At 32.9% G+C, this 71,229-nt stretch overlaps 8 protein-coding genes across 15 annotated transcripts in view; 1 reads left to right on the top strand and 7 right to left on the bottom strand.

Moving 5' to 3' along the window:
* Window positions 1–3,880, top strand: part of LOC123898892 (auxin response factor 10-like) — a 4,378-nt gene extending 498 nt beyond the window's left edge. For both annotated transcript variants that reach the window (XM_045949925.1, XM_045949924.1), the window contains 4 exons: window positions 214–1,335; window positions 2,360–3,240; window positions 3,425–3,490; window positions 3,600–3,880. In XM_045949925.1, the coding sequence (XP_045805881.1) occupies window positions 235–1,335; window positions 2,360–3,240; window positions 3,425–3,490; window positions 3,600–3,681 (2,130 nt within the window). In that variant the 5' untranslated portion in view covers window positions 214–234 and the 3' untranslated portion in view covers window positions 3,682–3,880. The remainder of the gene's footprint in view (window positions 1–213; window positions 1,336–2,359; window positions 3,241–3,424; window positions 3,491–3,599) is intronic.
* A 6,061-nt stretch (window positions 3,881–9,941) lies between these two features.
* Window positions 9,942–10,382, bottom strand: LOC123898891 (ubiquitin-like protein 5). The gene has a single exon (XM_045949923.1). The coding sequence runs from the start codon at window positions 10,303–10,305 to the stop codon at window positions 10,084–10,086; it is 222 nt and encodes a 73-aa protein (XP_045805879.1). The 5' UTR covers window positions 10,306–10,382; the 3' UTR covers window positions 9,942–10,083.
* Window positions 10,383–11,396: 1,014 nt separating this feature from the next.
* On the bottom strand, window positions 11,397–20,456 carry LOC123898890 (serine/threonine-protein phosphatase 6 regulatory subunit 3-like). Of its 2 annotated transcripts, none has more exons than XM_045949921.1 (19): window positions 20,072–20,456; window positions 19,203–19,306; window positions 18,231–18,317; window positions 18,064–18,139; window positions 17,890–17,964; window positions 17,725–17,778; window positions 17,500–17,559; window positions 17,294–17,410; window positions 16,833–16,927; window positions 16,545–16,753; window positions 16,281–16,378; window positions 15,877–15,980; window positions 15,576–15,741; window positions 15,227–15,349; window positions 14,566–14,648; window positions 14,078–14,219; window positions 13,928–13,957; window positions 13,693–13,763; window positions 11,397–12,725 (listed from the first exon to the last, which is right to left on the bottom strand). In XM_045949921.1, exons 1-19 carry the CDS (start codon window positions 20,108–20,110, stop codon window positions 11,900–11,902), a joined length of 2,559 nt encoding a protein of 852 aa, XP_045805877.1. In that variant the 5' UTR covers window positions 20,111–20,456; the 3' UTR covers window positions 11,397–11,899. The 2 variants fall into 2 exon arrangements, with proteins under 2 accessions (XP_045805877.1, XP_045805878.1); XM_045949922.1 differs by having other exon boundaries at window positions 11,397–12,722; window positions 20,072–20,419.
* Window positions 20,457–26,090: 5,634 nt separating this feature from the next.
* Window positions 26,091–31,673, bottom strand: LOC123895507 (homeobox-leucine zipper protein REVOLUTA-like). The gene is made up of 18 exons (XM_045945879.1): window positions 30,540–31,673; window positions 30,272–30,431; window positions 30,033–30,121; window positions 29,847–29,937; window positions 29,645–29,740; window positions 29,426–29,539; window positions 29,262–29,345; window positions 28,984–29,139; window positions 28,817–28,891; window positions 28,573–28,679; window positions 28,285–28,468; window positions 27,985–28,173; window positions 27,721–27,801; window positions 27,491–27,625; window positions 27,077–27,393; window positions 26,878–26,983; window positions 26,620–26,769; window positions 26,091–26,500 (listed from the first exon to the last, which is right to left on the bottom strand). Exons 1-18 carry the CDS (start codon window positions 30,758–30,760, stop codon window positions 26,354–26,356), a joined length of 2,502 nt encoding a protein of 833 aa, XP_045801835.1. The 5' UTR covers window positions 30,761–31,673; the 3' UTR covers window positions 26,091–26,353.
* A 10,472-nt stretch (window positions 31,674–42,145) lies between these two features.
* LOC123898779 (double-stranded RNA-binding protein 2-like) lies at window positions 42,146–46,456 on the bottom strand. The gene is made up of 3 exons (XM_045949792.1): window positions 45,964–46,456; window positions 43,685–43,904; window positions 42,146–43,210 (listed from the first exon to the last, which is right to left on the bottom strand). Exons 1-3 carry the CDS (start codon window positions 46,207–46,209, stop codon window positions 42,450–42,452), a joined length of 1,227 nt encoding a protein of 408 aa, XP_045805748.1. The 5' UTR covers window positions 46,210–46,456; the 3' UTR covers window positions 42,146–42,449.
* Window positions 46,457–48,756: 2,300 nt separating this feature from the next.
* Window positions 48,757–56,029, bottom strand: LOC123898172 (vacuolar fusion protein MON1 homolog). Of its 5 annotated transcripts, none has more exons than XM_045949063.1 (15): window positions 55,593–56,003; window positions 53,703–53,782; window positions 53,507–53,578; window positions 53,341–53,380; window positions 52,890–52,991; window positions 52,584–52,705; window positions 52,234–52,366; window positions 52,065–52,156; window positions 51,760–51,841; window positions 51,613–51,677; window positions 51,186–51,476; window positions 50,993–51,084; window positions 50,543–50,607; window positions 50,059–50,179; window positions 48,757–49,115 (listed from the first exon to the last, which is right to left on the bottom strand). In XM_045949063.1, the coding sequence occupies exons 1-14, from the start codon at window positions 55,896–55,898 to the stop codon at window positions 50,084–50,086; spliced, it is 1,638 nt and encodes a 545-aa protein (XP_045805019.1). In that variant the 5' UTR covers window positions 55,899–56,003; the 3' UTR covers window positions 48,757–49,115; window positions 50,059–50,083. The 5 variants fall into 5 exon arrangements, with proteins under 5 accessions (XP_045805019.1, XP_045805020.1, XP_045805021.1 ...); XM_045949064.1 differs by lacking the exon at window positions 48,757–49,115 and adding an exon at window positions 49,842–49,894; XM_045949065.1 differs by lacking the exon at window positions 48,757–49,115 and having other exon boundaries at window positions 49,842–50,179; window positions 55,593–55,726; window positions 55,757–56,003.
* Window positions 56,030–61,609: 5,580 nt separating this feature from the next.
* Window positions 61,610–65,650, bottom strand: LOC123897434 (putative pentatricopeptide repeat-containing protein At3g08820). 2 transcript variants are annotated; one of them, XM_045948076.1, is made up of 5 exons: window positions 63,159–65,650; window positions 62,940–63,053; window positions 62,774–62,859; window positions 62,389–62,515; window positions 61,610–62,306 (listed from the first exon to the last, which is right to left on the bottom strand). In XM_045948076.1, exon 1 carries the CDS (start codon window positions 65,575–65,577, stop codon window positions 63,544–63,546), a length of 2,034 nt encoding a protein of 677 aa, XP_045804032.1. In that variant the 5' UTR covers window positions 65,578–65,650; the 3' UTR covers window positions 61,610–62,306; window positions 62,389–62,515; window positions 62,774–62,859; window positions 62,940–63,053; window positions 63,159–63,543. The 2 variants fall into 2 exon arrangements, with proteins under 2 accessions (XP_045804032.1, XP_045804031.1); XM_045948075.1 differs by lacking the exon at window positions 62,389–62,515 and having other exon boundaries at window positions 63,159–65,626.
* Window positions 65,651–66,710: 1,060 nt separating this feature from the next.
* On the bottom strand, window positions 66,711–67,521 carry LOC123897435. The gene has a single exon (XM_045948077.1). It carries the CDS (start codon window positions 67,376–67,378, stop codon window positions 66,896–66,898), a length of 483 nt encoding a protein of 160 aa, XP_045804033.1. The 5' UTR covers window positions 67,379–67,521; the 3' UTR covers window positions 66,711–66,895.
* Window positions 67,522–71,229: the final 3,708 nt, after the last annotated feature.

The raw sequence follows: 71,229 nt of genomic DNA, 5'->3' as shown, positions 1-71,229 counted from the left end.
AAAAAAGTTAAAAACAGAGTACTCTGTTTTTGTGAGTACAAACTCTGTTTCATTTCAATAGTTTTTTTTTTCATTTTTTGTTTAAATTGCTTATTATTTTCTAAATATTCTTCAAACCCATTTTGGATCTTATTTTATCTTATCATAAATTTCATTCATTGAAAATATTTGCCACTGTTTGATCACTTTCTTTTCTCTCTCTGCTAAAAACAGAGTAAACAGAGTTTCAAACCGATGAAGGAAGGTGAGAAAAGCTTAGATCCACAACTATGGCACGCTTGTGCTGGAGGAATGGTTCAAATGCCATCAGTTAACACCAAAGTGTTCTACTTTCCACAAGGGCATGCAGAACATGCACAATCCAATGTTGATTTTGGAGATTCTTTCAGAATTCCACCACTCATACTCTGTCGTGTTGGTTCTGTGAAATTCTTAGCTGACCCTGAAACAGATGAAGTTTTTTCAAAGATAACTTTGATTCCTTTAAGAAATTCAGAGCTTGAAAATGAAGATTCTGATGGTTTTGATGGTAATATTTCTGAGAATTCAGAAAAGCCTTCATCTTTTGCTAAAACCTTAACTCAATCTGATGCAAACAATGGTGGAGGGTTCTCTGTTCCTAGATACTGTGCAGAAACGATTTTTCCACGGCTTGATTACTCGGCTGAACCACCGGTTCAGACAGTTATCGCGAAGGATGTTCATGGCGAGGTTTGGAAGTTTAGACATATCTATAGAGGTACACCAAGGAGACACTTGTTAACAACAGGTTGGAGTAGTTTTGTGAACCAGAAAAAACTTGTTGCAGGTGATTCTATAGTGTTTCTGAGAGGTGAAAATGCTCAACTTTATGTTGGGATTCGTCGAGCGAAGAGAGGGATTGTTAATGGATTGGAAACACCTTCTGGATGGAGTTCTAGTAATGGAAGTTGTGGTCTTGGTGTTGGAGGTTTTGGTGGTGCTTTTTCTGTGTTTTTGAGAGAGGAGAATAATAAGATGTTGAGAAATGGGATTGGTGATGGGGGTGTTGGTGGTAATTTGGGAGGTGGAAGAGTGAAAGTGAGTGGTGAATCAGTGAAAGAAGCTATGAGACTTGCTGCTAGTAATCAAACATTTGAGGTTGTTTATTATCCAAGAGCAAGTACTCCTGAGTTTTGTGTTAAGGTTTCTGCTGTTAAGGCTGCTATGAGGATTCAATGGTGTTCTGGTATGAGGTTTAAGATGCCATTTGAAACTGAGGATTCTTCAAGGATTAGTTGGTTCATGGGAACTATTTCTTCTGTTCATGTTGTTGATCCTATTTGTTGGCCTAATTCCCCTTGGAGACTTCTTCAGGTATTACTACTCTCTTGATCCTATGTTTGGAATGTTTTTGTTTTGTTTTGGAGAACATGTTTGTAGTAATATTTGATTCCGGAACTTTTTTTTTTTTTGGTATTAATCCTCTGGTTCCGAGGGAATGGCACCCCGGTAATCCAGAGTTTGGCTGCGAGGTAACTAAAGTCTGGCCAAGAATTAGATTCCTGAACTATTTCTTGATAAGGTTCATTTCAATTTTGATGTCTTTTGAAGGTGTTTTGTTTTAATGTTCATTTCTTTCAATTGAAAGTCTCTTTTGAGAGTTCATTTCAATTAGTTATGTATAGTATAAATTAATAACCAGCTCAAGTGAAGTGGTTATGAGTTTCCTGTAAAGGTTGAATTAATTGATAGTACCTGAGTTCGAACCCTAACTGAAATAATACCTCCGAGTCGAACTCTAGAGAACCAGGGCTACTTTTCCTAGAAACGGAATGGTTAGGTTACGACAAAAGATGAGTAAAATAACCAATCGTTAGTTGGTTCAGTGGTGATTGACGTTGAACTTGGTAGGGAGGACCACGGTTCGATCCCCCGCAACTACGATCGGGAGGGGGCTGGAACCACTTGATGATGGAACTGACCCCGAACCAGATTTAACCGGTGGTGAGAGCCAAAAAAAAGTTATGAGTAAAATGCTCTCAGTTCTCGATCCTCAAATATATTTATGGTTATACTTATCATTTTTTTTTGACAAAGGTTATACTTATCATTTGTTTCTATGTAAAATTGCTCTAGAATTTGAAATGCGGAATGTTTGTTGTTTCCTCTGGTCTAAAATATAAGCAAAACTGCACGTGTATTTGGTCCAAATAAATTATTTTTATAAGAAAATATAGACTGAATATATTTACCTTATTGATTATATTTAAGACCAGAGGGATTACATTTGATGATTTGGTTGTATTGAAACCTAAGTTAAGCTGAACTTGATCTAGTAGCAAGGCTTGTGATCGAATGAAAAACCATGATTGAACTTTTGGCAATAACATAACTGCAGGTAACTTGGGATGAACCAGATTTGCTACACAACGTGAAGCGAGTAAGCCCATGGTTGGTCGAGTTAGTATCGAACATGTCAGTGATTCATCTCTCACCATTCTCACCACCGAGAAAGAAACTCCGTTTTCCACAACATCCTGATTTCCCTCTCGATGTTGTTCAGTTTCCAATACCGACATTTTCGGGCAACCCTCTTAACCCTTTGTGTTGTGTATCATCTTCGGATCATTATAACGCTCCTGCCGCAGGCATACAGGGAGCCAGGCATGCTCAAATTGGAATATCTTTATCAGATCTTCACCTTAACAACAGCAATAATAAACTTCAGTTAGGTGTGTTTCCAAAGAATCCTGAGACGACGATTTCTAATGATAAGAGCAAAGAAAGTTTATCATGTTTGTTGACTATAGGAAATTCTCATAAGAGAAGTTTGGAGATAAAATCTGATAATAATGTTAAGAGACACCAATTTTTGCTTTTTGGTCAACCAATTCTCACTGAACAACAAATCTCTCGAAAAGTTTCTAGCGATGATGTTTTGTTGTCTCAGAATAAGGACAAAGAGAAATGGTATTTCAGTGATACTACTACTACTACTCAATCTTCAATTTCTGAACAGTTTTCACCAGCAAAATCTTCTACTACTAGTGCTAGTGCCGAGTTTTGTTGGCAACTTGGATTAGATACTGGTCATTGCAAGGTTTTCTTGGAGTCAGAAGATGTTGGAAGAACCCTAGACTTGTCATGTGTTGGTTCTTATGAAGAACTATATAGAAAACTGGCTAAGATGTTTGGAATTGAAAGATCTGAGATGTTGAGTCGTGTACTCTACCGTGACGCAACCGGTACCGTTAAACAAACCGGTGAAGAACCCTTCAGGTATTAATTTTGATACATTGTCAGTGCAAAAAGTTAGTTACGATCATTCATGCGTAACTTTAGAAATAGTTATGATTAAAGTTAAATCATTTTTACGATTTGTCTATTACTTTTTAGCTCTGCCCGTGCATATAAATTAAATTCATATTTTATTGCGTTTTTTTTTTTTGGAATTACTTTGTAGTGACTTCATGAAGACAGCAAAAAGATTGACAATTCTGATGGATTCAGCTAGTAAAGATACTAGAAGGTGTGACAATAAAATAAATATTAATGTTTGTTATATTCAATAATTATTTATAGTGTCTTAAGTTGAGTATAAAGGAAGTAATTATTTTTTTTTGTGGAATTATTTGTAGGGTATGTATCACAGGAACTAGGAATGCTGAACGTGGATTAGATGCATCAAATAAGACAGGACCTATGAGTATATTTGCTTAATATGGTGTCATATGCATCTGAATTATTATTATTATTGTTATAAGATTTCAGAAGTTGAAGGATATAATCTTGTTAAAGAGACCTTCAAATTTAATCAAATATTGGAGTATTAATTTTTGTTTAAGTTTGTAGTAAACAATTATTAATCATGTATTATTAAGCACTAATACTATTCTAATGTTAAGTGACATTTGGTTTCCATTTGCAACATTTTTAAAATTGAAACCATTAATTGGGTCTTGTGTATGCCATGTGTGTATCATTTGATTGTGGCTTATTGAATTGCCATCACATTAATTACAACAATGTTTTTTTCACAACATTGATCACAATGTTAAATATCGAGGAATCTTTCATCTTGGTCCTTAAATTATCATCATTTTTTTTTTGGTTACAAAATTATCATCATTTTATTTGGTCATGAACTATATAGAAATGTAAAATGCTCTAATATTTTCTTTTCAATGTACAAAGTTTAATCTCATGATGTGAATAAGTGAGAAATTACAGGTTTTAACTATAGAAATGTAAAATGCTCTAATCTTTTTTTCTCTTCAAATAGGTCCATGGTTAGAAGTTCACCCCTTAGATGAATAAATGAGAAATTACGGAATTTGAATCTTGGCTCTTACGTATATGATGTAATGTTTCTACTACTAACTGAGTTATATTTACGAAAACTCTTGAGTAACCATTCTTTTGTCAAAAAATGAATAGTTTAGAAATATATATATATATATATATATATATATATATATATATATATATATATATATATATATATATATATATATATATATATATATGGTATCTTTATTACATGTTTAAATAATATAATTGTACATATTCAATGTAATTTCAACTACTCTTTTAAACAAAAATAGGTCAAAGAAATTTGACATATTTAGTCTAAATTTAGACTAAACATATCAATTTTTTACAATTTACCTTTTTTTTTGCAAGTAGTTTATTAGTTGTCAGAAATTTTACTTTGTCTCCATGAGCTTAGCTCAGTTGGTAGGGACATTCACTATATGTGCAGGAGCCCGGGTTCGAACCCGAGACACTCCACTTATTAACTTTTAAGGTGAACTTTTTAGCCACTAGGCTACTTGACAAAAAAGAATATTTTTAAAGAGAATAAGTGGGGTGTCTATAAGGTTCGAACTTCGACTTCTCCATATATAATGTGATGTCCATGCCAACTGAGTTAAATTCGTGGGGTTTTCTTTTATTCATGTTTGCTCGCTTGTCATAGTCCTATAAGTTTTTAGGTTTCTTGTTGAAAATTCATGTGCTTCTAAAAGAAATGAGGATATTCATTGAATAATATTCCTATAAAGGACAGACTAACAATGTGATTATTTACTAACAATGTTACAATATTTAATCCTTAGTGGGATCCATATTCTTATTGTAAGGTATAAGAATTGTAATTTTATAGAAAATGGCTTCTAGTTTTAGGTTTAGGTTTTGACTTTATTAGCACTTGATTTATCTTGTTTTTGTAGCTTGTTTGGTTTTAAATTTTATAAGTGACTAATATGAGGCATGCTACTTCTCATGGTTTCCTATTTGTAGCTATATATATATTATTATATGACATTTTGTCTATTTTACAGCTTTTACCAATTTAAGATAATGACATATACATCGGATAAATAATAAAGTCACATAGTTAAAGGGTAAAAGGAAGATTTTGTCTCTTATGAAATTTAACTAGTATTACGTAATTATTATTTATTTTTTTGTATTTTTGAATTATGCATGTGTTCTATCAAAATAAACCCGACATTTAAGTACTCGTTGAACTATTGACTCATAAATTTTTCAAATAAGTAGTATTCTTTTTGTTTTTAAAGATGTAATGAAATTAATAAATATATACTTGGAATAGTTAGCATATGTAGGTCCTCTTCACCCGTGACAACAGTATTATATATTTCACCTTCTCAAACAAATACTATACTACTATATTAAAAGTTGTACTATGATACAAATTAAATCATTGCATTGTTCATATTTTTTATGTTATGTATAGTGACATTATAAATATAATGGTAGTCCCGTACCATCAGTGATTCACCGTCAATTTCTTAATCATTAAGCAATTGTTAAACAAAAACTTGATAATGTCATTAACTAAACCTAATCTTTGCTTAGTTGGTTTTGTGGTGGCCATTTTTTGATGAATAATGAGGTGTATTATATATTATACTAGCTAGCAAGGGTTTATACTTTATATAGTTTGTATAAAAAAGTTACATTATCAACAAAACCATAACAAATCAAAAAATAATTAAGGCCGATCTAACCTTAAGTAAAAAATTAAATAAACTGGCTATAGTCCAATTTAATCTTTTCCTAGACTCCTCTTGTGATCTACTAACAAAAACATATGATTTTCGTGTTGCTCGACTGGCCTTGTTCGTTGGCACGCTTATGTAGGATGATTGAACGACTTCAAGGGCAGAGTCAAAGCCCGACAAGTATGGACAGTTGTTCGGACTCTAACCAATTTTTTAATTTTTTTTAAATTTGGTATCCAGTCTTAGGACCGACTAATTCAATGGGACCAATCTCACCGCCCACTTGCGGGGGTCCCATTTAAAGTCAGAGTTTTTTGCTCTGTATGGACTTAGCCCACCAAAATTCGCACCAGAGGGAATCGAACCTGAAACCTTGAAATGAACATATTTCAAGGACTCAGGCCAACACCACTGGACCAACCCCGAGTGGATTTGAGGATTAAAACCAATAAATACTTTTTAACTAATACACAATACAATTGTACTTAATTACTTATACTTTTTAACTATTTTTTTTTTACTATTGTATTTAACTATTGAGTGCCACAATTAACTTCTTTTTTACCTTAGATAACGCAAATGTATGAAGTGCAAAGAGTTTGTTCATTATTTTTGCCAAGAAATATGAATTGCACTTTCTTTAAAGAAATCTAAAATGGAGTCTAATTTATTACGTGAGCATGATGAATTGAAAGGTGTTTGCACGTGAGACATTGAAGAGTGAGTGAAGAGAGACAATACATAGACATAGGTTGTTGATCCCAATCCCAAGAAAACCCATCCATCCACCTTAACATCAGGATTAGGTAATGTGTTAATGTGTTGTGTTGTGTGTGTTTCGTCGAGTCCTATGCCAACTCACACGTGGGATTGAGACCAAAGAAAGAAGATGATGGGGATTTTGAGAGAGCTTAATTAATTTCATTAATTACTCCTACCACAATTTTACTACAAATTTCACGTGATGTGTCACCGTTTTGATGCCCGAGCTTTTTCTTCATTTTCATGCCCTTGCCCGTTTGTTGCATTTTTTTTTCACATTTTTTAATAACTAAAATTAATAATAGATGAGAAATTTTCCATTCCATATTGTGTTAAGTTTTAAAACTCACACATATAAGTGGAGGGATGGGGTTCGAACTTCAATCATAAAGGTGTCTGATCTAACAATTTGACGGTTTTTTCAGTTGAACTAGAATTTATAGACAAACAATCTAATTTTTATAATATTGATTTTACGACTCTACTATTTTATGTCTTTAACAACAATATACTATACTACATATGATCCTTTTATAAGAGACATATGAATCAACATAAATTTGTGTATCTAGTTAATATTTTTGCACTATATACATTAATTTTTTTAATCGTGTATAAAAAATTGGAAATAGTATTATTTTAGCATTTTCTTTATAGAAAAATGTATTTTTTTTTTCATGCTTTGGTTCCTATGGGAAGGAGGCCCTAGTAGTACAGAGTTCGGGACGAGTTCTGACATCAAGTGGTTTCAGTCTCGTCCCAAATGCAGTTGCGGGGGATCGAACTGTGGTCTTCCCTACCAAGTTCAGCGTCAATCACCACTGAACCAACTAATTTGGTAAATGTAATTTTTTTATTGTGAACCAAAACTGAGAACACATTAATTGACTTAATATCTTAGTATTGTGACGTCTTTGCTTGTTTCAACATTAGGCATGGGGATCATTTCTTATTTATACTAATTTATATAGGCATGGGGATCACTCTCTTGATTTGTACGTAAAACTCTAATTAATTTAAAGCTTGACCATAATCAAAGTAGTACTACCATACCATTGAGGAAATTTATGGATGAAGAAGAATTAGGTAAACATTAGTAGTAAGAGTGAATTGGTCAAAGGGGCAAGAAATGAAAGTGTGTGTCCAAATAAGAAGAAAATAATGGTGATAGTGGCATGCATGCATGCTCCAATATAATTCACAAAGTACAAAGACAAAGACAAAGAATACTCGTTCCGATGAGTTGAATTGAATTTCCTTGTTTTCAGTTACAAAGCCATAGTTTATGGAGATTGTTTTCTTTGCATTGGAATAGGGAGGCATCTTCCCATTTTAGCATCCAAAGTTTGCTTCATCGTGTTTTTCCTTTTTTGCGGCCATTTGCATAATTGCTCAACTAGTACTTCTAGCCTAACTTTAACCTCAGGGAACTAGTACATGAAATATGTATTTGACTTTTTTTATAAACAAATGTTTTTAATAATTTGTTAGTATATATATTTTGTTTTTGACTAAATTGCATTTTTGACCTCCTAACATTCACAAACTTGCTATTTTGACCCTCTAACTTTCATAATAGCATTTTTGGCCCCCCTTGCAAAAGCTTGGTCTCCCACTGATTTTGACCAAGTCAATGTACACCGGTACACGTGGACAGTGACTCCCATGTCACTTCAGCAAAATAGAAATAAAATTTAATATCTAAATTACGTGACCGTCGAAGATATGTCGGGCAATATGACTTGTATTACTGCATACAACGAGAGAACGCTCTTGTTTGAAGGTCGTCTTGGAAATACATTATACATGTGACTCGGGGTCAAATATGTAAATTTATTTGCATATATCTTCTTCGGCACCTCCTCCTCCTCCTCACCAACATCCACCATATCATCATCCTCACCTCCTCCTCCACCTCATATTGATCAGCATGCTACTCCTCCTCATCAACATCAAGTTGAGGGGTCAGTTTGGGGCTCAAGCTCACGTTGAGGCTCATGCTAACGCTGATGTGGACCGCACCGATCACATTGAACCCCTCCTGTTGGCGTGCCATTTCTCGTTCTCACCGTGAGAACGCGGTGGCGGATGGACCCCTGTTTCCTCTAACACGTTACCATAAACTAGATTAATTCAAGGTTTAATTACTCTTAGATATCTAAACTAGTATTTTTGAATTTTGAAATAGGTATCTAAACTCGAAAAATTGCAATCAATTGCTTGACCAAATAGTATATTTCTCCCGATCATTATTATAACGAAATTTTACCGTTTTGATACATTGAAAAAATTATGTATTTGGTTCATAATATGGCCACATACATCACTTTTCCGACAAACCAAAAAATACAAATTTACTTATAATAGTAACCGAAGAAAAAATTTATTTTTCGTAATTAGGTCATTTTGTTGCACTTTATTAACCAACCATTAACACAAAGAAAATTTCTAATCTCACACCCCAAGAAATTATATTTACACCCCAAAACAACCTAAATACCCTTAATTAAAACACGATTTATATGTGTAAACTCAATTTGCATAGCCTATGCAAACCGAGTTTATGGTAAGCCATGTGAACTAATTTTATATATCATATGTAAATTGAGTCTACGTAAGTCATGTGAACTTAATTTACAAAAATTACCTAAACTCAGTTTACATTCTTCAATATTTTTGTAAACCACACGTAAATTGAGTTTGCATAGTTAGGTAAATTGAGTTTATGTATATTAGGTAAATTCAGTTTATGTATTGACGTGTTATTTTCAATTCACATAAACCTTATCAAGTTAAACACAACGTGAACTTTGAATAGTTCCAAACACAACCAAAACATCGATATCAAAATTGAAATCACATAAAAATATTGTCATTCAATCTTTTGTTGAGATTGGGTCACACATTTATGGATGTATGGTGTTTGTTGTGAGAAAGGAGGTGAAGATTCAGAATGAGATATGCAAGAATCTTTTACACAAATTTAATTTTGAGTGTAATGTAACCATGTAACCGGAAATTTTTGAGATGTAAGTAGAAAAAATATATCTTTACCAATAATGAATTGGTGTAAGAGGTAAGAGTTTTGATCCCTTAAACATGCGATCATTCCTAAAGAAAATTCGGTTGGAATGGGAGAACGCACCTTACGTGTCTCATAGGTTTCCCGACGCAGATAGCGTTTGCATATTAGAAACAAACATTCTGGTTTTCAACGTAAACAAACCCAAATTGTGTTGTGTCATTCTCTAATTAATCCTCTAATTATTAATTAAAGTACAAATAAGAGAGGAATTTATATCGAAAACATAACTAACAAGAAGAAGAAGAATTAGTTGTAGTAGAGTTCGAGTCCCATGCCATCATGAATCTCATAATCTTTGAGAGTGATGTGATCTTTGTAGATTGTATACCATTTCTGAATCCGTATCTTGTCATGTCTCGTTCCTGTCTGTGCAGCAACAAGCTTCTTCAAGTCACCGATTGTGTCATCTTCATTGCACTTCACACGTACCTTCTTCCCAAGCCTATCGTTCAGAACCACTTCTATCATCTTCTCTTCTTCTGCGATCGATTTCTGATTCTTTTCTGAGTCACAGAGTAATTGTGTTTTCTGTTACGTCTTTAGTAGAACGCTTCTTTTATACTATATTCACAAGTGGAAGCTTCTAGTTCTTTTTCCACTTTTTTTTTTTTTTTATAATGGAAGCTTCTAGTTATTTTCTCTCATTGGCTGAGCGAGTCTCATCAGTCATCAATAGGATTCTATTACAATTTAGAACCTTCTAGGACATGTGCATTGTATCTATTCACTTTCCGTTTGGGAAATAACTTTCTCCTCATCCTTATCATTTTTTATATACTCTCTATGGTCCTTGTTATAAGGAAAAAAAAAAAAATATTTTTTAGATTTATTGAATTAGTGATGTATCTAGCTTATCATAGAGGTAGTAGTATTCACTGATGCAATTTTAAACAAAAATGAATTTCACACAGTAATTTTGTTTTATACTGATTTTACTGTTGTATAATTTGAACTATCTATTCTCAATTGAATGCCCAAGGTTAATTCCCTCACTATAGAAAATTCAAATTCATTCTAAACACACAAAACTTATTGAAATGTGGGTTGAAAATATTTCTAATATTTTCCAATTCACAAGAAACTATTAAACGTATTAAGATTTTAGAATCCGAGAGATATACAATTCAAGCATTATTAATATTTTTGAAGGAATTAAATGTAAATACGTTTATAAGTAATCTTTGAAACTTCAAGTCTTTCATGTATTGATTGGACGGTCAAAAACAGTTACTGCATCCACCCAGTAACTGGGTCAAATCCAAACTCCTACATCTATGTCATAAAAATTACAATACATTACCAGTTTTTCAGATATCTCCGACTCTGGAGCAACAGGTTCTTCATCTATAAGGCACTAGATTCTTCTCTGCCGCATTCATTTCTAAAACTACATAGTAATGCAGAAAACTTACAATGTTATTTAAACAATTTATACAAATAAACTAATGGAGTACATTCAAAAGTTGTTCCAGATAACGGATGATTTTATATATTTGTGAAGGAAGAACTAATTTGAATAATCATATCTGAAAAAAGGCTGGTGGAATCAATGTGACAACTGATAAGTAGGAGAATTCAATATCAAACTACATAAAAATCATCGTATCAACAGAAATTATTAAAATAATGTTGGTAAATATTCCCTGATGAATTGTATCTTTACCAATGTTATGCGGAAGTTCAGATTAACAAGACTAACAAGTCACAGAACGTAGAAATAGACCCTTCACTCCAGCGAACAATTAGTACCAGCCAAATACACGAGTGCATATTAGCATCATCGTGTAAATGAGCCCAAAACAAAGAACGGGAGAGCCAATTCGATAAATGTGGGAGACCCCCATAAAATTAAATCACTCACTTACAGGATAAAAGCAAAACTTAGAATAATAAACAAGCTCAATATCTAGTAAGCGTGAAAATAAATAAGACATAATTAAAACAAAATTATACTGTACATTAGTTTGCTGCATACGCCGCTCCTGCAAACCAAGAATCAGATCCACTGGTTTTGGTGTCCAACTTTCCATACAGCAAAAAGCATGATTTACCATTATGCTAATCACTCCAGAACAGCAACCTCTTGGTCAACCCTCCAGTAATTCGCATCATTGAATTCCTTCATCCCAGGATTACCCTCTTCGGAATTTTCCTTTTCTGCCGCTTTTGGAGACGCGTTTCTTTTCAATGGTCCTGCTTCTCCAACTATACCCTCCTTCAGAGCCTGTTCCATAGCCTTTTCAGTTCCTTCTAATTCTACGCCTACAAATTCAACATCCTCCTCAAATAGTGAAGGTACTGCTGATGATCTTTGAGTTGAGTCGCCAACCCCATCGATCAAATCTTTACTAGATGGTGACCCATTCGACAAAACAGATTCCGATTTTGGAGAACTAGAATTAGAGCTACCTATTTGAGCCTTGGTAGAAAGGTTGCTACCAGACTCATCATCATGATCCATAAAGGGATTCATGCCGGCGCCAGTAACTTGCATATCTGAAGGTTCGCCCCAACCCACCCAATCAGGCAAAGGCCTATCACCAAAACACTCTTCCTTGTCTGATGCCTCAAATCTGAAGAAACCCATATCATTTGAAGCGCTTGCCTTTTCACTTTCAAAGTTCAAAGCACCTCCATTCCCGGAATTGCTACCCGGTAATCCACTGAAGAAGTTTGTGCTAGAGCTAGATGTATCATTCATAGTGTTTTTACTTTCATCCAATTCTTCATCCTCTCCAACCACTACCTCATCGTCACTGTTGTTGCCGCCATTAGAAGCACCATTCAAGTTTATCTCATCCATCATCTCAGATGATGTTGTGCCTCCATTTGCATCACCAATTCTGTCGTCTTGGAATGCAAACCAGTTGGAGTTTGTAAACAGGCTACTGAAAGAAAAAAAGTGTTATTTTTCTTATATTGAGAATCAAATGATAATTTAAATACTACACACCAACAGATTTCCATGAAATTTCTGTAACACCCGTTCAACAGAATTAGGTGAGTAAATGAAGCTATTGAATATTTTCTGTTTCCCAGCATACATGAAAGCATAAATAAACATGCCCATATGGAGATAGCATGTAAAACAGCTAAATGATTATTTCTCATTAAAACTATGTTGACAATAATTCTATTTCTAAATTGAGTGCATCTATCAAATTCAAATGTATATCTAAGCATCAATTGAAAACTAAACTGCAGTGACCAACTTAATGTCTTCCAAACGCTCAAACTCATGGGGTCCTTATGCTCTCCGTTTTGATTGCATAGCCTATCTATGATATTAATTTTTGCATATGATAGATAAGAATAGAATGGGGAGGAAAGTTACCAAAGTGACAACATGAAGTAGAAAACCAAAAATGAAAAAAATTTGGTGCTTAAAAAACTCATTCTACTTCTATAACCAGATGTCAGCATTTTTAACAAATCGAGAAATCGCCCAAAGAGAGAGGACCTATAAGAAATTTGCAAGTGAAGAAGAAACTATTAGAGGATCTATGGGTATGTTGTCTATTCAATATCTAATAAAAAACTCATTCTTACTTGGTTGCAATTGAAAGACATTTCTCTCTAATCAGTAACTAATTTATACCTTCTACTACTATGTTGTAGTCATCTTGAAATTTCCCTAAAAAATTAATGAAAGAAAGGGGAAGATGAAGCATACAAGAAACCAGGAAAAATATATTCTCAACATAGTATACTAGTATGACTATATTATTTCACTTGCTTATCAAACACAAACACCAGTTTACAACTTCGCTTGAAAATAATATTACACTGATTAATCTGCATGACAATCATATTCTAACAAATTTACCAGTTATGTGACAAAATAAACAGACTCACCTCCCCTGGTCATCACCTAGTCTTAGGGATGATATGACTACTTGCGCAGAGTCATCATCAAAGTAGACATCCTGCATTTCATACAACAGATAAATGTGCTATCAGATTAGTTAACAGAAAGTAATTGCAAGGTGTTTTCGTCACGAGACAATTTGCTATGACTTGGTCCCACAAATTCTCAAAAAACTCCCAAATGAATTAAGAACAGCTATCAAGAACAAATAAACACTAGTACCTCGTCATCTCGATCATGGCTGCCACGCTCCTGCAACAAAGCCAATCAAAACATTGGTCCAGCATTTAATGGTACAGGATTTAAAAATGCACGTACAAAATTAGTAACATGCATGCATTGCACAGGGGGAAGAGGATGCCAAATACAAACCTCTTCATTATCCTCATTCCCGTAAATTTTATATCTGAAGGCCTGGCTCAAATTACTAGCTAAAGCTGCAACATCATAGTCCCTGTCATGAATGTCGTCATCATCACTATCCCTCATCCTATCTTGTAAAGCAGTCGGGCGTCTGCACAGGAAAAGGAAAAATAAAGAGAGAATTCGAAGTGAGACAGAAATCACAACAAAGAGATGACAAAACGAAAATGTAGAAGGTTCAACCAAGGATTGTGGCTTCACTTGAAATGGCTTCTCACATCAATATAATCTAAATCATAAATAACATTACAATAAAATCTACTCTATATTTCTAATGTTATTTAATGAATATCAAGTCCCAAACCCTTACAATCTCATGTGAGGTCACAAGACCAACCATGTAAGGGTGTCACCTAGCCGCTTGCAATTGCATTACTGCAACCAATTCAAGACTGCCAACAAAGACTTTATACACAATAAATGAGATCAGAGCTTACCCGCAAGCCCAACGGTTAACATTCTCAACCACATTACGGTCCTGAAGAACGGTAGCTTGCCACTCATTCCAATCACTATTTTCCTGCAGATGTTCGGAACAACAAATTGAAATATATAAGAAAAAGTTTGTCCCAATAAATTCAACATGCAAGTTCAGCAGCCTCATGATCCTAGTCTCCTGGATGCAATGCAAGGTTAATTCCACAACAATAGGCTTTACCATTTAGATGCAAGAAAAATTCATTTGCTTCTAATTTCATGTTTGCTTGTTCACAATTCAATAGGCTTTGTGTTTTAATTTCATGGAAAGAATGTTTAGACAAGACACCAAAAGCTTGAAAAGGTGTAATGTGTGAACTATGATGTTGATGACATTGTTAATTAAAACACAAAGGTGTACTATGCATATCAGGAACTCAAATCCTTGATAAGATGAGCTTTAGAGGAAGAATGTTAATAACAAGAGACACCACAAGCTTATTTCAAATCATTGAGCAAATCTATCAATTTCTAAGGAGATTTGTCAAGGATAGCAATTCAAAGCATATTTCACATATCTTAATAGATTTATGCCAATAGTACAAAATAACTGTAACTCGTGAAACTTTCATGAACCTGAATACATGTCAGTATGTGGCAATAAGCTAATGCACAGCTAACCTGAATACATGTCAGTATGTGGCTTCGGCTGTGCGCCAAGTGAATAAGTTTGTTAACAATTCTTGTAATATGGCCAATGTTTCCTGCCCGTGGTGCCTGTTTTCCAGCAGCAGGTACAGTTGGCTGAAGAAAAAAAACATAAGCTGAGTGAATTGGTTCCAGTATACTCAATGGCAGTGTAGAAATGAAACATTGCTAACTACATATAAGTTCTCCCAACTTATGAGTGTTTTCTTCTCCCTTCTAAATTCAAATTCAATAAAATATTGGGAAAAACAAGATAATTTAATCTCAATTACAGCAATGACCAATACAACGTCTAATTTATCAGTTTGAAGCATTCATGTACCAGGTTTCTGTCAGAAGAGAGAACAGAATGTTTATCTGCTTGGATAATCCTTCCAATTAAATCACAATCTCGCAGAAGATGATCAACAATGGCTTCAGTTTTACTCTCCAAGCATGATAATACAATACTTTCCACGTGATGGTGTAATGAATTATTATATGGATACCTGCATTATCAGATCAGTCAGAATGGTTAAAAAAATGTTATCTGTAAAAATACGCAATATCCACAGACTAAGAAGATATCAAAGTTTTTTTTTAAACATCCACAAGTCTGTCAAATAAGTTTCAGATTTGCTTACTCGAAAAAAAGATCAATAACTCGTTGAATGGTTCCTGAGTTGACCATTTCTTTTTCTGCAGCTTCATTTCCGGTTTTTAAGAGAACTGCCATGAACTCGACAATCTAAAAGAAGAAAAAAATTGCACAACTCAGAAGTATAGGAAAACAATTCACGGTAACAACTAAGAAATATAGAAACTAGTCTACTCTAAAAAAAAAAAACTAATCCTAAGAAATAATCCGAGATACTCTACAGTCTACACAATATTAAGATGTTATAAGAGATTTTCTTATAATCTAACGATATTTTCTGAGTTTGCAAACAATACTGATATACCCACTAAATTATTGAAACCAGGAGTACATAGGGAGGGTACCACAGTAACTCCACTACACTCGAAGGGGGAAACCATTAAAACTAACCTTTAATCTATGCTTCCCAAGTGGAGGTCTCAATTCTCCATATGTTGTAGGCAATACTTTCTCATCGGATGACACATTCAAAAGAATTAGCAATGCACCTGAAGAAAGGAAAGCCCTGATGACGTGATATGGACAATAAATTTGATAGATTTTGTACCATGACATTTGAAATAACCAGTTTTATGACTAAATTGAAAGCTTCAATAATGAGTATATAAACTATTGACAACAGACAAAAAAAAGACAGCATTAATTCCATCTTACCAAGTTTAGGGAGCATTGCACCAATAGTCTCCGGATTTACAGGAATATGTGGCTCATACATGTGTTGAGTTCGGAATGAATGAAAAAGGGGAGATGATATAGAAGATCTTTTCGGATCCAACAAAGAAATACACACTGAAAGTGAGTTCACAAGGCTAGACTTCGTTTGTGAATCTTCCAATGCAAAACCCAAAATTTTTGCGACAAAACTGCGTGTTTAGGAAAAAATATATAATTATTTCACATAATCATAACAAAAGAAAAATCATGAAGCTTTCCGATGCAAACCTTGGGCTTGATAGTTTAATTGCAAGAGTAGATGAAGCATTCCGTGTTATTGTACATAATGTTTCGGCTGCATTGGCATTAACTTCAGCAGGACACTGATTTAAATAGGGAAAAGAGTTGTAAGATAATTTGCAGAAAATAGAAAGGCAGTAAAGAACCTATATAATTATAATTCAAACACATGCAGAACATGAGTGACTATATTGGGCTTTTCATTAATAACTCATTTGCGCAACAGAAAAATGAATTTTCAGGGACAAACTCGTGACACCGTTAGTAATCATTATCATCAACAAAATGTAAAGCTAGTAGAGTTGAAAAAACAAAATCAGTGTGTGACCTGCTGTATGCTCATTAAACATGTCTCGATGGCATACATCGAAGGCCAAATGAATCATATCATATAGCAACATGTAAAAGCTGGCTCAAAAAACATAAACTTGGATAGATGCTTCACTTACAGATGGACTTAATTTATCAACAATCATCTCAAGCAGATTGCTCTCAGCCAACCATTGCATCACATCAATAAAATTGGGATACACATGGTCATCAGCGCCTACTAGTCGAACCAAAACCTGACCAATGAACAAATCTCAGAATCCATCTTATCTATCACCAAGGTCACGGTATTGTTATAATTAAGAACGGAAAGCTAAAAGTTTACCTCCATAATGGATGTGATTCCAATCAAATCAACCAATTGGCGAAAAACATTCTGATGGGCCTGCAAAAAGTATGCTGAATCGTGAATAAAAATTTCACAGGAAGACTATGTAACATACATCGTAATGGTTGAGCTTTCTCCATAAAAGCGTATTAGTAAATATCAAATACAATAAGCAATACTAATATACAACTGTACTATACACAAGTGCATTTTTTTACTTACCTGAACATAATTCATAAGTGACACTGTCTTTCGAATCATTAGGCAAACAACAACCTGTAAAATGGCGTAGAAAACAGCATAAAGTAAATGGTATTATATAATCAGATAAGCAACGTTCGCAAAAATATTATGCAAATTAAAGTTCCAATTGTACCCAACATATACCTTGCTAAAGTAGCCAGCCAACAAAGCACTATGAGTACGATTAGGCTCCAAAAAGGAGAATAATAAGTTCATCAGCTGAAATTACAAGGAAAAAAAGAGGAAATTAATAAAAGCAAAGCCTAAGTATACAACTTCAATCACAAAATAGAGTCACAAACAGAATGAGGTATAAACCTGTTCTTCATCCACCAAAGTCTTCAAGATGACATCAATTTCACATGTAAAAATCTCGCAGGCAATGAATGGAAACCTAAATTACAGTCAAATAATCAGTTGGCAACAAGAAAGTGGAAATAATTGAAGTTCTTTTGCAGGAAAAAAAAAATGTTAGGGCTGCATACTTGAAGGTCCGTTTACTTTCAGCATCTTGTGGTGGCTCTTCGATAATGTAGCGTAACAATTGCTCAACCTGAGCTGGATCTCTCAAACTAAAAGGGAAAAAATAGAAAATTATCAATTACTTTTCTTGAATCATCTTTATGATTGCCTATCCACCCAGTGCTTTATGTATGTATATAATAATTCCAACTATCACCAAACATATGCATTGAACATATGCAAATGAGAGCCTTGGCGCGATGGTTGGATTTGCTATGTGACTAGGATACCACACGTTTGAATCATGTAATCTCTTGCAAATGTAAGACAAAAATGCCTACAATTGATCTGGCCCTTTGACAGACATCATTGTTAAAGGTATTTGACGACACTAGGTTTTCCGTTTTTATAAAAATTGGACAGTTGCAAAAATAGAATGAGTAAATGAGCATTTAGGTACTTGAAATTGAAAGAGCCAAGCAATTTAGTCCCTCAAATTTACAAAATAGCAAATTAACCCATGAAATTGAAGAACATCAACATCAAGACAAACATAGAACCTAAAAACGGTGATGCTAAATTTGGAGGAAAAAAAAGGACTGAGGCCCCGTTTGGATTAGCTTATTTTTGAGCTTATGCAATATAAATTAGGTTTTATGCTATTTTATAAGTTCACACTAGTGAAAATTGTATTTTTATAAGCTATTTTATCATAAACTACCTTGACAAACTTATAATAATACATAAAAATTGCATAAGCTGTTTGTATAAGCTCAAAAATAAGCTAATCCAAACGGGACCTAAATTGACTGACGTTCAATAATATTATTAGGGACAAAATTGCTATTTTGCAAATTTGAGGGACTGAATTAACCAACTCTCACAATTTCAAGAACTAATATGTTGATTTACTCAAAAAAAAAATGCACAAAACTGTGAGACTTGTTTGGGAAAATGAATAAAACTCTATTGGTTCAAATTAAATGGAAACATACAAGTTGATAAGACGACTGTTTAAGGCCTTGCATTCTTGGATTACTTCCTCTTCATCTAAAAGCTCTTCTAAAGTGAAATTATCCTTGTCTAATATAGCCTCCACCTGCACAACACAAACAAGCAATGTAAAAAAATGCACTTGACCAGTAACAAAAAAAAGAGGAATCAATGAAATAAGAAAATAAGATATGCAAGTTTTTGAGCTACTTGAAAGTTAAGACTTCAATTCTCAATTTAAGTTATCCTCATAAAACTTTTAGACATTAATTTAAAAGCATTAAATCATAAAATTCAATTTAATGAGAAGCATAAAAAACAAATACTTAAATCTTAAAAGTAAAACAATCAATTTTTTCATAAATCAATATTTGGCCAAAAACTACACAAAACCAGCTTTAACCCAAAAGTTATTTCAAAATTTTCAAATGGAAATCCAAACATCACTTAAACCTCAAGGACTTTTCATTACTCAATATGCACATTATAATTATAATATCCCATAAAATATAACATGTCAAAGTACCCTTTACTTAAAAAAGCAATACAAAAGAGCTTAATTACAAAAAATCAATTAATTAGCTAAAGTGGATCAAAATTTTCCAATTAAGATTATCCTATCCTATCATATATAACAACAAGTTGCTATAATACAGTTTAAACAACCTAGAAGAGGTAAAACCGATCCAAAGAATAGAAATTAAGATAATTAACATGGGGCAATTAATAGCAATTGGAATTAGCATAACGAAACATGGTAATTAGAAAGAGATGAATGAATTGAAATAGGGAAAGTAAGTATATAAGTGAATAATTGAGAAATGAATAATTGAAGTATAGCGAAATAAAAGGGGGGAATGAAAAATGTTACAGGGGAGGAAGCAGAGAGAGAGGCGAGTTTCCAAAACATGTAGAAGAAGGTAGGTGGATCTGGAAATTGGGGGCTGAAGGTGATGCTGTAAACCCTAATTTTGTGGAGGGAGAGATCGCCGTGAAGATCGAATGAAAGAGAAGAAGAAGAAGATTAAGAGAGAGAAACAAAAATGAATGAAGATGAAATTTAAATTGAAATATGAAATGAAAAGTCACAAAAATTAATTAATTAATTTAATTTAATTTAATTTTGTATATAACGCTAAAGTACAAATGATATACTCCGGAATTGCCACACAACAACAACACAAACACTGCCCATCTCACGTTTTTCATAATAATGCTTATTATATTTGTTCTTTGCATCTCATCATTTTTGTTTTATTTTTTTTACATTAATTTGAAAAGATATGTGTAAATAATTGAAGAAGTATAATATAATAGTAATAGTTTTATAAAATTGGACTAGTTCATTTCGTAGGTATTAGAGATATTATTAGAGCGGTTGTGGTTTGAATCTAAAACTTTACGTTTAATGTATAGGAATTTGGTTAATAGATTGCTCGATAAAAAAAATTATAAAATGTCTTTGTTAACATATTGAGTTATTTTTCATAAAAAAAAAAAAAACTATTGAGTTGTTTATTCGAGAAAACTATGAGGCTTTGTTTGGTTTGAAGTCTAAGTTCATCTATCGATTTTCGTAATTTTTCTTTTCTTCCACTTTCTTTCCACAAAACCAAACATACCTTCAGTGTCATGTATTTGTTCTGGATTGGGCCTAAAGCTCAAACGCTGAGGAAAATTTCCTATTGGATCGTCGATCAAGGCTCACATGTTGAGCAGCCCACGATGACTCTCCTCAAGTCAACGGTCGCAATATCCAACAGAATGGTAACGGCCGGCCATTGGAACAATGAGCATGGAAATGTATTTGAAGGGGTTTAAAGGACTTCATGGAAATGACTATCAGAAAAAAAAAAATTGGGTTTATTTTGTAGTTTATATGAATGAAGTTCGTATCCAATGCATTGCATTGCATTTGAAGATAGAACTATTATCTTTTTCTTGTGTTTTCGTTTTCGACTTTTACATTTGTGTTTGGGTAAAGTATCCCTTGTAATTAATCTTGAATTGTGGATATAACATCATTTGTACTTCTAGGCTCTCTTTGGCAAAAATAGCGGTTGACTGATAAGCTAGCATATAGCTTATAGCTGATGGCTGGTAGCTTATAGCTGATGGCTGATGACTTATGGCTGATAAGCTAATTGAAGTGTTTGATAAAATTAGCGGTTCAACTGACTGATAAACGTAAAATGACATAAAAGGTCATTCATATATAACATATAATAAAACCTCTTGTAATTTCTTTTATAAAATCTATATCTAATTAATATTTAAGATACTTCAAATTTAGTTATTTAAATTTACTAATTTAATATATTTTTTATATATTATTAAATTAAATTTTATTATTTGAAATTTTGTTTTAAATTTATTTTCATTTCAATGATTATACTTTATAAAAAATATTAAACATAATATTTTTTAGGTTTTATAACAACCAAATTTATTTAACATTTTTTAGGTTTTTATAACAAATATAGGTACATACAGGTAATAACAATCAATTTCCTTATACTGAGTAACATATATATATATATATATATATATATATATAAGGATAAATCAAAAGTAATGATACAGTAATACTAATATAAATATAAAACGGTGATAATATATGGGTACTTACAACAACGTTTTAGAAATAAAAATAGGGACAAACGAAAAAAAAATAATACGGTATATAAATATATATATATATATATATATATATATATATATATATATATATATATATATATATATATATATATAACATACTTATTTTATTTTCAATTGTAATAAATTTTAAAGGATAAAAATGTATTTAAGATAAAATTATAAGGGTAAAATTGGAAGAAAAATGATAAGCTAGAAGCTTAGAAGCTACTTGAAATAGCTTATGGAAAATAAGCTATAAGTCAGTAAAATAAGCTAAAAACTCTTTCTGAAAAGACTGTTACCAACCAGGTCTTTTAACTTATAAGCCATAAGACATAAGCTATAAGCTAACTTTTTTTGCTTGCCAAACAGACCCCTAGTATGTCCAATATATCTATCCATATTTACTCTTCAAAAAATTGTAAACTTCAATTTTTACGAGATGGAAAAATTTTAGAAGTTTTACATTGAGTTTCTTTTGAGTTAGACTCTCTAAATCCCAACAAATACTTATAAGATAATATGAATCCAAAATTTAAAATTAATTAAGAGACTTATCACATAAATACTTATACGATAATATTAATATGAATACATACGTATCATAAATTATTTTTATAAATTCTCAGTCTCACAAAATTTATCACACTCAAATAGTTAATCCAAACTGAACTTAAGAGACTTGGTTATCTATAATATTATGTAATGTAATTATATATTGGTTTAATTTTATAATATCACACTCACTCTCTCACCTCTTTTTCATACGAGTTTAATTTCTATATACGATTAGTGTAAAATTATTTTACACATGTACAATAGCGGAGACAGGGGTGGTCAGGCTGGGCCATGGCCCACCCCAAAATAAGTGAAAGATAATATATACTGGTATGCGCGAAATTAAACATAATTGTATACATGTCCTAGTGGCTTTAGAGTGCCTCCTATGAAGAGAAAGGGCATGGGTTCAAATCCTTGCCATCTTAATTTTTGCTCTTTTTCCTATTTTAAATTTTGCCTTTTTTTCCTGAATTTTACCTTTTTTTCCTGAATTTTTGCCATCTTATATGGGTCCATAAAAGTTATATGGGTCCACATTTTTTTATGGGACCCATGTGAATTTCAACCAATAAAAGAGAGTGTGTTGGAGTGTGTTTGTTAAAGAGTGTGTTGCTAGCATTATTCATTGATTTTTTTTCTCTTTTAATTTTTTAAATAAAATCAATTTTAACAAGTAGCATAAGGATTTAAGGCCCGTTTGTATTAACTTATTTTTAAGCTTATGCAAACAGCTTATACAAATTTTATGTATTATTATAAGTTTGTCAAGCTAGTTTATGCTAAAATAGCTTATAAAAATACAATTTTCACTAGTGTGAACTTATAAAATAGCATAAAACCTATTTTTTATTGCATAAACTCAAAAATAAACTAATCCAAACGGACCCTTAAACAGGTAATCTTGAGCGGCATAATAATACATCATACCATTAAACAAATACATGCCTTCTAAATTACTACAATTAAAAATTTGAATGTATCAATACACTTGATCTTTAAGGTATTTAATTAATTTTTTTATAATTAATTTTATACTTATTATAACTTAAATTTTTATATACAAAATAATTTTGTATTTAATTTATCTATTATTATTTTTTAGTGGCCCACCCGAATATCTATTCCTGGCTCCGCCACTGCACATGTATCCAATGATGATGTGTTAATATATTATTAGACGCATGTGTAAAATAATTTTACGCTGACGGTTCATATAAATTAAATTATTTTCCATATTCATTCATATATTAATTTATTTTAATGTGAATTCTTTTATGATAAATCTTATGAGAATGAGAATTATTTGTTATATATTAGTATATGTAATGTAATGTAATAATATAAAATGTACGTGGATGACTGGATGTGAATGGACATACGTATCATGTATATGTCGTCGCCATCATATTCATATTCCATGTTCTCCATCTGGTCATACATTTCAGTTTCATTCAACTATTGTTGTTGCATGTTTTCATTTATTATTAATATATTTTAATGTCTCTTAGTTGAACATCATCATCCATTAAATCAGCAGTCTTGCCAATATAGTACCACTATCTATCATTGGCCTGAATTATTGGGAAAATTGGAGGACATATTTATCCTTGCATCTTTTTAGGGTGTGTTAACATGAGCTTAAGAAATGAATAAAAAAAATACATATGTTAAAGGATTTAAGAAAGAGAAATTTTATATTTGAAAAATATTTTTTTGAAAATTTAAGAAATTAAATATATTTGAATTTTTTTTAAAAGACATATTTGATTTTTCAATATGTGTCTTTCGAGCATATCTTAACACATTTTTCATCTTGTTATTGTCGTAAAGTCAACAACACAGTTACACAAAAATGAATATTAAAAGACTTTTCAGCTTTACGATAAATCTTATTTAAATAAATATATCCTTCAACCGTAAAACAAAGTTCCAATAATAATGAAGAAAAACAAAAACACTATGGTTAACTATGCTAGAACAAGTGAAAACACTAACATAATTTCGATTAAGAAGGAAGACTTTCTCCATCGTAGCACTCGTAAGGATAAATCGGAGGGCAATAAAGAGACACGCAATGGCTCAAGGCAAAATTACTCAATATTTTTTGTGATGATGTTCATATGATAATCTCAAAACATGCATCATGGAGGAACAATAAAGAAGATGAATTCAAAGAAAGTCCAAGAATATATGGATAATGACCCTGTTATCCCTCTTGAGTCTTGAGTATAAAGAATGAGCTCAACTATGAAAAATGCCATTCATTGTTAATAACCAATGCTTTTTATCTTGGTGGGTAGGGTGTGTTTCAATTGATACTAGTATATAATAATAAAATGTAATAGAACAAAACTGAATGAAAATATGGAATGAAACAAATAAGAGTGGAATAAACATAAATTTCATCCATAGTTTATGTATTTTATGATTGAATAGAACAAAATCTCAATAAGAGTGATGATAAATAATGGAATGAGATGATGTCATCACATCACATTCTATTACCACCATCAATTCAAACATACACATGAATAAAATACACCAACATGCAAAACTCATTTAATGTCGATGGATTTGAAGTGAGGAGTTGAATTTCACATCAGCAGTTACTAGGAAAAATGTTAGATATATAAAAGAGGTGATTCCTATACCCTTATTTTTTAAGGTTTTTGGACAGAGATGTAACGTCGTTCTATCTCTTGTGATCTTGAAGCATCAGCCAGTTATTGCTCCAGATGCTTTTTCAAACTCCTCAACAAGTGGTATCAAAACTCTGGTTCGACTTGATGGAAGAATTCGAGTGGATCCTGATATTATATCAACTATATAATGCAGAATCTCACACTTGAAGGAGATTATTGAGTTTTAAGTAGGACTTAATCCTAGTATTAAGTCAACCGTAGGATGCTAGGATGCGGGGACTCCCTTGAGGGAAAATTGTTAGGTTTTAAGTATAAGTGATTAAACCCCACATTAACTATAAATGGCCAAAATGTTGAATATCTAAGAAAAATGATCTACATACATATTACCTTAAAGTTTTGAACGGAGATGTGACAACTCTCTCCTGTGATGTTAGGTATTAGGTACTTTCATACCAAATGTTCTTCCTTCAATTTGAAACTAAAATTTGATACAAGATTTGATAACTCAGGGAAGAACAAAATTTTGATTGATGGCATCTTGTTAAATAGACGCCGAAAGAACTTTTTAAGGAGATTCAGGGTTCGATCCTAGCTACTAAAAAATTCTCCCACCAACATTTAATAAAAGGGGTTTTCCATGCCTCAAACTTGGTCTCTAACTTAAAACCATATTACATATTGTGCTCACACCACAAAAAACCTAATAAACTTGGTACCTACTTCACTTTCAACAATGACCAACAAAAGGACATAATAAGGTAGCCACTTCACTTCCAAGTTCCAACATTGACCAACAAAAGGACATAATGAAGGTCATATAACATGTGAACTTGGTAACAAGTCACCCTACACATACATGATTGTAACACAATACCCTACAATGCACAAAAAGACAAATTTCTTTGTCATCAACAAATTTATTCTCAGGTTTTTACGTTAGCACTCACTTAGTTACTACTTTAGCATGCATCAACAACTATGTATCATGTTCTTACCTCAGTTGTCAGATACTAACTAGAAACAAAAACAAGTATACAAAATCTATGTCATAAAAATCCCCACTTCATTTATTATATTCTAGTACTAGTACTGACAAAATTTTACAAGATCAAATCATTCTGGTTTAGGTACCAAAGTAACAAAATAAATTAAATTGAAATGATCCAAATCTGATCTTGTAATGTGCATAAACAAAAAATTCTAATTTATTTTCCCCTCTCAAAACTCGAACATTTAGAATCATACCCTTGTTTTTATGTTCAAGTGGGAAAATATAAAGTAGGGCTGTGAATACTGCAATAGGATTTTCATATAAATGACCAATTTATGAAAGAAAAAGCAAGGCAATGAACACTGGTATCTTCAGCATGCACTTTCCACGCGACAGCTTGATCATAGGATGCGTGCCTCCCCATTGTTGACATGCAGATCCCAGCTGGCATACAAGCAAACCCCTGAACGAAAAAATGAATATGATTAAGCACGGAACTATTCGGCCATTTAATTAAAAGTAAATTTATGGTTGTAACTATGAAAACGCTAACAGCGTCAAACTCGAGGATATTAGTATTACCTGCTGCATTAACTTAGCAAAGTACGCAATCAAATTCTTGCGAGCAGAGTCATTGAATATTTTATCCAGCGTGATGTCTTGTAGAGCCACAAGAGTTGTTTCCAGCATGTCAAGGCCAGCCTGGTTTGCAAAGATGAAGACGGGTACCGTCTGTAATGCCAAATAGAACACAGAAGTAAGGCACTATCATTATATACTTCTGAATTCATTATAAGCAAAAGATCAATTTTGTACCATAAAATGATATCATAGACATACCTTCAAAGAACAGCACAAAATAGCATCAGGATGATGCCACAAATGTTTCAGTACCATATCCCCGATAAGAGAATCGGATCTCAGTAGTGGCACCTCCAAATAATTACTGCGCTCAGATAAGAGATATTGAAAGTTAGTTAAATAGATAAACATGTTAGAAATTTTGAAAGTGAACATCAGAGTTTCATGTAGACTTCACCTATAACTCTGGCAGATCCATTGAGCTAGTGTAAGGGCTTCAGGAGAGCCGGGGGAGAGTTTTGCTTCACCGGCGGTGTTAGCACTGGATGGAGATATAGCAGTGGCAAGTGCCTGCACAGCAGAAACTACACGGCGGATATACTGACGTGCCATAGCTGCAACATTATCCTGTAGACCGGTTTCAAAAGGAAACTGGAAGGCAACAGTCAAAATACATCGGTTGTTAGGACATGTGTCTCCCGCGGCATGAGTTGTTGTCGGAGCAACAGTCAAATCCAAGGCTCGATTTGCTGTCAATGAGTTCTGTTTATCACCCTGAAAAATAATATAACGTCAACTTGTTTACTAGGGTTCGTATATGAACAATAACATCGGTTAGAGAAAAATCAAATGCAAATAAATAGGACTCGACCTGTTGTGAATTCAGCAGAGCAATGCGGAAACCAGAAGGCACCAATGGAGCATCTTCTGGGAACATGTCATCAATTGGTGCAAATATGAGCTCAGAACAAGCCCCCACAGCATTCTCATCAATTCCAGTACACAACTGTTCAAATGATGATGATAGTTATGATGAGAATAACAACGAGAAACCAGAAAACAAGCAATTAGACAAACCAAAACAAAAGTACGAGGAAGCACCTGTAAGAGATGAACGTCCCTAGAAACAAAAGAATCTTCATGAGCAGGAGCGTGACCTTCAAGGCGGATAACTTCTAGCATCTGGATATCGACACAAATCAGTATGAACCAAATCATAAAAAGGTATATAAAATAAATCTTAGCATAATGCAAATATGCATCTACATCTAAGAAACGAAACAAAAAAAAAACATGGAATCTCTCTAATGGTTCCGTGCACAAATCATGATGTAATTCTATCTGGAATCTGTGCCAAGGGCATACCTCTTCATGTTCAATTGAATGTCCAAGCAGCATGATTGCTTGGTTGCCGGTGAACCTCGTAGACCTCATTCCAGTATAGCCATAGGAGCCAGCTTTAAGCGATGCAGCAGAAAATGCGTCAACACTAAAATCGGCCCACTCTGAGCGATGTTCCCTCAGAAAGCGAACTAAAACAGCAGGAGTGATATTCTGCAAGTAAAACAAAGTGAAAACTTTCCGTGTTACAATTAGAAGATCTAAAAGTTAAATTTTTATAGAAGGACCATTTAATACGCCGTGCCAATGAGTTTACACACTCACTTGGAGTAACATAGAAGCTTTTGCACAGACAATTCCTCCAAGGAGTGAAAGGGAACTTGCTGGATTAGCAGTGCCACTCAAATTCTTGATTGAATTAACAGCAATAGTAACACCCTCCGCACCATCACAGTTCAAAACAGACCAGCCATCATCATTGAATCCATTGACAGCATCATTGAAACCTCTGCAAGAATGATGTATCAACTTTTTTACCAACACAACATATTCATTTTGTAAACAGCAGGTTGAAATAATTTACAAGGTGGCAAATTATTTCATATAACATACCTGCTCAACCGTTGGCTAAAAGTTCTCAGAACCGCAGGTTGCCGACCCATGCCATATACCACTTCGCCACTTGTTTCTTGAGCTACTTGCCTGATATAGCGAAGTGCCTGTCACAAAAGCCATTGTATTAATACCGGTCTTGGCTAAAAAATTGCTCAATTTGAATATTCTCTATAATAATCACAATAGTCTACCAAAGTTTGTAATAGAATCCAACGCCGTGAATTAATAATAGTGTACTTACTGCAATTGTCAATCTCTGAGCAACCATCGTTGATGATTCGTAGAGTGGTCGCAGCACTTCTGGCACACTCCATGCCTTTAAGAAAATATTAATCATGTTAATGTATATGAAAAGAGATAACAAACATCGCATGCAATCCTAGCTAATTTAGTGTCAGGAACTCAAACCTGAAGATTTAGGTGGTCTACAATGCGGATGATTGACCCTCCACCTTCACATGGTCGAATCAAATAGCCACTGGGAAGCATTTCAGCCCTCTCAAATTGTGCGGCAGCAGCAGCATTAGGCCCAGCACCAGAACCAGACAGTGACCTTTCACAAACCTTCCAAATGTGCAATAAAAAAATCATAAGTGCAATTACATTAAATCGTCTTCCTCTCCAATGCAGTTTGATATATAATCTCATGCAAAAATAGTAATGCATTAATCAAAAAACATACTCACCACAATACTGCCATTTTCCAAGTTTGTAGTGTATCTTAGAGTCCAGAAATCCCGAGCAGAAGCCAGCGTCATTGGAGCATATGTCTGAAGCAAACTTAACATTTATACACAAGGCTTAACAAATCATAAATAAAAGGTCATACATTTCACATTTGAACACTCACCTGTGTGTAAACAAGTTCAATTGTCCCTCCATTTCCAGCTGGGAACATTGTAAAAACTTCTGAACTCCGACAGTCACGATACCAAGACGCGCGATCTTTTAGGAGCTCCACAATCTATTCAAAATTTCCGGCAATTCAAAAATTCAGACAGCTTACAAACATAAATTAATATCAAGAAATTAGTGAAAATATAAATGCATTTGATCCTTTTTTAATTACCTTAGCAGGTTCTAAACTAACAAGACCACAGGCTCGAGCTGCCACTCCATTGCAACCTTGAGAAATGGCAAATATCCCAACCGAATCCGGACCAGGCTGACAAAACAAAGTTCGAAAGTAAATATAGTACGAGATATTAGTGGAAGGAACTAGACCTCAATATCAAAAAGCAATTGTTCATTAAAAGAATGATTCTCTTTACCTTCATCCCAGGCATCTGGACCCAATCGACAGCAGTTCCTGTAGCCTTTGAAAGGAACTCTGCCAATGTCTCCTCTGCAATTGATAGGAATCTGCAAGGATCAGACTAGAAAATCAATCAAAGAAAGCTCCACGAGAGAAATAAATAAAATCGCAAAAGCTCTCAAATCAAGAACTTCAAAATTACCCAGCAGGGCTATTAGCATCTCTCATGGAACTCAGAGGAGGAGTAGCAGCCGCGGAATCGCTGCCATCAGCACTTGCAGCAGCTGTGATCTGCAATGACATGGCAGTAAGTAACAATATAAATCAAGATTCGAAACAACCAAAATCATATGGCAACAACTTGCCTCAACCAAACCATGACAATTATCAATGCACGAAAAATGAATAATAGCGAATGAAAATGAACAATGATAAGCTTACGGTGTTAACTTGTTGGCGCATAAATCCATTCTCATTCACCAGTTGTGAAACCTGTTTCTGCAGCCGATCATTTTCCTCTGTCAACAGCTTGTTCATTGCTGCAAGTCTCCTGTTCAAAGTCTGAAGCTCAGAAGACTCTTTCCTCTGCTTCTCCCTACACCTGCAAACCAAAAAGGCACAATTCAAATCAAACATCAAAAAAAGCCAAAACCTTTCACACAACACAAATTCAAAATTCAAAAAAAGGGTGAATCACAATCGCCATTACCTTCTGTTCTGAAACCAAACCTTGATTTGTTTAGGTTCGATGTTGGATAAAACCGGATTCTCTCGAATCAGCTGTTGCCTTCTCAATGAACTTGGTTTGGGGCATTCCACATAAACCTTTTCCAAAGCTTCAATCTGTTCAGCAGTGTACCTCACATATTTCCCAGAAGAATCAATGTGTCTCTCAATGCTGTTATCCCTTTGTGCAACAGCCATAGCCATCTTCTTCTCCTATTCTCAATTTCAAAACCTCAAACAATCACACTCCAAAAGTAAAACCAAAAGGGGCAACACAACACAATACAATACAATACAACACAACAACTACAAGATTCTTATTATAACTCACTCTTAGACCCCAAATAAGAGTGTGTATTGTACACTACACACACAAAATACAAATACAGATACAAATACAATACAAATACGTGTAACTTACACACACTATAAGAGTGTATTAGAAAGAAGAAACGGAACAACAATAAATAGTTCCAAACAGTGAAACAAGAAATCCTCGTTCTTACAACCTTAAAACCCGTTTCTTTTTTTACTTTCTGGTTTCAACAAAACCAGTTGCGTCAACTGTTTTTTTGTCTGAAAGAAACCAGAATTTTTCTAGTGTCTTATCTCTACAAAAAAGAAAACGAAAACCCCACTTATAAAAAATGAAACTTTGAAACTCATCAACTGAATTTACGCGTTTTTTTTCTATTTGGGCAAAAGCCCAATGTAAAAGCCATAAAAAAAGCTATAAAAATGTCAACTTTGAACCGACCCTTTTAACTTAAGAGTTTGTTTTTTCTGTTTTTGTTGTGAATGGAGCTTGAGGAAGAAGAAAGAAGAGATTTTTTTGAAGAAAAATGAAGTTTTGAACTAAGTGGTAGTATATGAAGCAATGAAGAAAGAAACCCTAAACATGTTGAACATGAAGAACGGAGTTCAAAAACATTGAAACGGATTTGAGGGAAGAGAGAGAGAGTTTTGATTTGAGAAATGAGACAGTGATCTGAGCTGAAACAGTGGGAATAAAGTGAAGAGAGAGAGAGAGAGAGTTTGTAATGCACGCATATCGATTACTGAAAACAGAGAGGTTTCTTTTTTAGAGCAACTCATTTACGTAATTGTCCTTGTTGTTTGTATCTAATGACATGTTATGTTATTATAGCCCTACACTACTCACATCACTTTCAATACTCACTAGTCTCCACCTTTGTGTACATCAGAGTTAAGATCTCGAGCTCGGATCTTAATGCTGAGATTTTAACGCTGATGTACATAAGAATTTATGAAAAAAATTAGGTTATACTTCAATTGATTAAATTGTATTTAAATTTGATTTTATGGCTATAAAATATTGATAAAATAAATATAAATAAATGTATAACAAATATAAAAATATATAATTAATTTTATTAAAAAAAATAATATAACATTAAAAAATGATAAAATGAATTGATCGAATTATAGGTTAATGGGTTTCGATCTGATGTGATTTGAAATTTATAGATCTAGAACATACAGTGGGTGAACCAGTTGTAGATTTAAACAATTTTCGGCTGAACTAATATGCGGATTGGTTGATTTGTAGTCCAATCAGTTGAATCAGATCTGGTTTTGAAAATGTGAATAGATTGAACCACAAGCGAATCAAATAAAAAAAACTATTAATAAAAAAATGGAAAAAAAATATATTAAAAAATCACGATTCAGCACGTTTCGATCTGATTCAAACTTTGAGCGAATCGTGGTTGAACCAACCAACATAATGAAAGATTTTTTGTTCCAAAAATTGATCTGAGCCTGTTATAAAAAAAAAAAAAAAAAAAAAACTTATGTCTTGGTCACTCGATAGTAAATTTGAAGCAAAATTGATTGTTCTTTTTATTACAAGATCAGACGCCATGTAACTACCAATTCAAGGTTGAAATTTTATACGCAATCAAACATGTAATAATTTGATACTATATTTGATTCCATAAATATCACCATAATATCAATATTCAAGACCGCTTATTTTACTTTTGATTTTGTTATCGCTTTTTGAAAACTATAATGAGAGAAATTAACAACCAAACTAACATCAACACACAACCAAAAGAAAAACAAAACACTATAGAGTATAATACAATACATAAGAGAAATTAGAGAAATATAGAATTCAAGTTTATACGCACCTTTACCTAGTCGCAAAAAAGAGCGTTAAAAACCTAATGTGAGATAGGGTTTCAGAAACCAAAACAACTGCCGGTGTGTGTGACAGATAGTGAGAAGGACCAAATTTATAGATAAAAATAAAATAATCCTGTGGTCGTTAGTCAAAGTGGTTTCAAAGTTAGTAGACGCAGTATTTAATATTTAAATAATAAATAAATTCACTTACGTTTATAATTATCCTCATTCTAAAAATATTTTTTTTAATAATTAAGATGTGTTGAAATAATGTTGTTTATGCCTTCGCGAACATAACTCGATTGATAGAGACATCACATCATATATAAAAAGATTGAGGCTCGAACCTGGAATATTTTTAGTCGCTGTTTTAAAACAATGTTCGTTATTTTGGTTATAATTAAGGCCGGAGGGAGTATGTATGACGATTATCTCCCTATAACATATTTTTTTGAAATTGGGGCCGAGCGTGGCCCTGTCGAGCCCAAGCCCGGCTCTGCCCCTGCTTGCCACAACAATCACTCCCTCAAGTGCGAATCACTCAACTCTTTATATCTCATGTGCTCAACGTTACTCGTCACCTGACCACCTTTATCATAAAGACTTTCGATACAAGAAGCCGGTTGAACCCTTTGTCGAACCATTGACTCTAATACCACTGTTGGGTCATGAAGGATAGTTGGGGATCATCCACATTGGGTTCAGAACAACCATACAAGTGAGTTGGACACCACATTTTTATCCTAAACCTTAAGAGATCATGCTTTTGGGTTCTCTCACTTACAAATTGTCCAACTTTCACTTTTATAAGCAATGTGTGACTTAACTTACCTCACACTTGCCACAACACTGATCACTATGTCGTGTCAATGAGGTGTTAAGATAAGCGCTAAGATAGGATAAACATATCATATTATGTTTCAATTTGGTATTTGATAATACAATGGGTTATAATAAATTAATCCTTAAACTTACTCTATAAGGGTTTGTTTGGTGCATAAGATATGATAGATATATAGAATATAAAACAGAATAATAATCGAACAAGATATAAACAGGATACAAGTTTTTTTTAGAGCAATAAGATAACAATTATCATATCATATGTTTGGATGCAAACAAAATAACAAGCATAATAACAATATTTTATCATATCATATTTTTTATACACACCTGATAATAATACATCAAGACATATGATATTTAAATGAAAAAGTTAATCTCGTAAAATAATTACATTTTTTCATAAATTATTTTGTAATATATTTTAATTATATAAGTTATAAAACTAACCAAAAATATATTATACTACCTCCAATCATTAATACAATAAAAAATTTACTTTGTAGATATATTAAAATATTGATATATCTGAACTATATTATAGATTAGATACATCAACTTTTCAATGTATCTAAATGTGAACTCTTTCTTATATTAAGGATTATATATAACATTTAAATTATAAAATTAACCTTGTAAAACAATAAAATTTTCCATAAATTTTTTCATAATAATTTATAACTATATAGAATTAAAAATCATTAACACTACTAAATAAAAAAACATCATTTTTTTCCATAAAAAATATGAAAAAATAAATATTTTGATTAAATAATTTAAGTAAATAAATATATGATACATAGTATTTGCGTATAATATAACTAATATTCCATTATTTTACTTTACAATTATTGTCCAAAAAATTATGTAATTTACAAAACGACCTTGTGACAAAATATATATTTTTAAAAATTATTTACAAATTTTTTAATCTAATTCAATTTTTAAATTTTAAAATATATTTTATAGGGTAAATCAATAAATTATTTTCGTATTCTATCATGTTGGCTTCTAATTCTGCTCAAATTCAGAATAAGAATTTGAACTACATGAACAAAATAAAATAAGTTTCAGAATTAAGTTATCATATTTTGTGTTTTTTTTTTTTGACAAAAGTTATCATATTTTGTTGTTTCACTGAACATATGATTGAGACACCATTATAAGATATATTTATCATATCTTGTCATTCCTCTTCCACCAAACGGGCCTTATATCTTTCTAGTTAATTAAAGTTTAATTTTATCCTGAATAGGAGTTGGATTAAAAACCATCAAGATATGAGCGCAATGTCACATTACACATATCGCAATCTCATGTGTTTGTTCAACTTACTAATTCATTACTATTATATCTTTCATGGTCGCTAATGGAAAAACTATAGTTAGGCTCATGTTTAAATGTGGATGAACTTTGTGGAGTTACAAATTATGTATGTCAGTGTCCATCATTGAATCAAATTATTTTTTTGTCAAGTAGCTTAGTGACTAAAAAATCCACTCTTAAGGTGGATGATTGGGATGACTGGGATTCAACAAAGAAAATCCACCGATGAAGCAAATTCTAACGAGACAGACACCACCAAAGAAGATTGAAAAGAATGGGTCACTTTTGGACCGTTAGAGTAATTTTTTTTAGCAAGTCTTAAAGATAGCTTGTGATGTACAAATCAATTATTGACATTTTATATTAAGGGTGATACGGTTGCCATTAAATTTCAGGAACCTAAGTATGTTGTTGTGGTTAACTATGCAATATTTTTCTTTATGAAAGATTGACGTTGAAGAAAAGAGATACTCCTCCCGCTTTGGATAGTATGCAATAGTTACCGTGCAAAGTCTGCATGGTAACTTTAAATGTAATTATCAGTAATTAAATTTTAGTCGGACATTTTTGCTTAAGTTTTCAACTATTAATACTATTGAGTTAGTCTATTATTAATTTTTCAATTTTAGTTAGAATGTCAAAATATAATGGTTTAGTAAAAAAACAAAAAACAAAATATAATGGTATGAAGAAGTACAATCGTTATTATTAGTGCGACTTATTTAATAGATTTTTTTAGAAGACTCACTTAGCACAAGAAGTACTAGATGGAGTACACATACTGAAATACAAGTACTAGAAGCAGCTAAAATGATTTTTTGAACAAATGTGTAAGTTGGTTTTTTAAATTTCACTTAAACACAAAAAAACTTATTAAAAAGGGGATTTGAAAGACAAAAGAACTAGAATTTAGATTAAAAGAGAAAAGAAACAAACATGCATGGCAAAGTAGGGCATTTGAAAATATACAAATTATATAGAAACATAAGAAATTGACATATATATAAAGTTTCAGGTTCAATGCGAAAAATTATATAACATAGAATAACGCTTAAGTCTGATTTGAACACTCAATTATTTGTTTGTATAACATAGATTGATTCACTACGACACATACCCACATGATGTCGATCATCATGCTTTTAGTTGGAAATGAGTCGAGTCGAGTCGAACTCGCTTAAGCTCGACTCGACTCATTTATTTAACGAGTTTAATTTTCAACTTAAGTTCAACTCATTTGGTTCATGAACCAAGTTCAACGAGTTAATTATCGAACCGAATCAAGTTTTAGATTATTTTCGAGTTGGTTCGGTTCATTATCAGCCATAGTATAAACTTACTATCATATATGAAATAGTGGTTTGATACTTAGATCAACTAAATTGTAATCAATGCTTTCATTTTGTATGATAAAGTTGTAGTGTTATATTGTGTTTCATCCAGATAATATTGGAATGTAGACTTGAATTGTCCACATATATTAACACATATGATACTCACTAATCACTATGAAAGTAACAGATACATTCTGTATATCACTATCTCTTATAAAAGCATTTTATTGGTCCCATATACAAAAAAAAAAAGCTTACTATTATATATCGAGTTGCTCATGAACCAAACGAGTCGAACTATATATAGTTCAAGTTCAACTCATTTATTTAACGAGCTTAATTTTCAACTCAAGTTCAACTCATTTGGTTCATGAACCAAATTCAACGAGTTAATTATCGCATCGAGTCTCGGATTATTTTTGAGTTGATTCGGTTCATTGTCAGCCCTACTAACCTTCAAATTCTTACGGTGGTATCTGAAAAATACCATTTTACTTCAGGCTTTATGTACAGACGAATAATGTAAGACTAAAATAGTCATAGATTTTAAATAATATAAAATGGGATGGAGGTAGCACTTCTTAACATACTTGCACAAGTCAACACAAATCTAGCTAACAAAAATTTGGATCTTGAGGACGAGATTACACTATAATAATACAATGACCTAAACTTCAAATATCGTTTGGGAAAAATGTTTACATTTAATATTTGACACGCATAAACACTTTCTTCACAGATAATTACACATAGTGATAAAAGAAAAGTGGACAATAAATACGACACTAACTTTTATGAATAGTAAAATCAATCATCCTAAAATAATGATTAAATAATTTCATCTTTAACGAAAAAAATCTATATAAAAAAAAAAGTATAGCAATAAAAAAATTAATAAAATAACAACTAGTGCATAGGTAAGAAAATATATTTTAATTATTTTGGTCAACCTGAAAAGCCAAAAACACATAAGTAGTGTGGCACATGGATGAAAAATGCTTGGTAAAAAATGAATAAACAATGTAAATGATTATTCTTTTCCTAAATATATATAGCATGACAAGATATATTAAAGTCAAAATGGGAATATTTTCTTTTCTAAACTTTACAATAATGGAATGGGATTAACATCCTTCCACTTTGTCCCCCCCCCCCCCTCCTAATCTGATTGCTTTTATCTTTCTTGTTTTCTTTATGATTTACAATTCATATCATTCTTCTTCTTATTCTTTCTTTTTAGTTCCTAAATCCTAATGGCTAGAGGGTTCCCATCTTCTTTTGCTTTCAACCATTGCTTTTCTTATATAAATGGAATATTTAAACTAGTTTCTGTGCCTCCCTCTAAAAAAACACTTTTGGGCCCCATTTGGTCCAATCTAGTGGGCCCTTCTGGATGGGCTGACTCCATGCTCACACCCCCCTTTCATTTTTATTTTTATTTTTTTGTTTAAAAATTATTAGTTGCTTTTATATATAATGTTGATATGAGTGATATGGCTTTGCTTTGATAGGTTGGTCATTTGGTGTCGTCAAAGTGGAGACTTGGCCCCATTCAATTCAAGTCAATTTGACAAGCAATTTTTTACTACTAGCATTATTGACATATTTATTTTCTTGTTGCACTATAATAGGGGCAACATTTTATTATTAACATTTTAATTTCTTTTCCTCTAAAATTTAATTAAATTATGCAATTTTAAACGCAATTTTTTTATTATAAAATTAAAATCTATATTTTTTTAACCGTTTAATTTTGATCGAACAACTATCAATATGTGAATGTAGACAATTTCGACGGTAAGTAATTTGAATTTATACCTAAGAAATTGCACATTGACATGAACGCTCATTCACCTATCTAATTTGTCAAGAATTCAAGTCGCTATCTTCTACCTAAATTGTCCAAGAGTTTAAGTCGCTATCTTTGTTATCACCCAATTTGGCAAATCACCATCATTTGTTGAAAATTAGATGACTTGTGTTGTAAATTTAACAAATTAGCTCAAATCATCAAATTATTATTAATAGTCAAATCTCATTATATATAATCACTAGTTTTAGTTTTTACAATGTTCAATGCATTTTCCACTCTCTCTCTCCTTGCATCATGGTCTCACAAACACCACATTTGCTTCTTCTTTTTTAGGGTAGGAAACTACTCCTACCTTATGCGAGGCATTTGCCCCCTCTCAATGTCTCTACAAAATATTCTCATAAGTTTTGATCATTTGGAATTGCTACAAGATTCTAATCTCACCTCATGTGCTTAGATTGTAACTTAAAGTTCTATCTTATGCAAGAATCTAACCTTAATACTCTCCCACGTTGTTTAACCATTTAAGTCACATTTATTAAGCCACCTTTACTTGTTTGATACATTTAATATGTCGTGTAGCTTTTTTCACATAATGATTTCACCCTCCATGCTATGTCAATATTTTTCCAACTACAAAGCTTTTAAGTCAAAATTTACAAAATGCCACTTGGATTTGAATTTGGTACAGTTACTGCGTGATGCAGAAATACATCCGAACCGTTCGATCACAAACTAACGAATGAAATCTTTTAGGTGTTGTTTCCTTTGTATTTAATCTACGATGTTTGATCACAAATTGACAACCGAGATTCAAAACAACGTGAAACTGCGTGATTTTTCTGCCATAGTCAAACCAAATCCATGCCACTGCAGGTTACTTGGGTTTGAATGAAGGGCACTACACCCTATTGAGGACAACATGACAATATCTTAATTATTATTACCATTACATGACAAACAAAATAATTATTACTTGTATACTATAACAACCTGATGTAAGCCACTACATTGCCAACAAAGATATGTTTATTTAAGGCTAAGGTAAAATGCAAAAGGGACCCATTAGTCACTTCATGAGAGAGTGAATGTAATCAAATCACCGATGCTTGACAAAAAATTAAAGTCAAAATAATTCATAATCACTAAGTCACCGTATAAGTTGTCTTATTTTTGTTTTCTCACACTATGCATTTGTGAAGTAACTACATACCAATAAAATGTTCCTAATAAGGGTGCAAACAAACCCATTGATTAAATTTGAAGAATAGTAATAGTACTACAATATTTGAGATGCCAAAGGCAAAGGGAATCTTGAGTTGTTCCATGATCATTTTTCCTGTTGTTTTTGTCCTCACTACTAGCATGATGGAAATGAGATGTTTTACTATAATAAGTTCATTTTCATTTACTGTTTTATCTATTTATAATAAGGTGTATGCTAAAAACAATTAGGCTACTTAGGCATGTTTTACATTGTTAAATTACTAAATAAGGAGATATGCTTAATTAGTCACTAATGATTTGAGTAAAAACAACAAACTATTATAAGGAGATATGCTTTTATCCCGACATTACATGTTTAAAAACAAACTTTGTCTATCTAAGAGTGTCGTTTCAAACAAGGAAAACTTACGGTGTTTTTCTTTTGTCTGAACGATACTTTTGACTGAGATCGGTTTTTAAGTGAATGTGTAGAGATAAAATCTCTTATTGATAAGTGCTATTTTACCTTGTGTTTTAAGTACTTATTTGGTGTTTTATGCATCATACATAGAGTGATGTCATACCCGTAAAGGAAGAGAGGAAGCGGGAACCAACTCATTATCAAGTAGTTTTTCTATTATTTCATTTTCGTTAAAACAAAATTGACATACAAAACTTCTCCCAATGACACAACTGATCCCAACTAGATTGACACTAGAAAAGCCAACAATAATCTAAGCACACCAAGAATATTATTAGAAAATAGTTATGTAAAAAAAAATAGGGGCATAAACCAAAACCCTAAAATAAATTAGTAAAAATGAAAGTTGAAAAATCTAACCATAGTATGAAAAAACTCCTAAAAGATATCCAAAGATAGTTTTTCACACAAAAAAAAGCTGGAAATAGATAAATCAACAAGTGAAAATTTCCAAACTAAAAATTAATTATTTTATTTAAATATTATTGGTTTGCCCTGACTTGTGATGGCACACACATCAAGTCTTATATCGGTACTATGTCCTGACCTGTAGTTCGCCAAGCTTGGCTCCAAACTAAACATTTAAAAATGAAAAAAATAAAAAATGTGAAAACATTTCGATTGTCTAGAATTCTAATTTCCCTAAAATTTTCAATCAATCCATCCAAAGACAATGTAAGTGATTTATTTTCAGACAAATGATCAAACCAACAGTTTCCCATCAAGAGTATTCCTTGTACATATTCTACCTGTTTGCCAACTTGGCATGGTTCCACTAACCCAACAGTGTTGAATAAACTTATTAGACTTTCATTTTTTTAGATAGTATGATATTGATACGAAGTTTTCATCACCGTTAGCAATGACTAATCTTCGTCGGGGAACTTGTGAGACACATAAGGTGGGTTCTCTCTTTCCAACCTAATTTTCTCCATACGCATGACTCATAAATTGAACCCATAACTACATGCTTAAGAGGACCAAAACCTCTATCACCTAGACCAATTCATTGTTGGTAACTTAGATCCTTTACATCTAACTTTACGGTCCAACTAACTTATAGAACGATAAATTACAAGAAAAAAGCTTTTATCGCTCTCTCTTAATCTAACGGTCTACAATCGGCACAGTACAAGATCCATTTTGCCCTTCTTGTTAGAGGTGTTTTTTAATAGTACAAGAGCCGGACAAAACAAGGTAGGATTGCAATAAATGAATGGAAATAACCAATTGTATGGATTTGGGACCTCTGTCCTCAATTATGACAATTACTTGCACTTTGGTGATTGTTATGTTTATGGAAAAGAGGGCCTATTAACTTCATAATAATTATTGACTCAAGATGAAAACGTGGTTGCACCTTAAAATTCTGCAGACCAATTCAAAGAAGCATTAAACAAACATCAACTACCTCTCCATAAGTCATTCTGAAGTTCCATTTAAGTATCAGACACTGTTAAGGTTCCAGATTATCAGTCTGTACATCTGTTTGTTTAATTGTAGAATCTCAAAATTGTATATTGAGTGATTTACATAGTAAAAATGTCTTCATCTTTGAATAGTATTTCATACAAAGAAGTCTTGGAATACATACAAGTACTATAGGATGAAAATGACTTAACATGTAGAGGAAGGTGTTTTCTTTTTCTTATTTAATGTTACTTCACATTCGAACAACTTGAGTGCCTGATTCAATTAGTTGAATAGAACATGACAAACATGATTGAGAGAAAAAAGGATGATGACAGTGTAAGTTCCTCAACAAAATTAGTGGTTCAATACAAGTTATAGGTCTATTTTATGGAACTATTGTTTGTCAGTGCCTATCTTCACAATCAAACATTGTAAAGGAAGATGGATAAACACAGTTTAAATCCAAATTAATGAAGACAAATGCAAATGCTAAGACACTATCAGTGTATTAATTATTTATATTTTCCAATAAGTACAATTTTATGATTTCTTGGTCAGTTCCTTAAATCTTTAATATACTTTTTAGCAAAACCAATAAATAAAACAAAGCTCTTCATCACTTGAGCTGATCTCACTACTCAGTTCAGTGAAAACGTAGAGATATTTAAAATGTACAACAACAACCAAGACATAACCTACTAAATGAAATCAGCTACACGAATCAAAAACATCTCAACACTGACATAAATATAAGTGTGTATTGAAATAGATTCTTTATAATGGGGGTTAATCGAAAAGCATTGAACCAAATTATACGGGAGAATGGCATACAAAGTTTCAGAACCTGCTGGAGGTCGATATTCTACCAATGTAGCTTAACTGCTCAAGCATCGATCAGTAACATGTATAGCTAATTAAAGACCCTGGAGTTAACCTAGAAACTTGATACACAATCCAGGTCATTCAGTCGTTGTCTCATACCAAACTCATATAGGAAAAGAAATGCAGAACATTAGTGATCATAGGATAAGGCGAGCAATAATCATTAATCAAGCTCGCATACTTGCTAAAAAGGTATGATAAAATATGACATACATACTTACAGTACAAACTAGTAAAATTATGCCAAACTGCTCTTAAATTTTACAGAAATTGTACTGCTGATGCTAATTAACCTGTGCCAACCCTTGAATTTAACAGGACAAAATGGGGTAAGAAGGAAAAAGGAAGGGATAATTTTACATCACTCATTATAGGATGCGAACCAAGCTATCACAACAAAAACATGATGGTGATCTAATGAATTCAGACCCACTCAAATAAATTTCAAATTTTCAGCTGATCCAAACTCAGCAAAGTCTCGGATTGATGTGGGTTGTTCTCAGTCTTGTCCATCTCTAGAATTTTAGCTGGAAGCTTATCTTGCTCGACAGGGGCATTACTGGCAGGTAGATCTTTTTGGACAGGGGAAGGTTCATCTTTTCTTGGTGGCGGGGCGGCATATACAGGAACAGCTTGCCGAATACTGACCGGAGGAGCTACTCGTACAGGAGGAGCCCGTATAACCTGATGGACTGACGCAGGTGGTGGCAGAGGTGGTGCGGAGAACACAGGTACTATGGTCCTCATAGCCACTGGAGGTGCAATCCCATGGCAAGGTGATCTCATTTGTCGAATGGGAACATAAGGTGCTGCTCCTGCTGCAGGGAACCTCAGAGGACGGGTCACCCGGCTTTCTAGTGCAGAAGATTGTGGCGGATGCACCATGGACTTGTCATTGGTTGCTGCTGCTGGCGGATGCCTGCTTCGAGGATTTTCATTTGCTGTTGCTGGTGAAGGTTTGTATTGAGGTCTTGTCTTTTTGCAAATTAGGGGAAGGATCTTTGATGTGGTGGCAGAAGGTTGAGAACTAGTCGGCCTGATATTTTGAATCTGAAACTTTTTCTGAAATGGAATCGGAGCATTTGGATTGGACATTGCCATCTTTTCTTTTAGACGGTAGTTCAGCAAAGCCCGTGCTATGGTGATCTGTTCTAATTCGTCATTGTTCTCAGGTTCAGTTGAAGAGCTAGCAGTCTCTTTTGCCACTGATGAGAAAGGAAATTATTGTCAATTCATATTCAGTCTTTTACAAGGGAAGTAAAAAATCAAACTCAGATATAAAGAAAATGATAAAGTGGTTTAGATTGTGACAAAGATAAAGATAACAAGCTTTATGGCGCATAATGTTAATATCATGTCTTTAAAGGAATTTAACTTGGAATAAATACATAAGCATCTAAGAAGGTTTATTATTACTGTGTTGAAGATCACATTGGTCCGTAACAGTTAACACAAATTATGGAAGCACAATAGTTTTGAAAATAGATTGTTAGTGCATCATCAATTCACCACAATACCATAAGATAAAATTTTCAGCCAAAATCATTGGCCACGTGACCATATTATTGAAGATGTTTGGAGTCCCACAAATCCAAGCCCATTTAGCACATGTCTTAAAAAATGTGAATATAAGGTAAACAGACTTAATTTTTTAAACATAATGTTATCCACCCACTTACATTGCTTTAAAGAAGACCAAGCTGCCATAGCTGCATTCTTCTCGGCTTGTTTCTTATTCTTGGCAGGTTCACCAGTAAAAGTGATACCTGCCAATTCTACTATCCCAGTAAAAACAGGTAAATGTCCTAGGCCTGATCTGAATGTTGTGTACTGAGGCAATGGAGCCCCGACTCGTTGTGAAATTTCTTGCAAGAGGTTCTTGTAGACTCCAGTCTCGTCCTAAAAAATGTCAAGTGTGATAAGTATATGAACAAAAAGCTAATAAGTGTGCAAAGAAGACATGTCAATCAGTGTGTATAAATAAACATATTAGCCACGAAATCAGGCTAATAGGGAAAAAAATACATTAGAGTAAGGCTGCCTAAAATAAATTCAACAATGGGTCAGACGGATCCATCAGTGGAGGAATTCTCCTTTTCTCCGAAATTATCCTTTGATTTGGATATATTATATACCGGAAACTTCAAAAAAAGATCTAATGCATGCATAGGAGAAAATATAGTGCTTTGCACCATGTGCAGGGTACCTACATATCCCACTTTAGAAGATAAGGAGAAGATCAAAGGCAAAATCCCCACATATTCCAGTTTTAGATCTTTCATGTAGGTTTCTAACAGATTATATGTCTGCAATGGGTCCAACCCTTCCCTGTATCCCCCACCATGATAGAAGATCTACAGCATTAGGTTGCCCTTGCTTTATCAAGTCTTATGAATGGTTATGTATATTAACTGAAAAGCTTCACTAACAATACAACTTTTCTATAGCAACAACAGTTATTGGTAAGATTGTTAGCTCTATACCTACCTACAACCTATGAAGCACAACATTTCTCCATCTTCAAGTGCCGGGGTGACAAACACCCTTCCATTTGACAAAGACACTCGTATGACACATGCATAATACTCCTCGCCAGGTGTTTGATTAAATTTTTTTTTTTTTATTGACATGGAGATGTGTCACGCATGGGTAAGATACCTCTTGGACATTTCACCAACACTCAACTATGGGTTGACAAATGCAGTATATAACTCTTATAAAATAACTTTAATTTTGTTTTCCAAATAACTTTCAAAAAAGTCAACTATACACAGCCAACTACGTATGAATGGTGGAAATTGACTCCATTCATTCATACTCTTAATAACTAACATTACAAACAGTCAAACACCATAATGTTCCCAACGCCATCCCCCACTCAACATTATCATCAAAAATCACTTCGATGTATTAGGTTATTCGTTACCCCTTGTTGAACCAATACAATAATTGGTTTTATACAACATATAAGAATTCAAATGTAACTTAAAACACTGTTCACTTACTAAAAATCAGATTGAGATTTGAGAATCTGGGAGAATTTCCTAAAACTTCTTCGGCAACTAAAAGCAATAAAAAAAAGATACAGCAAATACACGTCATTCCTTCCTTGTATCACACCAAAGAGACTAGTCACTAAGGCTTTGTTTGTGAGTGGATTTTGGAGGGTTAAGTCTATATTTTGATAAATAGTTAACATTTTAAAATTTTAAAATAATTGATGGTAGAGCATGGTAAATGATTTTATAGTGCCCTTAATTTAAAAAAAGAAAAGTAAGCCCACCCCTCCAAAAACCAACTTGCAAACAAAGCCTAAAAGTGAACATATCAGGCACGGCACATGGGTGGCGGTACAGTTGAGCACGCCAAACGAAACAAGCAAAATGGAGTATTCTCAATTTCCAATTTCCACATTTCTTAATTTTATTCTCACTAACATCCATAGTACAAGTCCCCTTAAGCTTAGCTTAGTCGGTAGAGTCGTAGAGACATCGTATTTTATACAGGAGCTCGGGTTCGAACCACGGACACTCCACTTATTCACCTTAAGGGTAGAATTCTAGGCAACCTAACCAAAAAAAAAAATAAAAAAAAAATCCAAACTTCAAATTCAATAACAATGAAAATTGAAAACCTAAGCTCATCAGAATTGTTACAGGTGCACATAGATTCAATGTCATGACTCTTTTTCCAATTCACACTGTACCTAATCCTACCCTAAATCAAACAAGTCAAAGGACATTTTGGTCATTCCACAACCAACTCAAAATTCAGTCATCGGCGCATAACACCACGCACTTCATCATGCACTGCGACACAGTGGCGCACGTTAGCAAACACCTTTAACTTTCACTATTTTACTCTTCTTTTTTCTTCTTTTCACAAGTTTTTTTTTTTCTAGCGTTACGCAAAACCCTAAAACGAAAAGCAACAACATTTTGAGATAGAGAAAACTCACGAGAATCTTAGCAGCGAGAGAGTGAGAAGGACCACGATGTGAAAGCGAATTGAGAGCAACTTCAGCAGCGGAGTGTTCAGCTTGACGGAGAGTTGAACAGTAGTGAGGACTCTCGAAGATCTCGCCGTTAAAGTTAACGGTAGCTTTAAACCTTGGAGCGTGATCAGGACCTTCACGAATGCAAGTGTATGAAGGAAGATTGAAGCAGCTCCTCTGCGCCAGCTCTTGAAGCTGGTTCTTGTACATTTTCCGATCTCTCACTGTTACAATGTTTGACGGAAAATAGATCGGGTCGTTTTGTTCTCCGGCGAGACCCGGTCCCGGAGATGCCGGAAATTGTTATCGGAGATGAAATTAGGGTTCCGGGAAGGAAGAGTGAGAATGAGAGAGAGGAGTTAGAGAGAGAAAGTGGAGGAGTGAGAAAGGGAAAGGAGAAGAAAGTAGAGAAGAGAAAGTAATTAGTGATTGCTGGGAATAATATTAGTTTTGTAATTATTAATATATGAATAAAATAAATAACATTTCCTTTTTAAGATCAAAACATTTCCTTTTTCATTTTTTACAGTAAAACATTTCCTTTTTGACAAATTGGTAATGTACATCGTATGAATATAAATTTAAATAGTTAAAAATGAAAAATGATAAATCTGCAAAAAAAATAAAAAATTATAATTTATTTTTTCCACCACCGGTATCCGGTCCATTGGACCGCTTAATGTGGTTCGAGGTCAGTTGTGGTATCAGGTTGTTTGAGCTCCTCCTGATCGTAGTTGCGGGGATCGAATAATGATTATCCTTATCAAGTCCAGTATTAATCAGCACTGAACCAACTAATATCGGTAAAAATTATAATATTTAAGTTAATAACATAAATGTTATATCCATGACTATGATTAATGTATTCACAATTATTATTTTTTTGTCATAAAACATTTTTTTTTATCTACATTGTTTTTTTTTTACTATTTTTATCTACATTGTTGACAAGTTAGTTATTGATTGAATCAAAGAGAATAATTAAAGGATTTTTTCATATAGAATGATTTTGATTTGAAAGACCAAACCACAAAACTATTTGGTGGAACACTCTCGCTTATGATTATATTATTTCTTGATGATTAGCATGATTGATTTCAGGGTTTATGAATCAACTTTGATTCTAATAAATATAACCAAAATCCTTACCAACAACTCATTGTTGAAATAACATAGACTCTTTTATTTGCTAAAAAAATGCATTGACTCATTTATTAGTTTTTTTCTTTTAGAAATAGACTATCCCTTAATTTGTGTCTAATATTTAATTATGTTATTAATTTTAAAAGTGTATGTCTTGATATATTAAAAAAAATATAAAAATAAGTGCTTACCACTTATTCTAAGAAAATATTATTGTGAAATGCACTTTATTTTAGTGGAGCAAAAGGGTGTTAAGTATGGCCTTTTGATAATGGAATTATGAAATGATGGAGTTGAAGGCTGTTAAGGTCATTTCATACAACTAATGCATTCACAATATTTTCTAGCACAATCCAACACTTTGACAAAATTAACACTTAAATTAGTCATTAACAATTTTATTAAAGACAAATTAGTCATTGTAATTGATGAGCCGAAATTCTTAGACAAATTAGTTTGTTTACATATGAAAATGTTAGAGCCGCGAACAAATTGTCATAGAACAAAGTAAGTCTTTATTCTTCTCATCCAAACCATATTATAATGATTTTGTGTTAATTGGACAAGTTTGTTTTTATTTTTCATATTATAGGGTACGAAAAGTTTCACTTTTGTTTAACAGTGATTAATCTCCCGTCAAATAATTTGTAGAGCACACAAAATAATTTTCTTTTCTCTCAATCGATTTTTCTTTAATACATAAAAGACGAAAATCAAACTCATTATCGTTTGTTTAAATAGTCTAAGTCCATATTTTTTTTTAAGAATATCCGGAATTGGTGAACTTTGACACCAAAATATAGCTAGATTGCCATAAAGAAGTTTAATTGCAGCATTGACAAATTGGAGCTACCCAATCCATTGTGAAGATCCTGATGAATGAATGGAATGAATGAAGGAGGCTCGGAGTGAAGAAAATAAAAGTTGAACGAACTTTATCCTTATAAACATTAAATGGAATAGGCTATAGAGCATCATATGCCATTACAAATATACAAAACTTACTATTATTAGATTAAATTACGGAGTACTACTTCATTTTCGTCTCATAATTAATTACTATTATTATTATTAGGTTTTTTAACTGCATGTCTATTTTAGTCAAAAATAAAATAAAATTGTATGTCAGTTAATTAATTAGTCTATTTTATTTGAAGAGATGTTGGTTAGTCAATTTGATAATTTCCGTCAACTTTTAACCCCAAAATTACAACCTTTTAACACTTATAACTTACAGCAATTCTCTCTTCCATGTATGGTTAGTTAATTTTGAATTGGTCAAATTTGTTACTTTTATGGATTATTCTCTTGTGTAAATCTTTCTTACTAAATAACAATGCTCTTAAAATATTTGGTATAACTAACGATTGATTAACTAAGAAATATAAATACAAAACCACTAGGTTTAGTCCTAAGTTCGATTCTCATTGGCTCCGTTGTAAACAAAAAAAATAATATAAATACATTAAATCAAAAGAGTATTTGGTAGTATTATTTATATTAAACTTATAACCACTTTCAATATTTTAATTTTTTTATTCAAATAGTTTAGTGATTAGAATTTCCCTATTAAAATAAATAAGTGGATAAATAAGTGTATGTGCCAAGATTCAAACCAAACAAAAGATCCAAATAATTCTCTCAAATTGTTTTTAGAGGATACAACTTTTGTTTTAAGGTAGGATAGGGAGAAGGAATATAAATAAATAAAATAACAAGGGTGAAAGAGAAACATTTTAAATAAGCTACAAGGAGAAACTCTTGCTTAGGAACAGCCCCAACACTTAACATTTGGGCACATCCAATAGAAATATGACATTTCATTTAAATTTTTTAAAAAATGTAAAAAAGAACAAACAAGAACCAGTCTTCCTTTTTCTCTCCTTCCGCCACTGTTTTGACTTTTTTGAGCAACTGTTTCTCCACCGATCGGCAGTGGTTCTTCACCATAACTGACTTCGACAATTGTTTCACTGTGGGCATCTCCAAAAAAGAATAACAACTTCTCAATTTGTTTTTCTTATAAAAATCTAGATCTATTTCAACAAACAAACCCAATATTTTAGCATCCCAAAGATTCAACATCTTGATGCAAACATAATTTCATTGGGTTCCAAATTATATATATGCTGCAAACTCAACGAAATAACAAAAGTAACTGGGGAACCACAATGATAAAAACAAAATGATTTCATTGTCCTTGATGGATAAAACTCATTCAAGTGAAACAATAGATCTAAAACTAATTGAAACTTTTCAATCTTTTAATTACATTAAAAATATACACAAATTGTCGATCATATTCTTCCACCATTCAAAAATCAAACTGAACTGCGATGAAAGAAGATTTTCAGTAAAGAAGATACAAGAACTTGCTTGGAAGAGAGAAAGAAGATTTTGTTTTTTTTATTTTGTTTTTCTTCAGAAAAAGAGAGTGATAGTCACGTGTTTCCTTTTCTTCTGTTATCTTTTATGAGCTGTCGAGACTTTATTGGTTGTGCCTAAAATTGAAGTGTTGTAATTGTGCCCAGAGAAGACTTTCTCAGCTACAAGTACAAATGAGAAAAGGCAATAAAAATGCTACTACAAAATACTAGTGAGATAGGAGTAGTAAGATTTTTACCAAACAACTACTTTTTCAAACATGTTTATAAATAACTATCAATTCCAATGGGCTCCTCCAAATAAAAGTCATCATATTAATGCAGGTGCAGAAATCATGTCATCATCTTTAATTCCTTTACTCTCACAGCTGGTGATGATATTATAAGAATGATAACAAGTTATAGGAACAAGACACTTGGCAAACTGATAAATGTACTAATTTTACATCCAAAAAACACTTTCATAGAAAAATACATGAAATAATTAAGAATAAAATCTATAAAAAAAATTATTAAATAAACTTTCTCTTACATTGTTTACAGTATTTGTTAGGAAATCACCATGAAAAGGGGCTACCTCCTAGCAAAAATATTTCATTTTCGACATCTTTTACCCATTGACATACCCGGTTGCATGTCTTTATTGAGGACGCCTGCATAAGGTCATTGTGCAAACACAGTCAAAAAAATTCCAAGTAGAGTAGGGCAAAAATAAATGCAAACTGTATTTCACAACTTTTAGAACCTCTTCTCAAATAAATGGACCAAAGAGGTTTTTTCTCCCAACTAACAGTAGCAACCATATTGATGTAAAGACGGTTGAAGACATTATCCTAATAAATATGTACACACACTAATGCTATTCAGAAAAAAAATGTAGATTACTGTAGAGTTGAGACGTCATTGGATATGAATGATGCATAAAAACATGCTAATGGTGGATATCATACAGGACACTTGCAATTTTGTACAGAAATATAATAACTAAGAAATCTTGTAGGCAATAAAAAAAATACCTTCTCTGCAAGAGGATCAAATGCAGCATAAAGTTCGAAGTCCTGTGTTACCCAGCAGAGCAGAACTGCCACATGAAAATGATATTACTAGTCTGATCAGTGCTCAATGAAGCATGCAAATGCAATGGCACTTCATATCTCAAAGTTGATTTTTTACATCACAAAAAATAAAAAGGCATAGATTGCCCCGTTCTTCTATTGCACCTTATGAAAAACAAGGGGTCAGCTTTTCCATAGAATCACTCATACTGAAACATCATGGATTAAAATAGAGAAGAAATACCAAGAAAAAAAACGGATTCCAACTCATTCCTCACATGAAAAAAAACATCAGGTCATAGAATTCAAAAACGGAAAGAACTGCATCATCTCATAAAAGATTCAATATCATATATCCATTTATTGGATGTACCATAACTACTAGAAAATATGAATTAAAATATTCATTACCATAGTTTTCATCCCTCTTAAACTGAGTTTTGTGTGGCCCAATTCCTTTCTCATGCATTGATGCAAAAAGTTTCTGATACGCTCTAAATAATCTGAAACAATAAAGGCAGGTTATGCTTAGACAAAGAACAAAAATGCAAAAACAAAAAAGCATAATAGCATAAAAGAAAACAAGTTTCCATAACATTACAACCTTTTCTGCTTCTGAGGAGTGTTAATAGGTGATGAGAACTCTGAAGATACATACTGATCCAGATATGTGCTGCGGTATATGAAATGCCACAAACCAGCAACACCAGCAACACCAGAATTAGATTCTCGCAATCTTTCAGGATAATCTGGTTGAAGCCTATGCTGGCCCAAGTGACATGATCCAGAATGAGATAAGGGCGGAAGATCCTCAACACGCATTCCTCCATCAAACAAGGATCTTTGAACTTCACCAAGGACATTTGACTTCAAAAGGACCGATTCGATACGAATCCTATGAATTGGCAGGCAAATTTAGAGACTCAAATCTCTTTGCTATGAACCATTATGTTCTTTTTTTTTTTTTTTAATTTAATAAAAAATAATGAACAGAACAATAGCAGTGGTCATATTATCAAATCATCCTTTACCTGCAATCCTTGAGATGGTGAAATGCATCAGAATTAGTTGTAAGCAACAACAAGTATGTGTCATCCTGTCACAAATACACATAACACTCGGTCAATTATGAACTTAATGTATAACATATGGAAATTGTCTATGCGCTCGTCACTCACGTCAAAATAATGGATATAAGCATACAAAAATGCTAAAGGATTGTATCTTGGCAAGCAAACAGGGGAAAATGCCTCCGAGGTCCTGCATGATTATAGTCCAAGAGAAGAGAATGAGAAAGTGTAAAATGGTGTGACAAAGGCAATAAATGTACTTGCAACTGAACAACATAAAAGTAGTTCTGCTGCTCGTAGCATCAACAAAACAAGTCATGTAGAGTCTTATAGACTTTACAAATAGAAAACTATGCCATCAAACCATCTCTGAGATGCTATCTGAAAGATAAAATAATGCCAGTTCAACTTGCCTAAAGGACTCTGTTGACATAACAAAGTTGGCCAGTAGCAGCATATCATCTGGATGAAGAGAGGCTTTCTGAGCACCAAATAGACTGATCACCTGCCTTCAAACTTTAATGAGTTATTTTATTATTTTATGTCTGCATATGACTTGACTAATTTAGTATAGTGTTAAACCTTGTGTCTGCACATCAGTATTGCAAACAGAACACCAGAATCAGCAACGTCTTGCAAGATGGCACCAGCAGCTTGCCTTGTTGCATACGCAAGAGGTAGACAAGTATAAGCATGAAGAAATGTAGCTGGGTTCCTGATATGATCACACAAATAACAATGTTAACTACTGAAGTATAGCATAGGGTTTAGGGAAACCAGAGACATCAAACAACCTCCACAACTTGCCCAACCAAGGAAAAACAAAAGGACAACAGAAAAAACATCTAATACACCTCTATATTTTGGAGGAAATATTTTATCGTTTCTCCTTTTTAAAAAAAGACTAGATTGTCCAGATTAGAGAAACAAACCAACTAAAAGAGTGGATTAGTGAAGAGAAGACAGTGTCTGTTCCACCAAGCAAGGGTGTCATATCAAACTTCGGATTCTTCTCAAAACATCTGTTTACTGACTTTGTCAGTATAACGATCATCTGCATATGTATAAAAACTAAGGATGTATCATATAACTGTCGCAACTTTGCTAGTCTATTCGAATGATTAAAAAAGAGATGCAATAGTAAATTAAGAAACATAAAAGCTGAAGATGAAGGAATAGTGAAAAAGCAAATGAATCGAATTTTGTTTGGGGTATACTAGCATCCAACTCAATTATACCTGGCCATAAATGAGATCCAATTGCCCTCTTAGTGATTCGTAAGGCTCTTCTGTGCAGCTGATACAGACTAAGTAAATTGGTCCTTTCACAAGAAAAACCACCTGGACCATAATAACTTCAAATTAGTTACGATTTCAAAACGCCAAATCATCATATTGCTTGAGAAGAGCCTAATAAATAAAATCCTCTTTACATAAAATCACTAATGAACCTAATGTGAGTAACTTGGCAACCAAAAGCACAATATACATCCAGTATTTCTATCTAACACTCAAAAGCAGAGCAAGGATTGGAATATAATTGTGCATATTGCATAACATGATACTAGTTATGTGGACTTGAAGTACTAGCTTAGACGGAAATAAATAATAATAATAATAATAATAATAATCAAATGAAACTATATATTCAGAACAAAAACTTGTACAAGAGAAAAATGTGTGATCAGACCTGATGCTTTCCAGCCCTCACCAACTTGACACGGTCACTCCTGAAAACATAGAAAGAAATATTTGAAAAATCCTTCTCAAATTATATTCAGATAAGGAATCAAATATATTTAAGAATATTTTTGTAAGTATAAGTTTATAATCTAGAACAAAGCCAACTATAATACCCATTCTCAACGAAGGAAATGATTGCTTGCAAAGTTGCTGAAAACCCAGCAAGCTTGTGTTCATCTCCATACCTGGAACAAACAAAAGTGTGAAATAAGAAATAGAGAAACCGGGCACAAGTTTGAGGCAACAACAATAGAGACATATGAACAGTAATTGAGGGGAAGCTTATGTGAGGAGTTGGTAAACACTGACCTAGAGTATATTGGTTTGCCGGAATGACTCAGAACAAAAAAATGCTTCTTTCTTTTCCTCCATGATATGGAAGCATCATCCTGCACTTTATTCATTAATCAATCAGGATATGGTATTACAGGTATCTTCAGTGTAATGCCTCATAGGGTAGAAATCTTAAAAGAAATATCTGTATCAGAAAGCTGAAGTATTTAGCTAGAATTGCGGAACAGCTCATAGTATCTATCACAGCTTATTTGAGTTTGGAGGTTAAAGCTAAGATGCCGGCTTCATTCCTGTTTCCCATGCCTTTTCATTTGCATTGTCACACGTGCATTTAATCGTATGTTGGACCAGAATCTCGAGCATGAAAGAAAATCCTTAGACATGCTTCTAACAATATGTCCACCGCACTAGTGATACTACACTTTTTCTTATTTAACTACTGGTTCTATTTTACCTAGTAAATTCAAAGTCTTTGTTATCGTAGAGTCAGCATGGAAAATCAAGTGATAATAAATTTGATAACAATGTTGTTTGTTTAATAAACCCTTATACTGTATATTCCAACATTTAATGAATCTTCATCTTCACGGAACAGCTGAATAGAAAGAAGCAAAGCTTATAATTTAGTAGTCTTTTTACTGTCTCCCAATCTGTGAGTTGAATTTAAAAATCATTCATTAAAGACTAAACATTGGTTCACAATCACTTGCCTCATAAACAAATCCAAATGTAGATTTCCAAACATTCAAAACAAACGTATTAAATAAAACAATGAAACAAAACTGCATTAATCCTATACCAGTAGACAAGAAATGAGCCTGATATTAATGCATCAGGATGCCTGAAGATGTTTTCTAAAGGGCGTATTAAATAACATCTATGAAGCACCGACACAAACATACACACTAATTTAGACCTACTAATATTATTTTTTTGTCAAGTAGCCTAGTCGCCAAAATCTCACACCTTAAGGTGAATAAATGGGGAAACCCAAATTCAAACCTCAGCTCCTCCATATTGCAATGTCCCTGTGAAATGATTTATGCTCAAGGGAACAATTTTGATCTAACCTACGAATCACCGACATGTATCTGTTAATATATGTTTTTTTAAATGATAAAAAAATACTCCCTCCGTCCCATAACATTTGTCAAATTTGCACAGTAATTTTGTCCAAAATAACTGTCACTTTTAGTTTCCAATGCAACTTTAATGGATAAATTTTCAATTATACCCTCTAACTAATGCTATGGCCATCACTCCCAAGTTATTATTCTCTACCTTACATTTATGATAATTGAAATACACCAATAGTTCATACTTCATACTCCCTCTGGTATTTTTTATAAGAGACACTTCACTTTTCTAGATCAATTGAATAAATAATGTATCTGGTCTATATTATATACCAGATACATAATTTATCCAATGAATCTTGAAAGGTTAAATGTCTTTTATGAAAAGGACCAGAGGAAGTAGTTAATATGGGTATTTGGGTAAAATCACATTTTTTTTCTTTCGTTTATCGTATTTTCTTAAGTTGTGACTTGTGTTAAATGGTCAAATGCAACAAATATATATTATGGGACAGAGGGAGTACTGCATACTTCTAGTATACGTATCCAAAAGTATACTAGAAGTGTCGGTATTCCATGTTTATCCGACGCGAATTTCTATCCTGTTTTGGAGTATATGAGCTTCATAGATAACTAAGTGATTATCAGACACTAGGACACATCTTCAAACTGAAGTATCGGCGCTGCATAACTATCACAATGGATACACAATTCTCCTAATCATTACACATTGTTGATAACGGTGCATAAATGACACTAACAAACAAATAAACAAGAACACAAAAACGAATCAAAAATAAAGAAATTGCGAATAATGAACTATATATACCTCATCGAGATTTCCTTGACTAGGTAACAAGGAAGCATCGGAATCATTAGAAACGGATGGTGGAGGATCATGAATATTCAATTCCTCAATTTCATGAGAAATGCTTGTGGCGGTGCTGCTACTACCTCTTTCAGCAACGTAACCGCTACTGGTAGGAGTTGAAGGTTCGGAGGAGTGTTTGGGAATAGATCCATGAACGACGCCGTTTGGTTGATCGTGTGTGGATGGCTCTGCGTCGAAGAGGCTTAAAGAGAGTGGTGGTAAGTTGAATTGGATTGAAGAAGCGTCGGAGGTAGATTGGTTCATCGGTGGTGCAATTCAACTTTGAAGAGAGAGAGAGAGAGAGAGAGAGAGAGAGAGAGAGAGAGAGATTCGGTTGGTTTTGTTTGTTGCTTCTGACGGACTCCGAGTGATGCGTCCGGCGTGCAATGTTTATGGATTTATTTTATTTTTTTACGAGAAGATGGTAATTAATTATTCTTAATTTATTTTTTGATGCGTCCGGCGTAAAAAATATTATTCTTAATTTTTAAAGCGTAAAAAAAAAATTATTCATATTTTTTATGAAAATTATGTAACATTTTTTAAATGATTTTTTTATGACACATCATTATTAAAACTTTACAATATTATTATTACTTTAAGTTGAAATTATAGATAAATTAAAATTAAATAGTTAAATTATTACATTACTCGTATTTTAAATCTGAATAATAATTTACTTTTTAAAGAGTTATTTGGAGCATACGTGAACTTTTAAAATAAATTGACTAAAATTGAAAAACAAAAAATTTAGAGGAACTACAATTTGAAATAAAAAAATATTTGTAGACTACTAAAAATAAAATTTGGTATGTTTAATTTAGACAGTGCCGGCTACTAGCATGTGCAGGGTGTGCTACGTAGCCGGGCCTCAGTTTTATCGGGGCCTCAACAAAAATTTATATGATAGTAGATCTCTGCAAAATTATGAAAAAAATTTATTCACAAAAATAAAATAAGAACTCAATATTTTTTTTAACCTGTCTTTGTTAAAAAATAATTTCAAAGGCCCAACTAAAATGGCTAAGCTTCCGGAAAAAACATAAAGTGAACAAAAAAAATACAACATGAAGATTTGTTTCGATGAATTTACTTCAAAAACTGCTATAGAAGTTAAGTGTTGCGCTTACGTAGTTAAAATGTATTTTGTTGTGATTAATTAAAATATGAATATTTTGTATGTTAGTTATAAGGATGACAATTTTTTATGTCATTAATGTTATTTACAATTTAAATAAAAATTATTCTTTCTAAATTTTTTGCATTTTTTTTATTAAGGCTTCTATTCTTAATATTCAGAGCCGGGCCTCCACGGGACCGACCCTGAATTTAGAGGAAACAAAAACATATTTATTCATTGGAGCGTGTAGTTGGATATATGTGTTGCCTCATTCTGGGCCAATAAATATGACCCTCGCTTTGTCGCCCCTATCTCGTTAGCCACTCCTTCTTTCTCAATAGCAACCTTAGTTTAGTCTTTGGTTGGTGTGCGACTATGAGTTTCTAGGCCTGTGCGATATTTGTGTCCACCTCATATCTAAATATTCAAAGCTAAATATTTTCCTCATTGTGATTTTCTTGAAGCTAAGGTGGAATATAATCCTAGTTTTATTTGGAGAAGTCTTTGTAATTCTAAATTCATACTTAGAGATGGTAGTAGATGGAGAATAAGGGATGGCAAGAGTATTGAATGAAAATTGGTTGTCAGATGGTTCTTGCTTAACCTCACGAAGATAATGTTGGAATGCACCTTTAAACACTTCAACTTTTTAGCCTTATAGTGTTGCTAAAATTTTAAATAGGCCTCTTTAATTCATCGGCAACGGAGGATAGAAGGCTTTGGCGTGTTGAACAGAATGGGGAATATTCGGTTCGAAGTGCTTACAAGCTTTGTACTTAAGAGCTCATTGACACATATCATCTCCGATTGAATGGAGCATGGAATCTGATCTGGAAAATTAAAATTCCAGCTAAGGTTAAGAACTTTATCTGGAGGATCTGCAGAAGATGTATACCAACTCGAGTTCGGCTTCGCGATAAAGGAGTTAATTGTACAACTGACTGTGTGTTTTGTAATGACCATGATGAAGATAGTAAGCATCTATTTTTTACATGTCCAAGTAGCTTGAATGTTTGGAGCATGAGTCATTTTTTTCCTACTGTCACTGCTGCTATTAGTAGTGCTTCAGATGCTACTGATTTGATTTTCCAACTGCTGTCTCACATCTGACGAGGCTTCCACATTTTCTTGCATACTTTGGAGTATACGGAAACAAAGAAATAATAAATTGTGGAATAATACCATTAATGCTCAAAATTTTGTATATATGCGTGCCATAAATTTACTACATGAATGGCAATTGGTTCATGAAGCTACAGACAATGCATCTGCATATGTCATTATGATGCACAAGTAGTGAAATGGACAAGACCAGCTATTGGACGTGTTAAGTACAATATAGATGCTTCATTCTCATCCCAAAACAATGAAGTGGGAATTGACACGTGTATTAGAGATGAGTTCGATGCTTTTGTGTTGGCTAGGTACGGCCAATTTACTCCGGTATGTGCATTTCACATTGGTGAAACTCTTGTTCTACTTTCGGCTCTTGCTTGGGTTCATGAATTGAATTTAGGACCGGTTGATTTTGAGCTCGATTCGAAAAAAGTCGTTAACATGTTCTCTGCCGTACACAGGATGCTATTGAATTTGGTGTTATAATCTCCCGTTGTAAGAGTCTATTTTCTAATTATTATAGTAACTCTAGTGTTGAGTTTTTTAGGCGACAAACATATGAAGTTGTTCATAGTTTAGTTAAAACGGCTACATTTACCGTTAGTCCCCAAATTATAGTCGATATATCACATTGTATATTGAACACATTTTGATTAATAATATGCTATAAGCACTTTATCTTCAAAAAAAGAATATGAAAAATTTTGTCTTAAAAATATAAAAAGTATGAATTTTTTTTTACTGGATATGAAAAGAAAATGTAGGAATATTAACATACTATTTTTTTTTTTTATAAGATAAAAATACTAAAACTTAGAATTTAAGTAGGAATATTAAATCTAAATCTACATCCATTAAATACAGATAATTGACATATACGTTTACTTTTGCTATTTATACACTCGTTTACGAAGTATCAATAGTGGTAAATTCGAAATATCAGGAGCCGCACATGTATGCCGGGGTGCGAAAAGTAAAACTCATATTTTTGTAAAGCTCAGCCAGCCCAACCCAACCCAACCCAGCCCTAGTGGTTGTTTTGAATATATTTATGGTATTGCTAATATTATTGAAATAGTTTAGCTTATTGCGATGTATTTGGCCTCATGCCAATCAAAGTCTCTGAGCTGAGTAATCTTATGATAAATTGTATTTGACCCTATTTCTCTTTAAAAGAATTAGAGAAATAAAGTAAAGAAGTAGAAAATAAGGAGAAGTTGGGTCGAACACAATTTTTTACTTCTTTACTAAGGAGAAGAAAAAAGTAGAAAAAAAGTAGACCTAAGTCCTGTTTGTGTTGCTGATTTATTAACTACTTTTTTTTTTGAATTCATATGGATTTAGGTTAAATTTCATGTGGATAGGTTGATTGCAATATTAAGATGAAATGAGGAATGAATTGGATGTTCTTGTGGTTAGTTTACAAAAAGGTCAAGCATTGATGTTTCTCAAGTCAATTTACCAGAGGCTCAAAAGCATGTTAGATTGGGGATATTTGTAGTTGAAGAATTGCTCCGTTGGTTTTGGCCAATGATATACAAAAAAAATTGTAACACTCAATTGGTAGTGTGGGAAAAGATTATTTGTGCAGTGGCTATTTAGAATGACCTGCTTTATGCAGGTTAAGTGTTTTCACTTCAACTTTAAGTTGTAACAAGCATACTTTTGTGTGTTATGTCTAGACAACAAGCAGAATGGAAGAATCATTTTCCCAAGTACCATTCTAAATGAGATGTCTTTCTTCTTCCAATTTGCTTGTTGTCTAGGCATAACACAACAATAGAGTACTCGAATTTGATGATATATTTGTCTGTTAAAAGAAATGTACAATAGCTTGTATATGCCGCAGTTTTTTCTCCAAGTTCTGACCCCAACAATGCAGGAAACCCCAACACTAAGATACCAGCAATGAGTGATCCATCCTGCAAATTTGAATTAAAAACTAGCAGCTCCCAATACTAAAGCACTTATACTACAAAATCAACAATTAGACAAGCTTTGAAGAGCTGATGTTCCTGTATAAAATCGACAATTAGACAAGTATATGGTGTGAAAGTTTGTGTGTTGTATTAGTGGGAAAATATTTGTGTAATAACTATTTTGGATGACCTGCAAAATTATGCAGTAACAAATGCTTTAGTGTTCTACCAATACAAATATGTTAATTATTTAATCCCATTTCATGTCAGTGCACAAGAATTTTAGTTAGTCCCTGCAAAATTGATATTTCAATCTTATTTGACAGTTTACTGCACAAGAATCCCATTTTTGTATAATCTTAATCACGTGATTCCCACTCTCCACTTAAACTTAAGATCTAATCTAAGGGCTGAGATTTAACACTCTCACCCTCTCATTTTAAAACCCCTCTCACTTGATAGTTCCTCTATGTATATATAAATGCATAAAGCAAAACAAATAGCGCGCAATCGTGAAATAGATTATGGCAAAATAATTCCCAATGACATAAATATGAAGTTATATAAATGTGAGTGAAATGTGAATCATTAGTCCTAGGTGAGGGACTAAGGAAAATAGAATTCAGTAACATATACATAATATGGGGAATTCACTATCTATAAAGCCATCATAATGTAAGGGAGAAATATTACCAAGAACTGCCATCCAGAAGTGGACCAAGAAGGTAGCCCGGCAGCTTGTAATTATTTGCAATTCAATCAACTCCGGCAAGTATAATCGAAAGCTTTGATTGAAATGTCTATGCTAGAAACAATAACAATGTTGACATGAAAGAAAATCAGGGGCTGTCTCTACTTTTGGCCAAACATCTAGTATGCAAATTTGTTGCCGATTTTCCATTTCAACAACCTAGCCTATCAAAGGGTAATTTGTTTTACAAAACAAAAAATCAGTTCTAGTTCTGGATATAAAAGTGCCACAACACGGCATATAAACAATCTGTAGTAAGAATCAGGCTTCATATTTATCACTATGTGTTAAATCAAAAGTTTTACCTTGTAAAACATTTCACATTTTCGTATTATCCATTAAGAACTTCTGAGCAGTGCACTAGTAGAATTACTGGCTGTGCAACAGAGACAATACAAGAGGTGAACATAAACTCAATGCATCTTCATCTTAAGAGAATTCACAGTTCGAATTTTCAGCTTAAAGTTTGTATGTTTGCCTCCACTGGTAGAGTAACATTTATGTAAAAATGCAGTATGACATCCCGACCACTTGCTACAAAATGTGTGCAGTTCTTCTTGCTAGACTTCCAACGCCTGACTGATCCAAGTTGTAGACGCACCCCCTCCCAGTAGATTTATCATTCATCTCAGAGGATTTTGATATGAATGCACCCCTGCAGTGTCCACAATAGCTTCTGATATGCCAGCCTCCAAGTCAGGTTTGCAATGCACCTGCCAAGCTTTTTAAAAACAACTTTATTGCCTCTACAGTTACGATGCCAAGTAAATATCCCTTCAGTGGAATGAATATCTAGCAGCATATCACAAGTATCCACCACTCTTGCAAAATCAGCAGTTATAGAGTTAAAGAACATGACATCTATTTGATTACCCGACACAAGGGACTTCGCATTGTTGATGCTTTTAAAGATAAATGATTAACTTGACATGGGAAAGTGGGATACATTTTTCAATTTAACAATACAAACTCTCATTTTATCCAAAAACAAAAAACAATATTTACTGTCAATGAGTTAACACACACATATATATCATTACAGAAGTAACAAATTCCAGAGAACACGTCATTATTCAACTTCAGATTTCTATATTTTACTCTGATAATAAATCCGTACAAAAACAATGAGGCTCTAACTTATTATTTATCAATACAAGAAAATTTCAGAGAAATTGGTTGTTTCTCAGCAAAACCAGTGCTACATCATGTATGTATGTAACCCGAAAAATCCAATAGCTACACTCTATCATGAATCCCAGCTCCTAATTACAAAAAATTCTATTCCTTATCTCTTCATGTTTCCTATTCTAAATTTTGAAAAAAAGCTACAAACTAGATATTCTGTTACAGATGTAGATGTCTTCCATGACCATTGGCAGTGTGATTTGTTATACCTTCTAAGCCACAGGAAAATATGCCAAATTGTTTTCTTTTTGTTTCCAAGTCCATATCAAGGAGCATATCATCGCACAAACCTAACAACTGTAACCGTTAAATTAGGTTTCTACAAATTCTCATATTGTGCTCCATTCACTTGTGCAAATATCCTTTCCATATTACGATGGATCAATCATCATCTTCTGTTAAAGAAGCAAATGAAAAGGGCTTGAACTTGTAGCCATCACCATGGTATAATTTATTTTGAAATTCTACCCAGTGAAGCCGCAGGGCATGAAGAAAAGCACTGAGACTCTCCATCATTAGTATAAGGTAGTTGCAAAGACAAAACAGTTAGCCCCACTAACCCAATGACGAGATTGTCATGCCTGTTTTAATTGCAACCAGAAATGACATTAATAATTAAAGAATAAGATAAAAATGTATAAATTCCAACAAATGAATACATACATGCAGAGATGGATAACTCCTGCTGTATAAGGTGTCGAGCGAGCAAAGGTAGTGACAATGACAACAAGTGCAGAAAAGCAATAGCGGAATGATGGCGTGAAGTGGCAATGCAACCAATGGTGTTAAGCTGTAGAAGGTGCGCAACAATGGAGACGGTGATTAGGGTGCCTTAAGGTGGCAATGGTAGTGATGAATGGTGAAGGGTGATGAGCAGCTGAGGCAGTAACAGTGACAAATAGGGTTGGGTATCGGAGGTCGAGTATGTCGGGTGATGATAGCGAGGAGGGTGTCGGGTAACATTAAATCATCTTTCTCTCCAATGCAGTTTGACATATAATCCCATTCAACAATATTAATGCATTGGAAAAAAAAGAAACATACTCACCACAGAACTGCCATTTTCCAAGTTTGTAGTGTATCTTAGAGTCCATAAATCCCGAGCAGAAGCCAGTGTCATTGTAGCGCATATGTCTGGAGCAAACTTAACGTTTATGCACAAGGCTTAACAAATCATATATAAAGGATCCTACATTTCACATTTGAACACTAACCTGTGTGTAAAGAAGTTCAATTGTCCCTCCATTTCCAGCTGGGAACATTCTAAAAACTTCTGAACTCCGACAGTCACGAAACCAAGACGCACGATCTTTAAGGAGCTCCACAATCTATTGAAAATTTTCGGCAAGTCAAAAATTCAGACAGCTTACAAACATAAATAAATATCAAGAAATTAGTGAAAATATAAATGCATCTGACCCTTTTTTAAATACCTTAGCAGGTTCTAAACTGCCAAGACCACAGACTCGAACTGCCACTCTATTTAAGTGCTCGGTTGCTATCATTAAGACCAGGATAAAACAATTTCCATTCTGAAACACAACAGCATCCCCTGATTTCGATTTGGGGCACATACCGTGTGCATCAAATTGTGGGATGGGAGGAATTATGAAGTTAAGTATGCAGATGTATTACACAAGTGGCCATTTCTCAGTCTGAATGCAGATAAACTAGCTCAATCTCCACTATATATTCAAGGCAGGTGCAAGATGTCACAGTTTTAATTTATCCCCTTCAGAAATATACGTAAAAGTTGACAACTTTTGAAGTGAGGCGAACAATGAATTTTGACTTTAGAACACAAAATACATCAAAACTTTACCAATAATCCCGGCAAGAACAAGCGCCGTCGCTGAAACAATGGAATCTGTTATTATCCCTAATGACTATCTCTCTCCCTGTAACTTTTGAAATGAGTTTTATTGCCTCGTGACAATCACCGCATACACGAAGATTTTTAACAATGCGAATCACCTCTTCAGCACCAGTACTGATCAGTGCAAATGCAACAGCTAACTTTTCGCTATGACAGCCAAGGAAGTACTCTTTCTCCTCCTCCTCTACATCAAAGAGCACAAACTCGGTGGTTGGATTGTAACCAGCTTCTTTCAAGTCCTTAAATAAACTTTCAAGTTTTTCATATATCTTTTGTGATAATGGATGGGAAGTGTCTCCCACAAGGAATTCATGAACAACCCCGTCAACTTCAATCCAACTATATCCAGGTAACTTTTGCATTCCTTTCTCATTCAATGTTGACCTGATTTTTTCTGCCTCATCCCATCTACGACTTGCTGAATATATATTTGATAAGAGAACATAATGTCCTGAATTCCATGGTTCTAACTCAATGAGCTGCTTCAGCACATGTTCAGCCAACTGTGTTTCCCGATGCAACCTACATCCTCCCAACAATGCACCCCAAACAATAGCATTAGCCTTCATTGGCATACCCTTGATCAACTTATGTGCTTCAACCAACAAACCTGCACGGCCTAGGAGATCGACCATGCATCCATAATGCTCAATGGTAGGAATCACAGAAAAGACATGACTCATGCTATTAAAATAACGACGACCATCATCAACCAGACCAGCATGAGTACATGCACAGAGCAAACCAACAAAAGTATTTTCATCCGGCTGAATTCCACACTTTCCCATTTGGCCAAAAACTCCAAATGCAGCCCCAAAATGTCCATACATAGACAGTCCAGAAATAACAGCATTGAAGACCACGCGATCTTTCTCCTTCATCATTTTATAAACCCCCAAAGCCTGCTCCATGCTTCCACATTTTGCATAAAAGTCAATCAAGGAAGTACCCAGCACAGGGTTAGACAAAAACTCCTCATCATCCATCAAACCCTTAGCCCAATTTCCTAAGTCCAACGCTCCCAACCTCGCACATGAAGAGAGAACACCCACCATGGCAAAACAATCAGGTCTCACATTTACCTTCCTCATTTCAAAGAACAATTCAAGTGCCTCTCTAGGTAGCCCATTGTATGCATAACCCTGAATCATTGCACTCCAACAAACAACATCCTTTTCAACCATTCCATCAAAAACACAACGCGCTTCCTCCATACTTCCACATTTAGCATACATATCCACCAAAGAGGTAGCCACAAAAACATTCCTATGCAAACCACACTCACTCATACACCTATCTATCCACCTCCCACTCTCCAAATCCCCTAACCGCGCACAAGCCCGCAAAACACGAACAATAACAAAACCATCAGGTCTCAAACCCGTCTCCAACAACTCTCTAAACAAATCAACAGCCTCCCTACATTGACCAAACTCAATACACCCACAAATAATAGCAGTCCAAGATACAACATTTTTGTCAGCAATATCATCAAACACCTTCCGTGCATCCCTTAAAAACCCACATTTGGAGTAAAAACAAACAATATTCGTTTTCACAAAAACATCATAATCAAAACCAGTTTTAAAAACAAGAGAATGAATAGCTACACCCAATTGAAAAAGGTTGAGTCTTGCACAAGCTTTAAGAACAAAAGGGAAAGTGAAATTATCAGGAACAAGTGAGGCTTTATGCATTGAGATATAGAGTTGAACTGCGTCATGGAAACGGTCTTTGGTTACCATGCCGCGAATGATGGTGTTGTAGAGAAAAGTGTTCGGGTTTGTTGTTGTTTTGTGGAAAATAAGGATTGGGTATTGGGTGTTTGATAAGATTAAGGAAGAGCGGAGGATGATGTTGAGGAGGTGGTTGTCTTGGTTGAGGTTGAGACGGAGGAGACGGCAGTGAGCGAGCTTTACATGCTTCAGTGATTTGAATCCTTCTGCTAAGCACCATTTTTTCAGCTCTAAGGCCATTCTCCTATGAAGAATAAGAAGCAGAGTGAAGCTTTATGAACAGTTTACTGTTTTTAGTTTTTACCCTTTTTCTGATTTGTTTTTTCTAAAAAAAATAAAATTATTGGGTCAAGCCCCGACAACGGGGCTGGCCGGGCCTTAAATCCACTCATACTTTAAGATGAAATTATAAATATTAGACTACTTGACAAAAAAAAATCAAATTACATGAAATTATAAATTTTTTTTTTTGAATTAACATGAAACTATAAATTTGGTTTGGTTAAAAAAGTATAAATTCATTTTTTTACCCTTTAAATTAAGGGTATTTTTGTCATTCTAAAAATAATAAAATTATCTTTCTCATTTTCTATTCAATCAATAGAAAATACATTTCTTTCATCTCTATTTCTGAGTTCTTTCTCCTTTACAAAACTACATGATAAATTAATCAATCGTTAGTTAGTTCAGTGATAATTGACACTAAATTTTGTATGGAGATCACAGTTCAATTACCTACAACTACAACTGGAAGGGTGCGAATTGACCCCGAACCAAGTTAGTGGACCGAAAAAATTCAATTGTTTTATGACAAATGCTAAATAGTGCCCCCGGATCACTCTTTAAGCTTATAGAATTTTTATCGGAATACGTAAAGTCAACGCATTGAAAATTGTAGTATTTAACTTTTTGAATAAAAAATTTCTTTAAATGAAATGCTTAAAGAGTGCCCCGGGGGCACTCGTTAGCAAGACCTCATAGTAACATTTTTTCAGCATTCACAAAATCATGACAATAATTATCGTCGGATCTTGATCAAACCATCTAAATATCCAATAATAATCAAACGGTCAACAATTAACGACATTGTGACTTTGCCGACAACAGCAAATTATGGTCCAGGTTGGATATTGTACCACTATTGATATCATCCTCATCCAAAGTACAAAATGTAAAAGTAAAACCAAAACCTCACCAATCATTGAACTACAAGTACTTCTACAACAATGGGTCCCCCATACCCAATCATGGAAACTCAATGGGTCAAAAAAATAAAATAAATGGATAACAAATTTTTTCTATTTAATGTTGCTGGATATTCAAATTAGAGACTAATCCATTTTTACCAAAAATGAACTTAGTAAACAACTTACTAGTAGTAAATGTAAATGAATAAGAATGATAATGACATTGATAATAACAGAAAAATTTATTGAAAAACAAAAATCCTCAAAAATCAACAAAATGATATAGACTCCACAAAATCAAAAAGAAATTATAACAAAAACAAGTTTCAATGATTTGATGAAGTCCAATCCAATCCAATCCAATATCCGGTTCAATCTTGAAAACCGGTTTTAGCCCAAATCGCATTTCTCACTCTACTAAGATCGCGTCCTTTCAAAGTTCTTCCAACTCCTTCATGAACAGAAAACGAAGCGATTCTCTTTCTGGCAAGAAACTCATGCGGCGGAATCATTTCTTCATATCCTTCATCATCATCATCATAACCGTTTTCGTAATTCCGATTCTGTGATTTCTGTCTGTATTCATCTCCAAGAATCTTCGACCAATCAGGAACGTTAATCGGTAACGACGACGGATCTCTACCGGAAGAAGATTTTGTAGCGTGAAAACGAGAAGTGTGAATTGTTTTGCGAAATTCAGACTCGTTCAGACTCGTTGATGAGTTGTAAAGTTCGGACTCGTCGAACTCGAAGAGTGATGACTCAGTGACGGTTACAGATACGTTGTTGTTTGTTGAATTAGGAAGGAATTGATAGGTTGGTGTTCTAATGCGACGGTTATTAGTTGTTGCCATGTTTTTTGAGAGTGAATTCGATTGTGATGATGATGAAGTTGTTTTTGTTGTATTTGATGTGGTTTTTATAGAGAGGTTAGTGATTGGTTTTAGTTTGTGTATGTTTTTTGAAAAAGGAAATAAAGGGGTTAGGTTTGTTTTCTTTTGCATATAGACTTGTTGTGTGTGCATTTTTTTTGGAATGGATAAGACCGAGTGATGCAAATTACAGTTATACCCTTCTTTTGATTAGTGATTGAATCAGTCAAACTAATTTACTACTTAGAGAATCATTATTTTTTTAATTCATTATGTTTTTAATGTATTTAATCTATAATATAGACCAAAGACATTAAAAATTTAACGAATTTAAAAAACAAACTTTTCACTCCCTCCGATTCTAATTCTAATTATAAGATAAGACTCACTTTTTAGATACATTAAAAATTTGATGTATCTAGTTTATATTATTAATATTGTTTAGATATATTAAATTCTGAATGTATCTAAAAATGGAAAGATATTTTATAATTATGACTAGAGGGAGTATTATATTAAGCATCAAAGGAAGTAAATTTTTACGGGAGTAGCATAACTTTGACAATTAATATTTTTTAATCGTAGTATAAAAGTAATTATTATAACAAAATATAATATTTTAATATAAGAGCAAAAAAAACAGCATCTTATATGTCCATCGGGCTTTAATTATAAATAAATTTTATTTTTTATATTTATTAAAAAGTTAATGTATTTGATCTATAATTAAGGTCAAATACATTACTCCCTCCATTCCTTTTATTTATTTTTTTTAAGGCAATCTCCGTTCCTTTATTTACCATGATTTCGACATATTAACCTTTGTACTACTATCAAACAATCATAATAAATACACTCTTTTTACCTATATATAAGCGTGCTCATTTTATTAAAAACATGTTATTATTTAAAATTTTTCAAATATATCTTAATTAATATTATTATGTGTCATCCTCGTGAGTATAGTTCAATTAGAAATATTGGATATGATATGCAGATACCAAAATTCAAATATTAATACTATTATTGATTCATCTTAAAAAATAAAATTATGTTCACTATACTGACTTTATCTGGAAAGGCGAATAGACTAGCTTATAGCATTTAGCTTATAAGCTAAAAGCTATGTTTGGTAACAGTTTTTAAAAAAGAGCTTATAACTTATTTTTTAAATGTTATTCAAGTAGCTTATGAGCTTATAGTTTATCATATTTTCTTCCAATTTTATCCCTATCATTTTACTTTAAAAAATTAAATATTAATTAAATAATCTTTTTCATATCATTTCATACTTATAAGCTAGTTCAACCGCTAATTTTACAAAACACTACAAATTCAATCAGCTACCTTATTCACTATAAGCGAATAAACAAACTTATAAAATATACACTATATACTAGTTTATCGGTTATCCATTATTTTTTACCAAACAGAGTCATTACTAAAAAAAAATATCACTATGTATCTTGCAAAAATGAAGATTAACAACATGAATCAATAATGGAATGAAGGGATTGAATGAGGAGGGGAGGGTAGAGTTGGAAAGGTGTGGAATATGGATAATTGTTACGAGGAGATTGGGGGTTGGAAAAAAGTGGTCCACTTGTGTTGTTTATTTAGAGGTTCAAGATGATGACATGTGTGAAGCGGAGGTTTCGTGAGAAAATGAGGGTAAAGGCATGATGGCACGTGAACAAAGTATAGTCACTTGGATCAAGTGCTCTCACATCGCTTTCCATTTTCTGCCAGCTGGATGGATGTCCTCTCAAATGCGACATCCCTATAATTTTCATCTCATCTTTCTATATTATCCTTACTCTTACTAGCGGGCCAGACAGGCGCATTCCGCGCCTGCCTGTGTCTAACTTATGTCCAAAAAAATGTTTTATGTTATGATGAATTTGTTAATAAAAAATTTTTATTGCTAGAAAAATAAGGATATTGTTGGTATTATGAAAAATCGACACCAAAAATATTTGTATTATCTTTTTATATAGTATAGATGTAGTATTAAGTTGATAATCATTCATATATTGGCAACTCATTATGATTTGAATTTATTTTTTATTTTTTTAAATTGATTAGTTAATGAAAGTTGTGAAACTAAGTCAAGGGTAAAATAGGTATATTGAAAAGTTCATCTCAAACTCACCTATCCTTTTTATATATTGTTATAGATAAAGGGAGGGACCCCATCTGCTGCTCCTTATTCATTCTCATATACTCCCTCTTTCATGTTGTAATATACGGGAAACTTCATTTTCTAAATACATTAAAATAAGATCAATTTTAATCATCTAAAAAGTGAACTACTTATTACGTCTCAATTTGATTGACACAGTTGACTGTTTTATGCATGCTGATGCATAACTTTGACGATTAATATTTTTAATTATATAATAGTAAAAATAATAAAAATTTGATATTTTGAAAATACTCATTGAGACGAATCAAACATCTTATATGTTAATATTTATTTATTTTTATTATTAGAAAAATAAGATCAAAGCAACATGTGTAAATAGTGCACAATAGTTAACTGTGTCAATCAAATTGGGATAGACGGAGTATATTAAGAATTAGAGGAAGTAAAAAAAATTCTTAGATAATCACTTACAAAAAAATTACATCAGGTCATACTTACAAAAAAATATTATACTCCATTCGGTTTTATATACGTATAAGAAAAAGTTTATTTTATTTTTTTGATATAATGGAGGACTCAGTCTCAAGAAAGAATTATAGAGCAACTAGCCTGGAAGAGTAAATTTGTCTACATCTAAATAAAGAACATGACGATTTTGAGTTGGACAAGACTCATAAAATATCATAGTATCTCCTAAACCACACTTAATACTCACGAGATATATCAATTCAACAATAAATCTAAAAAATAATTTTTTTCTTCTTATATATAGGACTGGATGAAGTATCATTTAATTATTTTTTAAAATATTTATTTTACTTTTTGTGAATGTGGCCAAATGTAATTTTTTTAATCACGTGACTATTTGAGAATGGACAAAACTTACATGCATTGCTTTAGGTGCATTTCTTATTTTTCCTCTCGCAAAGAGGTATTTTTTTAAATTAAAAAACACAATGCACCTAAAACAATGCATATAAGTTTTGTCCTTTTAAATAAATATATATATATATATATATATATACTCAAGTATCGGTCAAGTTACTTAACTACTCTTGATTTCAAATTTAATCTTGAATTTGAACTAACATTGAGATTTATACTTATAATTTATAAATTTAAATGTTGAAAACTTTAATTAAAGAAATAATACAAACACAAATAAGATACCATAACGTTCTTTTTTTTAATATTAAATAAATAATACACAAATTGTTTTCTCTGATTTTCATGTTTTAATAATGACTTATGTCAAAAAATGTTTTAAGTATGACTCTTGCAATCATATGCAATTCTTTCGCTCTCGTGTATTAAATATGACTATTATAGTTATACACATCAATCACATTACTACATGCATAACACGATTAATATATTAGAATTCATTTTTTTTTTAATGTAATACTTACTATATACATAATTATTCACAGCCGCGACTAACATACGTATGATAGTTTTGTTATCCTAAATTATTTATTTTAATCAATTTGATAAATGTATAATGAAATGATTTCTATGCTTATATGTACTCAATTTATTCGTTCTAAATATAGGGAGCTTCTACGGTACATTTGAATAATTTGAATGTACCGGTACATTAAATTAGTATATTGATAAATTAACAATTATTTTTATGAATTATAAAACTATTAACCGATTATTGTATTTTAGAAATAATAATATAACA

This window comes from Trifolium pratense, linkage group LG7 (assembly GCF_020283565.1).
Source record: "Trifolium pratense cultivar HEN17-A07 linkage group LG7, ARS_RC_1.1, whole genome shotgun sequence".
NCBI classification, from domain to species: domain Eukaryota; kingdom Viridiplantae; phylum Streptophyta; class Magnoliopsida; order Fabales; family Fabaceae; genus Trifolium; species Trifolium pratense.
The sequence above is the reverse complement of the archived record's forward strand: the minus strand, read 5'-3'. Positions and strand labels throughout refer to the sequence as shown.

Coding starts and splice junctions, on each gene's coding strand:
- LOC123895507 (XM_045945879.1), bottom strand. CDS start 30,760: ATGGCTATGGCTGTTGCACAAAGGGATAACAGCATTGAGAGACACATT. Junction 29,140..29,261: donor TGGAAAATGGCAGTATTGTG/GTGAGTATGTTT, acceptor CACATTTGGAAG/GTTTGTGAAAGGTCACTGTC. Junction 27,394..27,490: donor CTCTGCTGAATTCACAACAG/GTCGAGTCCTAT, acceptor ATTATTTTTCAG/GGTGATAAACAGAACTCATT.
- LOC123898172 (XM_045949062.1), bottom strand. CDS start 55,898: ATGAACCAATCTACCTCCGACGCTTCTTCAATCCAATTCAACTTACCA. Junction 53,579..53,702: donor GGCAAACCAATATACTCTAG/GTCAGTGTTTAC, acceptor TGTTTGTTCCAG/GTATGGAGATGAACACAAGC. Junction 52,706..52,889: donor TGGATCTCATTTATGGCCAG/GTATAATTGAGT, acceptor ATACATATGCAG/ATGATCGTTATACTGACAAA.
- LOC123898779 (XM_045949792.1), bottom strand. CDS start 46,209: ATGTACAAGAACCAGCTTCAAGAGCTGGCGCAGAGGAGCTGCTTCAAT. Junction 43,905..45,963: donor CTCTCGCTGCTAAGATTCTC/GTGAGTTTTCTC, acceptor GACATTTTTTAG/GACGAGACTGGAGTCTACAA. Junction 43,211..43,684: donor TTGGTCTTCTTTAAAGCAAT/GTAAGTGGGTGG, acceptor CTTTCTCATCAG/TGGCAAAAGAGACTGCTAGC.
- LOC123898890 (XM_045949921.1), bottom strand. CDS start 20,110: ATGTTTTGGAAACTCGCCTCTCTCTCTGCTTCCTCCCCT. Junction 16,754..16,832: donor ATTAAACTATCAAGCCCAAG/GTTTGCATCGGA, acceptor CTAAACACGCAG/TTTTGTCGCAAAAATTTTGG. Junction 13,958..14,077: donor GGAATGAGGATAATGAAGAG/GTTTGTATTTGG, acceptor GCTTTGTTGCAG/GAGCGTGGCAGCCATGATCG.
- LOC123898891 (XM_045949923.1), bottom strand. CDS start 10,305: ATGATAGAAGTGGTTCTGAACGATAGGCTTGGGAAGAAGGTACGTGTG.
- LOC123897434 (XM_045948076.1), bottom strand. CDS start 65,577: ATGGCCTTAGAGCTGAAAAAATGGTGCTTAGCAGAAGGATTCAAATCA.
- LOC123897435 (XM_045948077.1), bottom strand. CDS start 67,378: ATGGCAACAACTAATAACCGTCGCATTAGAACACCAACCTATCAATTC.